This window comes from Condylura cristata, unplaced genomic scaffold (assembly GCF_000260355.1).
Source record: "Condylura cristata isolate star-nosed mole 26May11 unplaced genomic scaffold, ConCri1.0 scaffold00028, whole genome shotgun sequence".
Taxonomy (NCBI): domain Eukaryota; kingdom Metazoa; phylum Chordata; class Mammalia; order Eulipotyphla; family Talpidae; genus Condylura; species Condylura cristata.
The window spans coordinates 17,630,462-17,694,088 of record NW_004567129.1 but is presented as its reverse complement, the minus strand read 5'-3'; the positions used below and the strand labels follow the sequence as shown (position 1 = coordinate 17,694,088).

At 56.7% G+C, this 63,627-nt stretch overlaps 8 protein-coding genes across 16 annotated transcripts in view; 4 read left to right on the top strand and 4 right to left on the bottom strand.

Moving 5' to 3' along the window:
- The window catches only part of KIAA0895L (KIAA0895-like ortholog), a 7,092-nt gene extending 6,187 nt beyond the window's left edge, over positions 1–905 (bottom strand). Inside the window, exon 1 of one of the 4 annotated variants that reach the window (XM_012730683.1) lies at positions 803–905. Coding sequence is in view for 3 of the 4 variants with exons in the window: in XM_012730684.1 (XP_012586138.1) it covers positions 180–216 (37 nt within the window). In the remaining variant the exon portion in view is untranslated. Of the gene's footprint in view, positions 1–179; positions 521–802 lie in introns of those variants that run through there. The other 3 variants (XM_012730684.1, XM_004690485.2, XM_012730681.1) reach the window with 3 other exon arrangements.
- Positions 906–1,183: 278 nt separating this feature from the next.
- On the bottom strand, positions 1,184–6,826 carry EXOC3L1 (exocyst complex component 3-like 1). Of its 2 annotated transcripts, XM_012730781.1 has the most exons (14): positions 6,170–6,826; positions 5,840–5,893; positions 5,471–5,548; positions 5,172–5,391; positions 4,055–4,667; positions 3,859–3,976; positions 3,621–3,746; positions 3,422–3,522; positions 3,100–3,210; positions 2,337–2,466; positions 2,101–2,223; positions 1,864–2,019; positions 1,648–1,772; positions 1,184–1,566 (listed from the first exon to the last, which is right to left on the bottom strand). In XM_012730781.1, exons 1-14 carry the CDS (start codon positions 6,431–6,433, stop codon positions 1,377–1,379), a joined length of 2,409 nt encoding a protein of 802 aa, XP_012586235.1. In that variant the 5' UTR covers positions 6,434–6,826; the 3' UTR covers positions 1,184–1,376. The 2 variants fall into 2 exon arrangements, with proteins under 2 accessions (XP_012586235.1, XP_012586236.1); XM_012730782.1 differs by having other exon boundaries at positions 5,471–5,646; positions 5,840–6,826.
- Positions 6,827–7,997: 1,171 nt separating this feature from the next.
- On the top strand, positions 7,998–13,989 carry E2F4 (E2F transcription factor 4, p107/p130-binding). 2 transcript variants are annotated; one of them, XM_004690483.2, is made up of 10 exons: positions 7,998–8,189; positions 8,616–8,725; positions 8,862–9,023; positions 9,311–9,354; positions 10,042–10,103; positions 10,310–10,607; positions 11,065–11,268; positions 12,700–12,747; positions 12,901–12,945; positions 13,061–13,989. In XM_004690483.2, the coding sequence occupies exons 1-10, from the start codon at positions 8,055–8,057 to the stop codon at positions 13,174–13,176; spliced, it is 1,224 nt and encodes a 407-aa protein (XP_004690540.1). In that variant the 5' UTR covers positions 7,998–8,054; the 3' UTR covers positions 13,177–13,989. The 2 variants fall into 2 exon arrangements, with proteins under 2 accessions (XP_004690540.1, XP_012586218.1); XM_012730764.1 differs by having other exon boundaries at positions 8,031–8,189; positions 11,125–11,268.
- A 318-nt stretch (positions 13,990–14,307) lies between these two features.
- ELMO3 (engulfment and cell motility 3) lies at positions 14,308–18,602 on the top strand. 2 transcript variants are annotated; one of them, XM_004690482.2, is made up of 20 exons: positions 14,308–14,476; positions 14,611–14,651; positions 14,751–14,823; positions 15,012–15,062; positions 15,256–15,425; positions 15,510–15,609; positions 15,706–15,857; positions 15,935–16,013; positions 16,127–16,177; positions 16,255–16,377; positions 16,464–16,580; positions 16,682–16,780; positions 16,875–16,983; positions 17,091–17,227; positions 17,319–17,482; positions 17,581–17,693; positions 17,779–17,883; positions 17,963–18,045; positions 18,135–18,221; positions 18,307–18,602. In XM_004690482.2, the coding sequence occupies exons 1-20, from the start codon at positions 14,399–14,401 to the stop codon at positions 18,517–18,519; spliced, it is 2,145 nt and encodes a 714-aa protein (XP_004690539.1). In that variant the 5' UTR covers positions 14,308–14,398; the 3' UTR covers positions 18,520–18,602. The 2 variants fall into 2 exon arrangements, with proteins under 2 accessions (XP_004690539.1, XP_012586034.1); XM_012730580.1 differs by lacking the exons at positions 14,308–14,476; positions 14,611–14,651; positions 14,751–14,823; ... (5 more) ...; positions 16,127–16,177; positions 16,255–16,377 and having other exon boundaries at positions 16,433–16,580; positions 16,687–16,780.
- Positions 18,603–19,459: 857 nt separating this feature from the next.
- On the bottom strand, positions 19,460–33,577 carry LRRC29 (leucine rich repeat containing 29). The gene is made up of 7 exons (XM_012730430.1): positions 33,531–33,577; positions 30,409–30,510; positions 22,054–22,992; positions 20,506–20,649; positions 20,081–20,298; positions 19,824–19,998; positions 19,460–19,696 (listed from the first exon to the last, which is right to left on the bottom strand). Exons 1-6 carry the CDS (start codon positions 33,552–33,554, stop codon positions 19,830–19,832), a joined length of 1,596 nt encoding a protein of 531 aa, XP_012585884.1. The 5' UTR covers positions 33,555–33,577; the 3' UTR covers positions 19,460–19,696; positions 19,824–19,829.
- An 88-nt stretch (positions 33,578–33,665) lies between these two features.
- On the top strand, positions 33,666–36,453 carry TMEM208 (transmembrane protein 208). Its single transcript, XM_004690480.2, has 6 exons — positions 33,666–33,777; positions 34,394–34,489; positions 35,557–35,616; positions 35,696–35,832; positions 35,988–36,072; positions 36,172–36,453. The coding sequence occupies exons 1-6, from the start codon at positions 33,772–33,774 to the stop codon at positions 36,307–36,309; spliced, it is 522 nt and encodes a 173-aa protein (XP_004690537.1). The 5' UTR covers positions 33,666–33,771; the 3' UTR covers positions 36,310–36,453.
- A 125-nt stretch (positions 36,454–36,578) lies between these two features.
- Positions 36,579–51,149, bottom strand: FHOD1 (formin homology 2 domain containing 1). Of its 2 annotated transcripts, XM_012730743.1 has the most exons (24): positions 50,917–51,149; positions 44,354–44,460; positions 43,894–43,958; positions 43,512–43,579; positions 43,335–43,440; positions 43,151–43,245; positions 42,776–42,887; positions 42,604–42,698; positions 42,381–42,524; positions 42,125–42,270; positions 41,785–42,036; positions 41,642–41,665; positions 41,287–41,340; positions 40,362–40,477; positions 39,633–40,267; positions 39,186–39,341; positions 38,784–38,966; positions 38,581–38,700; positions 38,346–38,507; positions 37,784–37,974; positions 37,504–37,696; positions 37,254–37,416; positions 36,977–37,177; positions 36,579–36,903 (listed from the first exon to the last, which is right to left on the bottom strand). In XM_012730743.1, exons 1-24 carry the CDS (start codon positions 51,115–51,117, stop codon positions 36,821–36,823), a joined length of 3,672 nt encoding a protein of 1,223 aa, XP_012586197.1. In that variant the 5' UTR covers positions 51,118–51,149; the 3' UTR covers positions 36,579–36,820. The 2 variants fall into 2 exon arrangements, with proteins under 2 accessions (XP_012586197.1, XP_012586198.1); XM_012730744.1 differs by lacking the exons at positions 41,287–41,340; positions 41,642–41,665.
- Positions 51,150–53,185: 2,036 nt separating this feature from the next.
- Positions 53,186–63,627, top strand: part of SLC9A5 (solute carrier family 9, subfamily A (NHE5, cation proton antiporter 5), member 5) — a 19,184-nt gene continuing 8,742 nt past the window's right edge. Inside the window, exons 1-12 of one of the 2 annotated variants that reach the window (XM_004690478.1) lie at positions 53,186–53,438; positions 56,167–56,469; positions 58,186–58,349; positions 58,936–59,014; positions 59,298–59,475; positions 60,006–60,226; positions 60,446–60,648; positions 60,890–60,979; positions 61,077–61,147; positions 61,855–61,984; positions 62,438–62,526; positions 62,654–62,780. In XM_004690478.1, the coding sequence (XP_004690535.1) occupies positions 53,252–53,438; positions 56,167–56,469; positions 58,186–58,349; positions 58,936–59,014; positions 59,298–59,475; positions 60,006–60,226; positions 60,446–60,648; positions 60,890–60,979; positions 61,077–61,147; positions 61,855–61,984; positions 62,438–62,526; positions 62,654–62,780 (1,842 nt within the window). In that variant the 5' untranslated portion in view covers positions 53,186–53,251. The remainder of the gene's footprint in view (positions 53,439–56,166; positions 56,470–58,185; positions 58,350–58,935; positions 59,015–59,297; positions 59,476–60,005; positions 60,227–60,445; positions 60,649–60,889; positions 60,980–61,076; positions 61,148–61,854; positions 61,985–62,437; positions 62,527–62,653; positions 62,781–63,627) is intronic. The other variant, XM_012730758.1, reaches the window with a different exon arrangement.

Below are 63,627 nucleotides of genomic sequence, written 5' to 3'. Positions count from 1 at the left end.
ACCTGATCCCCTCCACTGTCCTCCATCAAGCCTAGGGAGCAGCTAGGTAGGATTTCAGGCCTCCGGCTTCACTCCCCTCAATCAGCTGTATGCTCTTCTGTACTCTTCACCCACTGGTCTCTGGGGTTCTTCTACCAGGACCAGTCCCCTTCATCGCCCCCTTCTTTCATTTGACCTACCTCTTTGCAATGACCAGAATATGCCAGTTTCATTCATGTCTCAGGTCCTGCCAAGAATGCCCTCCCAGTGCCTCCGTGGAGTAAACTCCTAACCATCCTTCAGGGCTCCGTCTAGGCCTCACCTCCTCCGGGAAGCCTTCCTGCCATGTTGGAGGCTCCCAGTGCTTAGGCGGCTACTTGACCGCCCTAGGCTGTCACTGTTGGAGCCTAGGTCGGTGTTTCCACCCCCAGCATCCCCTGAAACTCCCTAAGGGCAGGGGCGTCTCTGATTCACCCCAAGTCCCAAGTACCCAGTACTTGATGCAGAATGAATGAAAGGTGGTCGGGGAAGGAACCCAGACTAAAGGAGGAGTCTGGGGACAAATGAGAGGGTGTGGCCTGAGCCAATAAGAAACTTCGGGAAAGGATAACATGGAGGAAGAACGAATAGGGATCGGGAGATCACGGAGGGGCGTGACGGGCAGCCAATTCAAGGCGCGGAATGGGGTGAAGGGTGTGCCCAATGGAGGGCGGGGCCAGGGGACAATGGAGGTGGGGTTCCTAGGTGGAGAAGAGGGGTCGCGTGGCGTGCATTCTCGGCCTCCCGGGGTGGGGGGAGTTCTGTCCGCGAGGGGCGCCCCCACCTGTCCGCTCCTCTTCTCTCCGCTGTTCCCGCTCCTCAAAACCCGGAGCCGGCAGCCCAGCCCGCGAGAGCCGACGCCGGGGACGCACGCTCTCGGGCGCGCGCACGCTCTTGTGGAGGCGGGCGGAGCGCGTCAAACTCCGCGGCGGCGCGTGCCCGAGCACAAGGCTGGGGGTGGGACCAGGCAGGCAGAGGGGCGGGGCCTCCACGGATTACGCCCAGGGGCGGGGCGGTGTCCGAATCCCTCCCCCTGCACCAGGCGGGTTTTAGGGCTTCGGGAGTTAACTCCGTGCAGCACACGCTCTCCGCCTGGGTAAGTTTCTGTGAGGTACAGTCCGCATTCGGCGGCGGGAGCCCGGGTTCTTGGGAACGCAGTCCATACACAGGGCAGATGCCCGGATAAGCGGGGTGCAGCCTGTCTATCAAGACCAGAGCCAGGCGTGTCACGGCGCAGGCCCCCCCTCCCCCCAACACACACACACCTTCGCCAATACTTTTATTTCATCCCCCTTCCTCAACAACACACACAGTCCAGGAGCTTAGGGTCTTGGCTTTATTCCGCGGGCGGCCGGACGTCAGGCACAGGGCCCCGAGGGGAGGCAGGAGGAAAGTGAGGGTGTAGGTGCTGGCACCAGGCTGAAGAGTGCGCGGCGACCCGCGGGGGGCGAGGGTTGTGGGCCGGCCAGCAGGGAGCTGAGTGCGGCCAGGCGCTGCTCCCGAGAAACGTCCCCGCGCAGGTCCAAGAGGGCGGAGACGTGATCCTCGCTGCGGGGCATCGCGGAGGTGCGTCAATCCCGACCCGCCTCTGCCGTGTCCCCCCTCCCTTCCGGTATCCTGTCTGCGCACCTCACGTCAGGAAATTGTTGCCGCAGGCCAGCTACCTCCAGGCCTAGTAGCGTGGGGTCGCGAAGGCTCAGCAGCTCCCTCAGGGCGAGCAGAACTGGCACGCACTGAATGCTCTCCTCCAAGCCCTGAGCACGTCGGGAGTGGTCTCGCTCCAGTCCTAGGTCCCCACCCAACCAATGAGGGTCCCGCCCATCTACTCCCCCAAGGAGTTCTCACCAAACCGAGGAAAAGATCCTGAAGTTGAGCGGCATCTTGCCGCAGGCGCTCAGCCGCCTGGGTCCGCTCGTCTGCACCACGGCACACTAGGCGGCCCTGCATCAGCGCACGTAGGTACTGCAGCACCACGGTGCGTTCCACCTCCGCCAGCAGCAGCTTAGGGGACAGCGACCAGGTGGGTCCAGAGTCCTTTCACATGGGCACTTCCCTCTCCGCAACCTTTCTCCCCCAACGTACCTGGACCGCTGGAGTCCGCACGTGCCCAAAGTCCTGGCAGAAGCGCGCCGTCCGCTTGCACACATCGCCCAGCAGTTCCGAGCTCGACAACCACCGGCGCGAAGGCAGAGCCACGAACAGAGGCTGGGGAGGGGAACAGACAGGCAGAGAAGAGGCTTGAGGGACTGTCAGACCCGACATTCCCAGGGAGATGCCCCTACATACTCAGCAGGACCTCCTCCCACACTCATCGCCACCTGAAGCTCCACCAGCAGCGCCTCCAACACCAGACGGCAGATCCTCCTCTGCAACTCGTCCAGCGCTGCCTCCACCGGAGCCAAGGTCCCTGAAGCCAACCCGTCGAGCTGCAGGGCGGACACGGAGGAGCTGGACCCACCAAAAAAATACGGCTTCAGGACCAAGGCCAAGGCCCGCCGGGCCCTTCCTTGTCCGGCCACTCTTACGCCACCTAGTGGCACGTGTGTGTAACGGGCGGGGGCAGGTAGGGCGGCTCCCCACACAGCTCTGTGGGGGGGTGGATGGAGGCTGGGAGTGTTAGGCTCAGCTCACCTGTCTCTAATGGGCGGTGTGACCTTGAGCGAGTCTTTTGTTTCTATTTCCTCATCGGTAAAAGGAGAGGAAGGGGTAAAAATGACCAATTTATGTGCCTTCTCTGCCCAATCCCAAAGAACATCAGGCCCAAGAGGAAGGGAATTTGTTTTCTGCTTTGTGTGCAGCTGTGGCTCTAGATCTTACTTGGCACAGAGCAGGACGCTGGTATTTGTTGAATGAAAAAATTCTCAGAATGCCCCATTATTGCCCATGTAATTCTAACGAGAAAAGTAAGATTCAGAATTACAAGGCAACTTGCCACAGGTCACACAGCTAGTGATTAGTAGAACTGGGGTTGAAGCCCCAGGGATATGTCAATCCAAGTGACCTAGTGTGGGCTGGATCCCACCCGGTAGGTGTTCAGCCCAGGGTTAGTGGAAGTGGGGTTCTGTGGGGGCCTCCTGGTACCTGAGTGCTGATTGGTGGTTGAGGGCAGCCAGTAGGTAGGGTACATAGTGAGGTGCTGGTGCTTCCCCCCTGAGGTGATCTCGGGAGAATCTAATCAAAGCATCGCTGAAGCTGCAAAGGGCAAAGGTAGTTCTTGTGTCTGCTGTCACTCTGATGTCCCCATCACCCCATCCCTGGTGTTCCTGCCCCACCTCCAAGCTACCCAAGGCCCTGTTGAAAGACCCCTTGCCCACTGGCACGCGCTTCACTCAAAACTCCCGTTCATTCCAGCTGCCCCCAGAGCAGGGTCAGGGGCTGGGAGTGGGCCAGGGCCTTGGCATACCTCCTCAGAAACGCGCCCAGTTCGGAGAGCGCCATGCCATGCACCCGCCGCTGCAGTGACTCACTGACCAGGCAGGTCACGCGAATGTTCTCTTCCAGGATCTACAGGCGGGGGTGGACAGTCATCAGCAGCGTCCTAACCCTGCCGCCTTCCCCTTTCCCGATGGGTGCTGCCATGCGCCTCGCCACTCCCCACACACCTGCAGCACAATGGCAGGCATCGGTGAATGGTAGAAGCCAGTTGGGTCCGTGTCTGGCTCCTGCTCTCGGCCCCACTCAGCTACCTCCCCATCCAGTGCCTTCTGCAGCCACTGGGCCACACTTGCCTGGGGGAGGGGGCGAGAGTGTAACACAGCACTTGTCCTGCTAAAGACAGGTCGACATGGGGCTCTATGAAGCCGGTGGGCAGAGTTCTGGGCCGAAACCCCAACTGCTCACCTGGACTTTCGCCACATATGTTGCCTCCAGCTGCTCAATGTTCTCCAGGGTCAGGAGGGGCTCTAGCTGGGACACATCTGCCTCAGGCCCCAATTCCAGGCTCCCCATCATTTCTGGGCTGGAGATGGGTGGCCCAGTATCACTCTGCGCTCCCAGCCTCCGATCCGCCCACTACCCGCTGCCCCACGACACTTACCCCAGGTACACATTTAGTGCCCAGTGCAGCAAGGTGAAGGCATCAGCAGCTCCGAGCTCCGGCCCTTCCAGGAGCTGCTGCAGGCGGCAACGCAGGCCCCTGTGCAGGGTGTGGGCCCACAGCCGGACCACTCTGTAGTGTGGTGGGCAGCAGGGAGCTACGAGTGCCTCGGCGGTGGCCAGCTCAGCCGGCAGGGCCACCTGAAGATTCTCCAGCCACCCTGCTACGGCTCCGGGCCCGGGCAGCAGGGGTGTCCCAAAGTGGACCCTCTCCAGGCCCTCCTGTAATGCCCGCAAACAGCGCAGTCGCCAGTCCCGGGGGGCCCGCCCCTGACAGGTGGGGCGCCCAGCCTCCACCTCCGCCACTCGCACAGCAGCCACCAGCAAGGCCGGGTCCTCCCGCGCCAGCTGGCCTGCAGCCCCTGCAGCTGCCTCCACCGCCTGGCCTAGTGCCTCAGCCAGAGGTCCCAACCCCTCGAAGACTGGCAGCTCCAGACCTCCCAGAGGTGCCCGGGTCTCCTCTTGAAGCTGTTCCAGTTCCCTCAGGCTCACATATGCCTCCAGGAGGCGCTGGGCATCAATCAAGGCCTGTGCGTGGGTCACTGCAGCTGGCACTAAGGAGGGTATAGAGAAGCTAGCCCCGGATCTCACTCATCCCACCGTGCTGTGGGCCCAGTGATGCCAAGGCCCTGGGGCTGGGGTGATGTGTAAAATACTAAAAGAAAATTTACAGTAGTGCATTGACAGATCTGAAAGGACCTAAGGAAGGTTCTAGAAGCCTGGTGAGCCAGGTGTAAACTCTTGAGGAAGTCAGGGATCCTAGAGGGAAAGCATGGAGGCAGTGGGGGGAGGCGCACGTGAGAGAACATTCACTGGCCCAGTTAGGGAAATAGTTCAATATGTTAACAGCCAGCGGAGGCCAGAGTCACTTGACTGTCAGTCCCAACTCAGAGATCGGGAGCCTCAGAGTGAGTGGACTTATACCCTGCTTCCTCTGTAACTGGACTCTGGGAGGTCCCTGGTGTGTCCCTCATGCCATCTTGCCGTAGTACCCCAGCCCAGTGATCAGGGGGTTTGCTAACTTCTGGCAGGCTGAGGCCCAGTACCTGTATACTTACCTTCCCGCAGCCGGGGCAGTAGCTGAGACAGGGCCTGCAGTTGCTTGTGCTGGGCAACTTGCTCCCGCAGGGGCTCCAGAGTCTGGGCAGCCTCAGCCATGTCCTGGAGCAACCCTTGGGCCTGGCCCAGGGTCTCCCGGGCTCCCTGCACCGCCTCTAGGGCCCAGGCCAGTTGCCACACACCAGTCTTCACACCCTCCAGGTATGACTGTACCACTGACTGGGGGAGGGAGGCAGCCAGTGAGGCCAGATCAGTCCCTGTGGCCCTCCCTCCTGCACCTGCCCCTGCCTGTGCCCACCTTGATCCGTGCTTCCAGGGAGCAGGTGCGCTGCACCTCACGGCTTCGGTACTGGCCCAGCCTGGCCAGCTGCTCCGGCTGGTAGAAGACGCCTGATGCCCACTTGAGCGCAGCACCCCGGGCCAATTGCTCTGCCCTCTCCTGCTCTGGCCACTCAGGCCCTGGGCAGGAAGAGCCTGAGCAGCAGAGTCAGTAGGGAGGGCCTGCAGGAAGCAGCCACCGAAATGCTCCCCTCCCTACTCCTCAGCCTGTCCCCCAGGGCAGTTAACTCCTCTTGAGGTCCCCATGGAGCTCAAGCTAGACCGAACCCCACCATCCCCATCTTTCTCATCACCGTCCCTTCCCGAGTCCAACCAGAAGGGCTCATACCAGGGGCAAGTTCAGGCTGCATGTTGTCCTTGGCTGCGGCATCCATGGCAGGCCCTGGAGGAACCGGAGCTGAGGTAGGTCTGGGTTGGAGCAGACAGAGCGGATGTTTCTGTGAGCGGCAGCCTGAGTCTAGGCCCTTCCGAGGATGCGGATGCGGAGGGAGATTTTGGCCCAGCCCCCTCAGGAAATGAGAGGGAGGCACCTGGGAAGCTTTCACCTTCTGATTTCTCAGTTTTGCCCATGCAGATGACAAGTAAGCCAGGGCAGACACAGGCCTCCACTGGATCCCATTCCTCGGAGTTGCAAAGGATAGTCTGGTCTGGAACTCACCAGTCTTGACCAGGCTTTCGGCTCTCCCTCCCCCGCAGCCTTGGCCTTGAGATTGGCCCTCTCCCCCAGCCTTCTGGCAGCAGAGCTGGCTCTCCCTCGCTGGTTCTCAGAGCTCTGGCCTACACCTCCTCTTCCAAGGAAGCTTCTGTCCCACCTTTGTACCCAGGACCCCTTCCTCCCTCCAAGTCTCTCCCTCCCTAAGGCCGCAGGCAGAAAGGAAGGAAGCTGAGTCTCTGGCACTTTATTCCCAACAGGAAAGAACATCTGTACTGTGGGATGGGGTGTGGAGGGCTGTGCGCCACTTCCTTGGGGGGAGGGGGTTGTGCTCCCTGTGATCACTGAGTCTTGACCAGCCCACCCCAGAACTCTTAGTGCTCAGGATAGTCCCAGTCCCAACCAGGTCCACTCTGGTAGGATGTAGGATATGAATGCAGACAGTAACAGCAAGGAATGCAAACGGGCCTGAGCAGGGTGTGCACTTCTGCAGGGCAGGGAGAGACCACAGGCTGTTGGGAACAAGCCTGCGACAGAGGTTAGGAGACCTCTGAAGCCTATTATCTGGAGAGCTGGGGTGGGGGTGCACAGAAGGGCCTACCGGGTAGTAATAAAGCGATAGACTTGGGGCCCTCCCTGGTGGCACAACAGGTTGGGATGCAGCACTGCAAGTGAGCTACAGCTGCTTCAGTGTGAGTTCAATCCCTGGCCCTAGAGTTGATCCACATGGCCAGCAGACCTCTCCTGACCCACCTGCTGCTCCCCTCAGCAGTGTACTTCCTCAGTCGGACTGTTCTGCTCCCTACTCTGTCTCTGGTGAATCCTCTCACTGCCCCTGCGCCTCTGGCTGGTACCCCAGTTCTGTATGCATGAATAAATCTAAAGAAAAAAAAAATAGATAAACTTGGATACAATATCTGAATCCACCCTTCAGGATGAAGGCACTGGCTCTCTAGGTGCCAGGCATGTAGAGTGAGTCTCTGTCAGTGTTGGGGAACAAAGTGCTGGTATCCTTGCCTGGATGTTGCATACTTTGGAAGGCTCACCCCAGTTTCATAGCCCCTAGTAGGATGGGTAGAGGCTGCCATTGTAACTGCATGGTAGTTTAATGCCCCCTGCCCAATTCCCTTATAAGAGAGTGTCTTGATAAATTTCCTGCAGGCAGATCCCTATTTCAAAGTTTGTTTCTTTGAGAATTTTACCTAAAAATAGTAACAATAATAACAATATTAAAAATAAAATAATACCAAACACATAATCCTTCCTACATGCCAGGAATTGCTCTAAGTGCTTTCCTACATTTTACACTCATTAGACAAAATTACATAGGCTGAGCTGGTTATTTCATGGCCTCTGCCCAGTGCCGTGACACGGCTAGGAGCAGGGGAGGGGAGACAGGTTTTGCACAAAGCAGATGTATGCATTGCTTGCTCTTTGGCAAGAAATGAGGGCCAAGACAGTGGGGTGGCCTCCAGGACAGGGTTGGGGGAATACACTATGTTCATCAGGGACAGTGGTCTCTGTGGGGGCTCCGAAGTGGTAGGAGTTGAGGCAGGATGGCCACCTAAGAAGATTCTGGTGGCCTCCCTGCTCTACGACTGCCTGGGCTGCCACCGACTTCCCCTGTCTTCTTCCTTCAGGAGAAGGTAGCGGCTCAGGAAATCCCGGGTTGTTTTCGTTCTCTTAGGCAGTTGGACATTTGCTAATCGTCCCCGGAAGTTTTGCGGCCGTATACGCAGAGAGGAATTGCGCCAGGTTCCCTGGGAGGGGAGGGGCGGAAGCGGAAGTAGCGACGCTGGCGCCGGCGCCCGGGCGGCCAGGAACGGAAGCGGAAGTGGCGGCGGCGCCGGCCTGGCCTGGCCTGGCTGAGGGGAGGCGGCGGGCGGGCGCGATGGCGGAGGCCGGGCCGCAGGCGCCGCCGCCCCCGGGCACCCCAAGCCGGCACGAGAAGAGCTTGGGACTTCTCACCACCAAGTTTGTGTCGCTTCTGCAGGAGGCCAAGGACGGCGTGCTTGACCTTAAACTGGTGCGGCCCTGGCTAAGGGGCGACAGTGGGGGATGGTGGACCAGGCCTGGGCCGGTAGGGGGAACTCCTGGGGCGGCCCGGCTGAACCCTCAGAGAGCAAACCGCCATCCGTGTGTACTTTCTCACGGCAGCGAGGCCAGGGACTGTTTCATTCATTCGGCCAACGGCATTGGTCGTCAGCCCTGTGCCAGCCTCAGCGCTGCAGGTGCAGGTCCTCGTGGCCTCCCCGGCTGGTGTGGGGAGAAGAGTCAGAACATAACTTCAGGCTGCCCGCAGCCCTCTTCCCGCTCCGTGGTCTTGAGCTGCTGTGCAGCCCGGGAGGAGGGCGGAAGCCCGGGCTGTCCTCTTTTCTAGGCTAATTCTCAGTGTAGCTGGGGCAACTCCAAGAGGGAGCCTGAGTATCCTCCGCTCTGTTCTGTCTGCCAGGCAGCTGACACGCTAGCTGTGCGTCAGAAGCGCCGGATATATGACATTACCAATGTGCTGGAAGGTATAGGGCTGATCGAGAAGAAATCCAAGAACAGCATCCAGTGGAAGTGAGTGGGGGGATGCCCGGAGGGTCAGTCCTATCCAGAAGTTTAAGGGGTGTGGGGTGGAGACTGGAGGAGAGCACAGGGGCTGTGGGACCCAGAGCTCCTGGTAGCCCTTTTCAGCCCCACTCCCTGGGCTCAGGGGTGTGGGACCTGGTTGCAATACCCGGGAGATCGCGGACAAGTTGATTGAGCTGAAGGCAGAGATCGAGGAGCTGCAGCAGCGGGAGCGAGAACTGGACCAGCACAAGGTGTGGGTGCAGCAGAGCATCCGGAATGTCACAGAGGACGTGCAGAACAGCTGATATCCTCCTGGTGGTCCCTGCTCCTGGGGAGTGGGTGAGGGGCCCTCTGGTCTAGCTGGGTTTATTCAGTGGTGCCCTAGGCGCTATGCATCTTGGGAGGATAGTCCTGCTTTTTCTGGCCAGGTCCCATAACTCCTTCCCCACTGGTCTTGGCCCGGGCCTCTCTCCCAGACTCCAGGACTTTCTCTGAGGTCATGTATGTCAGGCCTTTGCTAAAGAGCTGGGCCTGTGGTCTGCCGTCCGTCACCATAGGCAGGCTATCGGCAGTTCTCCTTAACCCCCACACCTTGGCCTACGTGACTCATGAGGACATCTGCAGATGCTTTGCTGGTGAGCAGAGCTTGGGTAGGGGTCGGGGGGTGGGGTGGGCTAAGCTGATTCACAGCCCTTCAGCAGTGGGCTCAGCGCCCAAGGAGAGTTCCGTCTCTGCAGGGCCTGTGCCAGGAAGGATAAGTCCTAGGTTTGAGGGTCACTGGGACCCTGTGGAGGCAGACCTGTTGAGGGTTTTAAGAACCCTGGGGTGGATCCCTGGGCCAGCTCTCATTTGCACTGTCCCATGGATTTGGCTTCTCAAGTGTGATAGGCATAGGGGCAATGTGTGTGTGTGCGCGTGCGCACACACTCTCATTACATGCAGGGACAGTGCCCATTTCTACCCTGTAGTGAGTTTGCATTATGGATATAGGAACGAACTTTTCTGTCTTGCATCCCCCAGACTGTCTTGACCAGAACACCTGTACCTAGGGGGCAGCTCCATCAAGGCATGGGATGCCCATGGCCAATAATCTTTTGCTCCACGTGTTTAAACCCAGATTTCATGGTTACTTACTCTGGGCTCTTGGGAGGAGAAAAGTTTTAATTCTCTGTCCCATCCATTGTAGGGGCTGGGTGAGACCTACTGTCCAGTTTATCAGAGATTAATTTTTGCAGGGATAGGTACTCCCCCCCCCCACACCTCACCCCCCTTTCTCAGCTCAGATTGAGCCCCTGGGCTCTAACCTATCCTTGTCTTTCTAGGAGACACCCTCCTGGCCATCCGTGCCCCATCAGGCACCAGCCTAGAGGTGCCCATCCCAGAGGTGGGTGCTCAGCTCAAGCAGGCGAGGTTGCTTGAGGGCGGGTGCTGGCTGTGGAGCCTGATAAGTCCCGGGTGGGGCAGGTAGGGGGAGGCCTGGGGCTTGGGGTTATCTCAGAGAACGGGCCGCCTGGATGGGAGAGGACACTGGCTCTGTCCCATGGCCAAGTCTGCTACCAATTCCACCTGTCCCCTACCTCCCATCTCCAGGGCCTCAATGGGCAGAAGAAGTACCAGATTCATCTTAAGAGTGTGAGTGGCCCCATTGAGGTACTGCTGGTGAACAAGGAGGCATGGAGCTCACCGCCTGTGGCAGTGCCTGTGCCACCACCTGAAGATTTGCTTCAGGGCCCACCTGCTGTGTCTACCCCTCCACCTTTGCCCAAGCCTGCCCTGGCCCACCCCCAGGACGCCTCACGCCCAAACAGTCCCCAGGCGACCACCTCTACCCCTGTCCCTGGTAGCACTGAAGCCCAGGGGGTGGCCTGTCCAGCAGTTGAGGTCACAGGTGAGGCACAGTGGGTAGCTGGTAATGGGGTGACTTGTGGGGTCCAAGAAGCAATACTTTGGAGTTGTGAAATGTCAGAGTCTCAGAGTCAGAAAGGGCCCTGTGGGGGTGGGCCAGCTGGCCTCCCCTTGCCGTGGTAGTGAGTGAGCCCTTTTTACTAGGGAAGCTCTGACTAAAGAGGCATGGAGTGGCATTTTCCCCCAGGTCCTGGGGTTTTGTTTGTCCACTTGGAATGTGGTCACAGCTGCCATGTTGTCTGTGGACCTCCCTCCTGTGTGCCACGTGCCTGCCTTCCTCAGTGATTAATTCAAGATTACTTCAGGGGTGACTGGCAATGCCTAACTCTTTGGGCCTGGGAACCAGGACTGTGGTCACCCTGGCCGTGATTTCTAGCATGGCCATCTTCAGTATCCTGCTTCCTGCCCCTAACTGGCTGGTTTGGGGAATGTGGTTGCAGTGAGTGGCAGCCCTGGACCCGATAGCAAGGACAGTGGTGAGCTCAGCTCACTCCCACTAGGCCCAACAGCACTGGACACTCGGCCGCTGCAGTCCTCTGCCCTTCTGGACAGTAGCAGCAGCAGCAGCAGCAGCAGCAATAGCAGTTCATCTGGACCCAACCCTTCTACCTCCTTTGAGCCCATCAAGGCGGACCCCACAGGTGGTGAGTACTGGTCTTGTGGGAGGAGATGACCCAGCTTCAGTCTAGTTCTAGGTCAGAAATGTACTTGGGGCTGGACCCTGGCGTTCCTGTCACCTCCCCAGAGCTGGCCAGCCCACCTCTCCTTGGCCACGAGTCCTGCTGAATTTCCTATCATTCAGTGGCACTTCATCCCCTATCTCCCTCTTGTCTGTCCTGTCTGTTCTCCTTGGGAAAGCTAGCTCCACTCTGTCTTGATCTAGTTGCTGTTTGGGTTGCAGCGGCCAGCTCTGCCCTGCCCTGACACACACATACTACCCCAGGCTGCTCTTGATGGCTACCCACTCTGCCAGCTCCAGCAGGCTCTGGGTTGGCTTGCCCTGGTACTTTCTTGTTCCATGTCGACGCACTTTCCTCTTCTGGCTTCAGTCCTGGGAGTTCTTGGCTCCTCTCATGTGCTTCTCTTCCTGACTCTGTTAACCATTGGCATTGCAGGCCCCTGTTGCATTCCACACATGTGGAACACCCCGTTTCTGGGGAAGTGACTCCCTGTTCTCGGTCATGCCTACATCTTTGCCTGAACTCCATGACCTGTGTCCACATACCTTCCTCTGTGTACCCAGTGGACCCTTGATTCCTCTGCGTTCTCACCTGGACTTGTTTCTTCTTGAAGCTCGCTTTTCCCTCTGCATACACAATGGTTGACCCTAGTCACCCAGGCCTGACACCTCATGTCACTGCAGTTCCTTCTCTCTCTCCCTCCCACCCCCGGCAGCTAAGTGAGCTCTGTCCCAGGTATTGCCTGTTGGTGGTCCCCTGTATCTGCGACACTCACATTGCTCCCGGCCACCTCTGCTCCAAATCCACCTCTTTACCTTGACTGAGCAGGGTATGTGGTATGTTTGAAGTGAAAGCCTGACTGCCTTTTCTGTGTACCAAGAAGACTCCTAATGCCTGCTGGTTAAAACCAGAGTCCCTAAACTGCCACATGAATCCCTCATGACCCAGCCCTAGGTTTCCTCTCCGGCCTCATTTCCCTCTGCTTCCATACGGCCTTTGTAGCACTAGCACCTGTTAGTGCCACCAGGCGACCCTGCCTGGAGTGGTCTCAGCCTGGCACCGAGTGGGTGCTCACTAAGGGTAGGGATGGCTGTGCCCTTCTCCATCTCGCAGGGCCGCCTACTGTGCCCAGACAGAGGGGAGGTCAGCAGCGCCTCTCGGTCTGTCCCCGTCACCTGCGCGTGGCTTCAGTCCCCTGGGCTCAGCACTGAGTTGTTTGGGTCTAGCAGAGAGGGAGACCAACCTGGTAGATCCAAGACACCACTTGACCAGGGGTTAAAGCCTACTTCTCAGCTGTGGGGAGCCCCTGGGCGGGTGGAACAGTATCAGAGAAGGTGAGGGTAGAGTGGACCAGGCTGGACCTCTGCCCTGGAGCATGGGATTCTTGTCTTACAGTTCTGGAACTCCCCAAAGAACTATCAGAAATCTTCGATCCTACACGAGGTGAGGCTGCCTTCCTCCCTGGGGTTAGGGCAGAGGCTTAGCACATTGGGTCTTTTTCTTACCTTCCCGAGGACCTGATCAGGGTGTGGGGTGGTGCCCTTGGTGGGTGGAGAGGTGGGATCCAGAATGTGACTGAGCTCTCTCCTTCCCCAGAGTGCATGAGTTCAGAGTTGCTGGAGGAGCTCATGTCCTCAGAAGGTGGGTGGCCCAGGATGGTGGGGGTGGAGGTGGTGGGTGGGATGCATGTGGGCAGGGGTTGGATTGGCTGTTGGTGGGACCTTGGCCCAGGGTCTCAGCCTGGTGCTCTCTGCAGTGTTTGCCCCCCTCCTCCGCCTCTCTCCGCCCCCTGGAGACCACGATTACATCTACAACCTGGATGAGAGTGAAGGTGTCTGTGACCTCTTTGATGTGCCTGTCCTCAACCTCTGACGGACAGGGACATACATGCCCTGTATGACTGGGACACAGACTGTCTGATCTGGGGGCTGCCTGGGGACCTCCCCGCAGCTCCCCTACACAGCTTGAGAGTCACAACTCATGGTTTCTCCAGCCCCCCCCACCCCCCCTCCACCACACAGTTCAGGCCAAGGCTTCTGCTCCTGCACCAGCACCTGTCCTGTGCTGCCAAAGCAGGGGAAAGGGCTCAGTCCCTCCACTGTGGAGCCCATGTTTGCTTCTCCTTGCTAGACCTTCCCCCTCCTCGTGTCCTTGTGAGCCTTCCCAGAACCCCGCCTGCCTCAGCTGCTCCCCAGTGGCAAGAACCAGTAGCCCTCCACCACCCCCTTGGGGCAGCTTGTCCAGCGTCACTGCCCTTCCTGCCAGAGGGAAGTGGTGCCCCCTTCAGAGGGAAGTGGTGGGGAGCCTCCTTCACTTCTCCCCACAACTTGCCCCCCCCCAGCTTCTCCTGGCCCTCACATACCCCACTTTGAGCCCTGAGAACCTGTAGGTGGTGGTGGTGGGGTGGGGTGCTAACAGGAAAGAACAAACCCCTCTAGCTAGGAATCTGGGTGGGTGAGTCCCAGAGGAATGACCCAGCTTCCTGCTGCCCCAGACCCTCCTTTGTATTCATTTCTCATTTAGAGCCATTTGCAGAGATTTAGAAAGATTTGCAGTAAGGAATGGATTCCTATATAAAGATTATTTTTATACTTTTTGCAGCAAAAGGAAATTGTAATATTTGTACAGTGTCCAAGTGAATAAAGACCATGCCTAAGGCTATCTCTGATCTGGTTCTTTGGGGGGTTGTGGGGGTGACGTCCCCGGGGATACACAGGACGGGTGGAGGGCCTGGGTGGGTCACTTTGCTGCAACAGTTAAAGAAGCTGTGCCGGTGGCCTGCCCTCCCCACCCCCACCTGCGGCACCTTGGGGCGGGGCGGTCCCAGCCGCCTCTGTGGGGCGGGGCAGGCGCCGTCCTTCTCCACCCTGGGACTCCAACCCGGAACTGGCCTAATTTCCCTCGGGAAGGCCACGGCGCCTGGGGAGAAGGCTGGCCCGAGCGTGCGGGCCACCGCGAGCGCCGGCCACCGCGGTCAGGCTGCGGAAGGAGGGACACCCTCGTCCCCGGGGTTCCCCGACCAGGTGTGTCCTCGGCGGGACACACCTCTGTTGCACCGACTGAAAAGCGCAGACGCTCCTGCCCCGGCTGGACCATGGCGCCCCCGAGGAACGTGGTGAAGATCGCCGTCCAGAAGCGTGACGCTATCCCACAGCTCATCCAGCTGGACCAGGTCACCCGGCCTGTCCGGCCTCCACCCACCTCTGGGTCGCCCCCCTTCCCCTCGGAACAGCCCCCCTCTCTCCCTTCCCTAGGTCCTTTCCCACCTCCGCACTAGGGCCCCCTGAGTAACTGCTCCCCTTGCAGGCAAAGCCCCTGGGCGCTGTGCTGAAGGAGTTGTGCGACGCGTGAGTGCTGGCCAGCCAGTTTGGGGGAGGGGGGAAGGGGGTGTCAGAGGGAGGGAGCGCCCCCTACCTGCCTCACTGAGCCTCCTCCACCGCCCATAGGTGGAGCCTGGCTCACCCTGAGCGCTATGCCCTGCAGTTTGCTGATGGGCACAGGAGATACATCACTGAGAACGTGAGTCCCCATTCACTCTCCGCCCTTACTCTACACTGCATGACCCCTTCTAACTCAACTGGCCCTGATTCCTAAGAGTCATCATCTGCTACCCAGAACGGGCTCTTCTCCCAAGTCCTCTCGGTGACAATTAACCAATCATCCTCAGCGCCCTTCTTAACTTCTGTCCCGTTCTGTGTCTTCTCTAGAACCGCAACGAGATCAAGAATGGCAGCATCCTGTGCCTCAGCACTGCCCCAGTAATGCCCCCCCTGCAGCAGCTGACCCCACGTGACCCCACCCTCCTTCCTTGTGCCCTGCTGTGCCAACTTCCCACACCTCCGCCCCAGCCCCCAGTGCCCCACCTAGTGGAAGGCCACGGTCCCACATCCCTTTCCCATTCCTTACCTCCTCTGCCCAGCCTCACCTGTGCTCCTGCTCCCACCCTGCCAGGAACTTGAGGCTCAGCAGCTGCTAGGTGGGCTGCAGAGTGGGAGTCGGGAAGGGCGTCGGGAAGCCCTGCGGCACCTCGCCCTGCTGGCCCCAGACATGACCTTTGCCCGGGAGGTCATCAGCCGTGATGGGCTTCAGAGACTGGGCACAATCATCGAGGATGGGGACGAGTGAGCGTGGGGCTGTGGGCGGGTGGTGGACATGGTGGGGTGGGGGTCCTGGTGTGGCCTGGCTCAGCCCCAGATGTCTCCCAGCCTAGGCGAGATGCTGTCTCTTGCACTGAGGGCCTTCTTGGAGCTCATGGAGCATGGCGTGGTGTCCTGGGAGACACTCAGCATCCCCTTTGTTAAGAAGGTGGGTGGGCTTTACTGCAGGCAGCAGGCCGGAAGCAGGGTCAGGACCTGGCCTTCCATGGTGGCAAGGCTGTGACCACCCTTCCCCTTCCTCCAGGTGGTAGGCTACGTGAACATGAACCTGATGGATCCGTCAGTGCAGCCCTTGTCTCTCAGGCTGCTGGAGAGTGTGACTTTAAGCAGCGCTGCCCTGGGCCAGCTGGTCAAGAGTGAGGTGCCACTGGATCGGCTGCTGGTGCATCTACAGGTGTAAGTGACCACGGGGTACAGACGAGGGCAACAGAGTGGGGCCCTGGATGGCCGGCTGAGCCCTGCTTTTTCCCCAGGATGAACCAGCAGCTGCAGACCAAGGCCATGGCACTGCTGACCGCCATGCTGCAGGGGGCCAGCCCTGCTGAACGTAAGGTGGGCGTTCACAGGTGGGGAATGGAGGCCAGTTGCTGTGCGCCACCACGGGCCTACAGGGTGGGTCCTCATGTAGGGCAAAGTCACCGACGCCCCTTTCCCACCCGCCTCAGCGCATGCTTGACTACCTGTGGCAGCGGAACCTCCGCCAGTTCATCTATAAGGTAGGAAGGTCTGGGCCAGGCGCACCCCGCCCCTGTCCTCCCGCGAGCCCAGCTCACGGTGACCCGGCTTGCTCCAGAACATCATCCACAGCGCCTCGCCCCTGGGTGACGAGATGGCTCACCACCTGTATGTGCTGCAAGCCCTCACGCTGGGGCTCCTGGAGCCGCGCCTGCGGATGCCGCTGGACTTCAAGAACCCGGTGGGTGCCTGTGGGGTGCAGAAGCCTGCAGTGGCTGGAACTTGGCCGTGAGTCTGTGATCTTGACGCTTTTCTCGACGACTGCAGGAGCAGATGGAGCAGCTGCACTCCCTGCGCTATGCTGCCTTTGAGTCGGAGGGAGAGTCCGCGGGTACAGGGCCGAGTACTGACCGTCGCCGCGGGTTCCGGAAACTGGGCTTCTTGGTGAGTGAGCCTCTCCCAGCGTCCGAGCCCTGCTGACCCCCAGGGCTGTTGTTCCCGGGAGGTCGGGGCCCTTCCTGAGCGGCCCATCCCCGTTCTCCCAGAACAGCCCTGAGGAGGACCTGGGGCGCGTCCCCCCTGGCTTGCTGGCCCTGGACAACATGCTCTACTTCTCCACACATGCGCCCAGCGCCTACAGCCGGGTCAGTGACAGGGCGGGGGCACAGCAGGAGGCCCAGCTAGGCCGAGTCAGGTTCTTGGCTTGACTCCCCGCCCACATCCTCTGTCCCATGCCAGTTCGTGCTGGAGAACAGCAGCCGTGAGGACAAGCACGAGTGCCCTTTTGCCCAGAGCAGCATCCAGCTGACTGTGCTGTTGTGTGAGCTGCTGCATGTTGGGGAGCCCTGTGAGTGCAGTGGGCACAGCGTGTCTAGAAACGGGGGGCGGAAGGGCAGAGAGGGCCAGGGGCTGCATACACTTCCTCCCTGGGCCCCTCCTGCCCCCCTGCTCCAGGCTCCGAAACAGCACAGGACTTTTCACCCATGTTCTTCGGCCAAGACCAGAGCTTCCATGAGCTCTTCTGTGTGAGCATCCAGCTGCTGAACAAGACCTGGAAGGAGATGCGGGCCACACAGGAGGACTTTGACAAGGTGGGTGGGCTGGGAGAGCTGGGCTAGGGCCGGCCGCCGTTGGGAAGGATCCAGAACCCGGCCCTGGGATGAGCTTAGTCTTGGGTCTTAGGTCATGCAAGTGGTGCGGGAGCAGCTGGCCCGCACCCTGGCCCTGAAGCCCAGCTCCCTGGAGCTCTTCCGCACCAAGGTGAACGCGCTCAACTACGGGGAGGTGCTGCGGCTGCGGCAGACAGAGCGGCTACACCAGGAGGGCACGCTTGCCCCTCCCATTCTGTGAGCTGGTGGGGACGGGTCCAAGCCTAGCCCCCACCCCACCCCCGGGGCCTTGCTCCTGGTCAGTCCTGGTCAGCGAGCCCCCTTGCCCTGCCCAGGGAGCTGCGGGAGAAGCTGAAGCCGGAGCTCCTGGGCCTGATCCGCCAGCAGCGTTTGCTTCGCCTCTGCGAGGGGACACTCTTCCGCAAGATCAGCAGCCGGCGGCGCCAGGGTTGTTGAGTGGGCAGGAGGGGGGGCAGAGGGCAGCGGGGGCCGGGGCCCCTCTCATCTCTCGCTCCTCCCCTTTCTGCCCGCAGACAAGCTGTGGTTCTGCTGCCTGTCCCCTAACCACAAGATGCTGAATTTTGGAGATGTGGAGGAGGGCACCAGCCCGCCTGCCCCAGAGAGTCTGCCTGAGCAGGGTAAGGGGGGCACAGGTCAGAAACCTGCTCTCCCTAGACCACCCTGGGCCCCGTGATGAGCCCTGAATTCTTCCCGCAGTCCCTGTGGCCGACATCAGGGCACTACTGACAGGCAAGGACTGCCCCCACGTGCGGGAGAAGGGCTCAGGGAAGCAAAACAAGGTGAATGCAGGGGGGCACAGGGGCCCCTTCCCACCCTCCAGCCCTGCTCCGCCCCTGCTCAGTGTTCCTGACTCCATCGCTCCCCCCAGGACCTCTACGAGTTAGCCTTCTCAGTCAGTTACGACCGTGGGGAGGAGGAGGCGTACCTCAACTTCATTGCCCCCTCCAAGCGGGAGGTGAGTGTCAGGGGGGCTGAGTGGAGCTGGCAGGTGGACAGGGGAAGAGGTGGGCTGGCCCTCATGGAACTGGCCCCCTCCCCAGTTCCACCTGTGGACAGATGGGCTGAGTGCCCTGCTGGGCAGTCCTATGGCCAGTGAGCAGACCCGGCTGGACCTGGAGCAGCTCCTGACCATGGAGACCAAGCTGCGCTTACTGGAGCTGGAGAACGTGCCCATCCCGGAGCGGGCTCCTCCCATCCCCCCGCCACCCACCAACTTCAACTTCTGCTATGACTGCAGCATCACTGAACCTTGACAGTCGGGGGCCGAGGGCCACAGCTGCTGCCACCGTGGCAGCCGTTTAGGGGAGAGGGTGGAGTGCCGACACTGACCGGTGGGCTGCAGCAGAAATAAAAGTCTGTCAGCCAGCTCTGCTGTGGTGGGCCATGAGCTTGGCTGCTGATTGCCGGGCTGTGTCAGGCTGCAGCCGCACTTAGGGCCACAGACTTGGCATGACAGTGGAGGGGCTGGTGTTTTCAAGAGGGTTCGGGACGGGCTGGCCCTTGTCCTTCACCAGATGAGTCCTCAGCCTCCCTCTGTGCTAGGCCGGCAGAGGGGATGGCCTCAGGCCTAGCGGCACCTGCCAAGAGGGAGTTGAGACTGCCAGTCAGGCGAGGGAGAGTGGCAGGGTAGGAGGTGCCACCCTGCAGACACCTGCGCACTATCACAGGGCCTAGTCTGGCCGTCATGTACCCAGGCCTGAGTGTCAGAGCTCAGCGCTCACCTGCCTGGCCCTGCATCGGTTGGACTCCAAGGCTCTCTGGGTGAGATGCAGGGAGGGAGACCTGCGAAGCTGGTCTGCTTTGTGCTGACGCTCAAATGCAAGATTCTCAAAGGATCTATTTCTGGCTGCATGGAGGATATGACTGATTTTGACAAAAGGGGATTCAATGCAGAAAGCCCTGTGCTCTAACTAAACCCAAAGCGGGAGCAGGGAGGAAGTGGGTGGCCACAGACAGGCCAGAGTCCCTGGGCACCCTCAGGCTGGGGGCGAGAGAGGGCTCCAGGCTTCAGGAGCCTCCCACCTTATGGGGAAGCGGCTTAGACCTGCTGGGAGTGCCAGTGGGCTTTGAGATTGCCTATGTGGCTCTGGTGTTCCTACCACATTGCCCCTGGGCTGGGGTACTTGAACTTAGATGGGAAAGGGAGGGGCCCTTTAGTCTGAGAACTTCAGATAAGGAGATAACATCTAGACTTTTAATCTTATTTGGGTTTACAACAAAGCCTGGGTCTGCTGTTAAAGCTCCTTGGGGAAGGATGTGGGGTACATGTGGCTATGAACAGCCAGAGTGGGCAGCCCCCCTCTGGGCCTGGCCTCTGGGCTAGGGCCTTACCAGGAGAGCAGGAACTGGCATTTCCAGGGGCTTGTGGTGGCAATAGATAGCTGGAATGAGGCTCCCCTGGGCTGACCTGGACTAGTGCCAGCCGCAGTCCTAGAAGAGGGGAATATAGCTTGGGGAAGAGGCTCTGAGGTATGTAGTAGAGGCAGGTGTGATGGAATCGAACTCCAGGTTAAGAGGCCAACCCTGGGACTGGGAGGCCACAGGGCTCGTTACTGACCTGGTCTCAGAGAGTAAGGGTCAGGTCGGCCCCTCCCACGAAGCGGGACTGGACGCAGGTCACTTGGGGCAGCTGTGCTTGAAAGCGCCTGACTGCAGCCATGCTGATACCGGGGCACATGGCCACATCTAGCACCTGGAGCTGCTTGCAAGCATGCCCGATGGCATCCAGTGTTCTGTGGGGAGGCCACTGGCTGAGCAGGAGGCCTCGGGGACCCCAGCCCAACCCTGCAATGTGGCTTCACCGTGTACACTCACTGCTCCGTGAGCTGACTGCAGCTGGACAGGTTGAGGTGCTGCAGTCTTGGCCAGCAGCCAGCAGCCTGGGCCCAGCCCTCATCGCTGAGGAGGTTGCAGTGACTCAGTGCCAAGCGCTCCAGGCTGGGGCAGCCCCTGGCCACAGCCACCAAGCCCTTGTCTGTGAGTGCTGGCAACAGGCTCAGTGACAGCTTCCTCAGTTGGGTGAACTGGAGCACCTGTAAGGAGAGGGTGAGGGTACAGTCTGGCACTGGAGCCCAGAACCAGCAGCCCTTCCATGCTCCCCACCTCCAGCCAAAGGCCCAGCCATCAGAAGCCATTGAGAAAGGAACTCTAAGGAAAAATTTTCTAAGCGAAACAGCTTGCCCTGGGCCCCTGGCTCCAGCCTCAGGATCCTCAGCCTCCCCATACCCACAGTGGCACACCTTGGCCAAGCTGGCATCTGTCAGCTTGCTGCAGGCTGTGAGGTCCAACTCCTGCAGGTCTTGCAGCACGAGCAGGGAGGGGCCCTTAGGCTGGGGAGAAGGGTCCTCGGGGTCAGAGGCCTGCCAGTCCAGCTCTCGGTGCGGCTGTGGGAAGAAGCCCCTGTTCCTCGGGTGTCCCTGAGGTATCCCTTAGAGGCTCAGGAGGGAAGGAGGACGGCTGAGCCCTACCCACCATGACCTTGGGGTGCCGCACCTGGGCACCTTGCACAGACTCCTTCCTTGGCTCCTCCAGCCCCAGAAGCCCCCAGTCATGGAGCTCCTTGCACCAGGACAGGCGCAGAACTGACAGGTGGGTGAGGTAGGTACAGATGGCCTGCACGGTCCGGTCGGTGAGGGCCACACAGGAAGACAAGTCTAGCACCCTGAGGCTTGGGCCCAGAGCTGGCATCAGGGCAAACACTGAGGCATCCTAGGCGGGGAGTGGAGGGAACGAGCAATGGAGAGGTGCTGTGCCTGTGTCACAGGTTCGTGGGGGTCACCAGGAAAGGTCCTCCCCAAGGTTCCAACCCCGCAGGCAAGAGGAAGTCACTAGAGGTCTACAGAAGGAAGCACCATGCTCCCCGTGCTGGTAAGGGGGGGGTCTGCAGGGGTGGGACCCCAGAAACAGTCTGGTGGTAGACAAAGGCCTAGATTGGCTGGGGCAGGGAGGATGCAGGTGGCAATTTCTAAAGTATCTGCCTCACCTCTGCTCCCAGAGCCCACTGAAGGGCTGTCAGCCCAGTGCCCGGTTTATTGGACCGGGGGTGGGCATCTGACCGTAGCTGAGCCAACTAGGTATGTTCCCGCTAGAATCTGAAGTAGGGATGTGAGGTCCTGGGGGCGGCTGCCAGCTGGCAGGAGCAGTCAGGTGTGGGGGACCGCAGCTAAGGGCAGCACAGAGCAGGCTGGTTTGCAAAGATGCAGATGGGGCCTCAGAGAGCCGCCGAGACACGTGGGGCAAAGGGAAGGTGGAGCTGGGCAGTTGTGGCACAGGTTGAGACGGTTTTCAGCTTAGGAAAGGCCTGGTCCAGCTGAAGGGCTAATCCTTTAGAGAAAGGGCAACTGGCACTGCCACGCGGGCTCTTCTGAAGGGGGCTGGCTTCCGCAAAGCAATGATCTTGCTTCCACATCACCAGACGGCCCTGGGGTCCTGACCCAGCACCTTGTGTGACCTTGTGCCCCTCCTGGGATGGGCTAGGTCTGGCCACCTCTCACCAGCCTTCCCTGCCTTCAGAACACTCGCCCTCAGTATACCTGCCTGACCTGGAGGGGTCATGGAAAACAGCCTGTGAGGTGTGTAGGCTTGGCCATTCCAGTCTCTGGGACCTCCCTCTCCAGTGGCTCCCTCTCCAGTGGCTCGCAGCACTGCCTGCCTTTCTCTTCTAGATGTCCCAAGGTCAGTTCTAATGACTATTTCTTGGCCACAGCGCCAGGCAGTTAGTGCCTTGCTGGTGCCACACATCCAGTCCCTCCAGCTCCCGCCCTACTGAGGAAGGATGGAGGGCTCACCTTCAGTGAGGAACAGTAGGCCAGGCTGAGGGAGGCCAGTGGGGGCGGAGCTCCAGGGACCGAGCCCAGCGCCCGGGCCAGTTCCCGCCCGCTGACCAGGCAGCACTCGGCCATGTCGAGGCTCTGCAGCTCCCGCAGGCCCCCCAGGGCGACACACCCCACATCTGTCAGCCGCTGCAGTTTCCTCAGGCTCAGGCGCTGCAGATGCTGCAGGCCCCGGCACACAGCCAAGAGGGCCCCGTCAGAGAGTTCTGAGCAGCCGCTGAGGTCCAGAGAGGTGAGGCCTGGCTGTCGACGGCAAAGGGCAGCCACGGCCTCTGTGGAGAGCTCCCGGCAGCTGTGCAGGCTCAGCTCCTGCAGCTGCAGCCCATTCACCTGGCTCAGGGCCTGCAGGGCCTCTGGAGGCAAACCAGTGCCACTCAGGTCCAGGGACTGCAGCATCCTGGCCCGTCCCTTCACAAATTGTAGCAGGTTGCGGAAGGAGAGTTGGGAGGGGGAGGAGTTGTCAGGGTTAACGAAGCCCCTGGTTGGGCCTGACTCAAAGGTGAGGTGGCAGTAGGCCAAGGAGAGACTCTCCAGGCTGGGGGTACAGCTGCTCAGTCGGTTGAAGCTCAGGTCAGCCAGGTCCCGCAAGCCAGCCAATTTGAGCTCACGGAGGCCGCTCAGTGCCCGGTGGACCTGCTGGGCCGTCTCAGGCTTTGCTAGCAGTGTGCCTGGCTTGAAGAGGCTGTTGCAGCCACTGAGGTCCAGGGCACGCAGGGCTGGGCAGGCCAGGACCAGGGTCACAAAGGAGGCCTCTGTGGGGCTGCCCCCACCAAGGCACAAACTCTGCAAGTGTGGGCCCAGGTGGTAGGCAACAGATTGCAGCACCTGGTGCGAGGTGGGCGAGCTGTCCAGGTTGGTCAGGCTGACGCAGGAGATGCCCCTGCGGCCTAGGCTCTTGATGGCCGGAATGGAAGCAGAGGACACCGGGATGTTGTACTGCACATTTGCCTAGAGGGTAACAGGTCTGGGGTGAGCTCTCTGGCCTCAGAGGGCTCTGGGCTTTGTGTCTGGGGGCAAGTTGCTGGCCAGAGGTTGAGGCAGAGCAGGTCAGGAAAGGACCCTTCACCTATGTGGTGTCAGGTATAGTGCAAGGAGGCACCTGTGAGAAGTGGGAGCTGGGAGGACAAGTCACACCAGGGCTCAAAGGAGAGGACTCTGAGGGGAGGGCAAGGAGGTGAGTGATGGACAGGACTGGATGCCTATGCAGCAGGAGCAGAGAGGGGCGCTGGCATGCTGGGCGCAGGCAGGGTGGAGGCCTAGTGAGGCCCACAGGGGCAGAGGAGGACACAAGGCAGGGCCCCAAAGTTTAGGGCTCTCAGGAGGCTCAGAGACCCATGGGCTCAGCCTACCCCAGGATGCAGAGCTTGGTGTTAGCTAAGCAGCCAGCTTCCCAGAGGGCCGAAGGCAGGGAGAAGAGGCAGCGCCTCTCGCCACACCCCTGCGGCCTAGATGTCAGCGGTGCAGCAGGCAGTGAGGCTGGGTCCCTGTGGCCTCAGTGTCTCAAACACATGAATGTTTGCAAAAAATGGTTTTTGAGTGAAAAATGCATGCACAGGCCCCAGAGCACTGAGTCTCTAGAGGATCCATCTACCTGTCCAGACGGGACAAGAAAACTTCCCTGTTGCAGAAGCTAACAGAATGAGCATTAGAGGTGCCAAGGAGGTGAGCTGCCCTGCTGTGGAGGGACAGGAAAATAAGTGGGCAGCACATAACTGGAGTGGGGTGGGCCAGGGAGGCCAGCCCAGGGCTGAGTTGTAGGAATAGGCTGGCTTATGTAGGAATTGGGGCAGGGGCAGTTTTCCCAGAACTGTCTCTGATTTTTCTGCCATGGGGGGCCAAGAGGGAGTTGATACAGGTCTGTGGCAGGGGAGGGAGAAGAGGGTCTGGCATCTACACTCCTTGCCCCATTTCTCCACCTCCAATGGGTGCCGGTGGCAGGCAAGTGGTTCTCAACGAAGCCTCGTTTCAATGTAGCGGCACGACCCTGAAGCTGGATGGCCAGCCCTCTGAAAACCTGTCTCGTCAGTGACCACAACGGATGTCCTCTGCTTGTGACCCACAGAGCTTCACCCAAAGGGAACCAATTAGGAAGGCAGAAGTGACAAGTGACATGCTCTCCTCCCCAGGAGCCCCTAGGAAGCCACAGGCACCTCGTCCCCAGCTGTGGAGCAATGGTCCGGCTTCTACAGAGGCGAGTAGCCACCCATGGCTGTCAGCACGAGCATGGTGAGACAGGGATGACTCCTGGCTGCTTGCACAGGAGTTAGGGGTCAAACCAGCTTCCGGTTCTAGACCCCATTCCCAGAATGTGGTCATTGTGGATGAGAGGGGCACTCCACAGCTCCCTTGTGGTCACTGAGGTCGTGAGGACACCCTAGGGCCTACATACCTCAGATTTAAGGAGAGCTGGGGAGGAAAGCTAAAGCATGCCCCAGCCATGTCAGAGGCATGACAGATGGGCATGTGACCTGGCTGCCAGAGGGCAGAGGTGCTAGGTGGTGAGGAAGCACCTACACCCCCCCGCCAGGCACTTGCCACCCCAGAAGGCCCCAGCTCCAGCAGTCTTCAGTCATCCTCCATCCCTTCCTTCCTGAGCCTTGGCAGGGGGGAATGTCCTCCCCTCACTCACCACCTCCCAACGAACAAGGCAGGTAAGCAGTGGAGAGGGCACTGGCAGTCAGCTTAGGGTCCGAGACCAGGCGGGCCTGTGGCAGCAAGTCACCCAGTCAGAGGGCAGGGCCCAGCCTACAGGATTTTCCAAACTGCAGGTGGTGGTAAGATCTGAGACTGTCTCCCGCCCAACTGGTCTACTCTGGACTCAAAGTACAGGAGCTCAGCGACAGCCTTTTAGGAGTATCTGTCATCTCTGGGGGACTGAGCAGCAGGCAGAAGAGACCTGGATGCTGGTCTCTGGACCCAGAAACTTTCTCTTTCCCAGTCCTATGAAGAAGCTTCCAGAAACCCAAGAGAGGACTGCAAGGCTCTCTGCTCCAGCTTCACCTGCCCCATCCACACAGGGATCAGCTAGACCTCTCCAGGCCCTTAGGAGAACAGCAAAATCACTTGGGAGATGCTCTAAACCTGCTGCAATGGCGCATGGTCCTTGCGGGCGGCAAAGTGTTGTGCCTGGTGAAGTCCTACGCTGAGACTGCAGGCCTGGCGCAGACTGGAGAAGCCATCAATACGTCAGCCCTGCTGCCCGCCACGTTAGGAACCTTTCCCAGAAGGCCTTTGGGAACGCCTGGTACCCAGGGGCTCGGATCGCGAGAATAGAGTATACTTGGTGATGGTTTCCAGCAGCTGCAGCAGGTTGAAGAGCATCTGAGGTTCATTAACACCTCAGGTAGAAGGCAGCTGAGGGGCAGCAGCTGGGCCATTCTGAAATCTTCAGTGACCAACCCAGGGCCAGGCAATCAGAGCTCCTCTGGCATGGCAGAGCCTGGGTATGTATGCGGGTGCTGCCTTTACCTACCTTACCTAGGGAAAAATGGGATTAAGAGGGTCAGGTGAACAACCTAGCCTGGCTTGGTGAGGCAGACTCTGCCACAGTACCCATTAGGCAGGGTACCACCTTTCTTACCAATCTGCCCACACCTGGGCCCTGGCAGATGGTTCCTGCCAAGTGGACTCAGCAGTTTATTCTGCTGGGCATGGTGGTGGTAGGATGCCTGCAGGACATGAGATGCCCAGGTGCCCTGGCCTGGCCTCTCAACTGCTAGGCTGGGAAGCTGAGTTTTGCAGACACCAAACATGTCTTTGCCAGTGTTCTCAAACTGACTGGCCTCCTCTCTTCACTGTCTTGCTGCTATTCCAACCTCACACATAGTCCTGGGTTCTCACCTGACCCCATCATGCTGCTGTGCCCGTTCCCCCCACTGTCCAGCCAGGGGTGGCTGCCTCTGTGCTGGGGATACAGAATTCTGCCGAGAAAGCAATGGTCTCCCTCCCTGCCCACATCGTCAGCAATGGCTCCCCCATTCCACCATCTCCCTATCCCCTGCTCTCTTCTCACACCCTCCTCAAGATCTCTCTGCAAGCCCCCAATCTTCTCCAGCTGTGGGCAACCATGCCTTCACCAAGGCTTTTCAGACATGATCTGTTCTGTCTCAAAAAGACCAAGGCGGGACTTCCTGGGGGAGCAGAGGTTTGAGTCTTAGCACAGTGAGGCTATCTCCAGCCTCTGCAGCACAAGTTCCATCCCCAGCCAGGGAGCTGACCCACATGGCCCAGCAGACCTCTCCTGTCTCACCTGCTGCTCCCCTCAGCAGTGGATTTCAGTCAGTTGCCTGTTCTGCTCCCCACTCTGTCTCTGGTAAATCTTCTTACTCTCCACACCGCTGGCCTACACCCCAGTTCTTGTATGCATAAATAAAAATTTATCTTAAAAAAAAAAAAAAAAGACCAAGGCTGGGCAGGCCCTCCTTTTTCCCTGTTCCCATCCACCAGCCAGCACCTGACGGGACTCCTCTCCTCTCCTGCTTTCTGGTTCGAGGTGACGGCCTTCTCCAGCCCCACTGAGCCGCCCCGTACCTTCTCCCAGGACCTGGCAGTCTCTGCCTCTGCATTGCCCCTTCCGCACACAGACCACAAACTCCTGGAAGTCTGAAACAACAGAAGGTTCCCCTTGAGTCTGTTCCCTCTTCTCACCTCTCCTGCTCTCCCCTTCCCTCCCAGTCATGCTTTGGGGAAGCTTGTGCGCTGCCCACACCTGCCTGGCCACCTACGGACCCTTCCGCCTCGGGCCCAAAGAATCACTCCCCTCACCGCCCTCCCGTGAGTGTCCCCTCCTCCATGATTCCACGATGGATGGCCAGTCTCCCCCAGTGCTGGGGGTTCTGCCTCCACCCTCCTGGGTCGCCTACCTTCTAGCCTGCTATCAGCCTCTTACAGGGTTACCACAGAAGAGCCCCAGTCCACTGATGAGTGGGTCACCCCCATGTTTGTTCCCCTCCACCACACACAGACACATCCACACCCCCGTCCCCTCCATGGCCACCCTGGCAGACTGCACCTCATCCTATCCCAACTCTACCTGTGAACCGCATCCTTTCCAGAACAGCAGGCCCTGCGCCAGCCATCTGCTGGCCCTCTCAGACACACAGATACACCCTGGCCAGACAGAACTCACTGTCTTACCTCTGCCCCCACCAGTCAGAAACCTGGGATCCCAGACCCGCCTCGTGCCCACCTCACTACCAAGGGCCCTCCCATTCATCTCCTTATGCGATTCTAAACTGTCCCTGTGCCACCTCAGTGCCCCAGCGTTGGTGTAGGTCTCTTTATTCTCTCAGAAATATGTCATAGCAGCCTCCTCCTTACTGGGGTCCTGGCCTCCAGGACCGCTGGCTCCAGTCTACTGTGTTTTGTCGCTGTACTTGTGCAACCCTGGGGTAGTTTTGCAGGGGCAGAGGCTGAGCTGTCTGGGGCAGCCTCCAGCTGAGTCCTGCTCCTACTTTCTCATGCTGCTCCCCTGCTCTCCCAGCCCCCCCACACCCCTCCCTGCTCTGGGAAGGCAACCACTTTCCCTGGTGGTGTTCCCCCTCACCTCTGCCTGCTAGTCTAGTTATCAAATGTTTATTCCTCTGAGGAGTCAGCACAAGCACCCTTCTCCCTGCCTTTTAAAAATCTGTTCTCCACATCCCATCGTCTCACCAGACTGGGCTCAGAGCTCAGTGCTCATGCCATCTCCTTTCACTACCAACTCTGAGTGCTGTATCCCCCAGCCCTGCACCCACAGGCCAGCACATGCAAGGCCCCTCAGGCACCACCATCTGAGGGAGGCCTTTCTCTGTGTCTCTGGTGAGCTTGCCATTTTCCTCTGCCCTGTGAGGCCTGGCCTCTCTTCTCACTCCCAAGACAAGTTGGCTTCCAGATTCACCAAGACATTAGCCTTGAGGAACTTCCTCAGCAAACGGCTCCACACTGCCATTCCCACATCCCCTTCCTGAGGGAGGTGCCATCCCCTTCATCCTAACCCAACCCTGTTGACTGAAGCGGTCTCTGCCACCATCGCAGGTGGCACCCACCCCACCATTCCTGGAATCTCTTCTTCCCATACTCACTCCTTTGCCAGTGACCCCCCCCCCCAACCTCGGCATATCAGACACATCTGACTTTTCTCCCAATCAAAATCCTTTTGGGGCCTTGCTAGTGGTGCAGGGTCAAGTCTCAGCACCATGAAGCTATCTATAGCCACTACAGCACAGGCTCCATCCCCAGTGACCCACATGGCGCAGCAGATTCTCTCCTGTCTCGCCCAATGCTCCCCTCAGCAGTGGATTTCAGTCAATCTGCCTGTCTTGCTCCCCACTCTGTCTCTGGTGAATCCTCTCACCCCAAACACATCTGGCCTATACCCAGTTCTTGTATGTTTTTTAAATGAATCTTAAAAAAAAATCCTTTTGTCAAATCCACCTCAATCTCTCAGTAAAGCCTATTAATTTCTTTTGTGGGGAAATTTCTCGCAAATTCGGTCACTCACTACATTTCATTTCTTCTAATTCATTACTCGACCCACCTGGCCTTTTTCCTGATGCCAAATGTTGCTGAAGCCCCTGGAAACTGTGGAAGTCACGCACCGTGGACACTATCTTTTTCATTTCCTGGACTCTTCATGAGATTGGACAGTTAGTGACCCACTCAGCACTTACATGCTGCCTGGCTTTAGCTTCTGCGCCAGCTCCCTGTGCGGGTGACCCTCGGGTCACGTGGGCGGCTGCCCCCCCCACCAGGGTGTGCCTGCGGCCTGCTGTGTCTATGGCTCTTCAGGCTCTCCTGGGTGATGTTACTTTGAGCCCTGCCTCCAACTACTCCTATTCTTTAACGACAGCCAATCTATATTTATTATCCAGACCCTTCTCTTGAAGTCCTCACCCAGAAATCCAACTACCAACTAAAACTCACCATCTGTGCTTACACATCAAATTTTCAACAAGTCCAAGCCACGTTCCTTTAGACAATGTCGACAAAGATCCAACTCACACACACATTTAATCTGTGACAGGAGGATTCCAACCCAGCAGGGAAAGGAGAGATTACAAATAATGATATTTTTGCCATTTGAAATGAATCAGTTTGGTTTCTTACCTTGTAGCATAAATCAAAAGAAATTCTACCAAATACAAAATACAAAAAAAAAAAACAACAAAAAAACAAAAACAAAAACTCAAGCCATTAAATGGAAGAAACAAGTTTGAAGCTAAAGATGTTCTTTAAAAATATAGTCTATTTAAAAAAAGAAGAAAAATTTGAGTATATTTATCAAATTTCTGAAGCAAGGGACCACTACATTTAAAAAATAGGGGAAGAAAAAAAATAAACAAGGGAAGAAACACGAAAGAAAAGGAAGTTGAGAATCTAACAGCAGAAATTTAACCTCTGTATCTCATACACAAATACATACCTACAAATCAAATCAAAAGGCAAACACACTAGACATATATTCAATAAACATGTAAATGATTATTCTCTTTAATGTGTAAAAAGTTCATACAAGTAGATATGAAAAGTACTAAGACCCCAATAATTAAATGGATAAAGAACACAAATAAGAGGGAAATATAAATGATGAGCTCATGAGAAAACTGTTCAACCTCAGTAATATCAAAGAAATCATGATTAAAACAAAGAGCTACTACTGCTCGCCTTTCAAATCAGCACAGATGTCTGCCTTTACCTGCTGGCGGGGCCGTCTCCCTCCCTCTGACTCACGCTCTCTCATCTGCTCTGCACTTCAGTTCTCAGGCAGAACTCACACCATGTCACTCCCCTGCCTGAACATTCTTTTAAAAGCTCCATGACAGAAGCTGGGAGAAAACCCAGCACTGTTGGCGGGTGCATCTGCCAGTGCTTCTCCATGTGCATGCAAGTTCCAGTCATACAGAACCGACGTGGCCATTTGCAGAACGATTTCACACCTTGGGTCCTTCACCTGTGCTGTTACCAGTCCTGAAAGACCAACCTGCATCCTCACCCTGTTCCTTCAGGAAGCCTTTCCTGATGCTCCAGGCTTGTCTGGATGTCCTTCGCCAATTTTCATTGCACAACTTCATCCCACTGTCACAGCATTGAGCACACACCATGATCACTCACACACTTGTTTCTCCTTCACTGGACTCAGCTCCTCGGGAGAGGGGAGAGAGCCTTATTCATTGAGACAGCCCCACACTGCACGCAGAGCTGAATATGTATGAATGTAATGGTGTATGAACGTGTATGCATGAACGGTGGGTGGCCGAAATATGAGCAGGGCCATGGTCAAGCTGAGGTGGGAGGCAGCTGGAATGGGCCAGGGGAAGGTGGGCACCTTACCTCCCGAAGGGCATTCTGGAATGCACAGTACCAAGCCCGACTCACGAGGGAGGCCTCTTTCTGATCTGACAGAGGCAGGAAGCTCAGAATATATGTGAGCATCTGAGGGAAAAAGACAGGGCATTGGGGGCTAGTAGAGTTGCTGTAGGAGTTGGGGGTGGGAGCTTTGGAACCTTCTCCAGCAGAGAGCACAGTAGGTCTGGGGGGCTGGAGTACTGGCTTCAAGTTCATCCAGGACCCTGAGCTTCATAATCTTTACTTCCCCTCTCCAATCTCCAGGCAGCTTTACTGTGAACAAATCTTTCCTGAACCTGTCCAGATGCAAGTTTGTACTGACTGATACAAACCAATCCTGTTCAATCTGGTTAAAAAAAAGCCTGAGTGTTAGGACCAAATGAACCAGTTCACATCCTTAGTCTATCAACTGACCTCTCTGAGCTTTGTTTTCCTTATCTGTAAAATGACCACTGAGGTTTAAATGGGTTATTGTGAGAATTAAACAACATAGTAAAATGTCTTGCATAGGATCTAGAACTCAGCAAAGAGTTGCTCATCTCTTTGGGAAACAACACCCCTTCCTTCTGCCCTGACAAGTCTGGCTTAAGACCTTCCTCTTTTCCCATCTTCTCCACTGCCAACTTGACATGTGAGCGGGCTGTGAAGACAGAAGATTAGTTTGGGAGACTTATGCCCTCACTCCACCTACATTCTATAAAGTTGTGGACGTTGAAGCTGGGGCCCTCTGTGGGCTGCGAGGCTACAAATTGTCTTATAGTAACTGTTCTGCTGGGATCTTCCCTCCTTAACTCCTTTGACCTTGTTTTTTTCCCAGGGCTTGACCCAGCATTCCAATTACCCTGTTTCAGGATTCTTCTGTGGTTCTGTAAGCTCAGACTTGGACCTTTTGACCTATCTACTTCTTAGAATAATAGAACATTATTAAAAAACATTCATTTGCATGGCTACAACAGTTATCGCTACAGGAATAATCAACAATTCAATATCCCCATCTTTCCCTATCATTCAAGTGCTAGTCTAGTATTACTGTCCACAGATGCCTTCCCCCAATATTCATCTTCTACCTCAGTCCAAAGCAACTCCTCCTAACTTTCCAGTGTCTAAGCTTCCTTGCCAAAAGTGCATCTGGCTTCAAGAAGCTGACAGTACTTCAATTTCTCTTGTTCTTCTGTCCCTTGCTTTCAAAACAGGAGTAAAGCACGGGCTTCAGGCCAAGCTAATTAGTATCACTAATCCCAGGTCCACTGTACGAGCTGTGTTGGCTGTGTGTGCGAAGGCAAGTTACTTCTCTGAGCCTTAATCCCTATATCTGTAAAATGCAGATATTAAAATTTCTAGATCATAGTTTTAGGGGGATTAAATTATACATACAAATGCATTATTTATATTTATTTCTGTTTAATAGATATGATGTGCTTGTCATCTACTAGCTGTTCCATAAATGGTTGCTGAATTGCTATTACTAATTTTCCTGCCTTTCAAACTTTACTAACTTGGTCATCTAGATCTTCATTACCCTAGACCTGGATTCCTTTCACAATCTCCTGCCTGACCTTCCTTGCTTCCCAGGCTCAGTCTTGTTATCATTTTGCCTACCATCACAAGCTTAATTTTCTTGAAAAACAGCTTTCAGCTCTAGTACACCCCTGAAAAAAACACCTTCAGAGTTCCCTGGGCTCCTCTGGACAGTCTCTACTCCTGGGTCAGCACTGCCAAGCCTCTACTCCTCACTGGGCTCCTGACTCTCAAGTTCCCCCAGCAGTCTCTCCACTATCCTACAAATACAGCGTGTCCTCTCTTTTTGGCTATGTGTACTTTTTTCCCTGGAACACCCTTCTTAGGCTTGACTTCACCAGACCATTCTTTTTGGTGCTCCCAGATCTTTTCTTTCTTCCCCTAGCACAAATGAACTCAGCCAGTACTCACTGGGCTGAATTAAAGTTGGACAGTTCTCTACCTCTATGTTCACCAAAGATTTGTTCAGGGAAGGGATAAAGAGATAAAACAGATGGTTACTGAGAGGGAAATGGGAAGAACAGCATTCTGGGAGGCCAAGCATGAGGAACAGAACTGACAAATTGTCCCATTCCCAGGGGGAAACAGGAAAAGCCAGTTTAAGCCTATTAAGACAGTGGCCATCCTGTCTTCAGAGGGCAGCAGTGAACCTGAGGAACAAAGGGAATAAACCTGTCCTCACTGAAGGGCGGGAGAACAATTATTTATGATAAGGATGGTGTGGCTATCCTATGAACTCCACCCCAGGGGACGACTGCATATATTACTGATCATCCCTGGGATTCATGGGGATGAAGTGGAAATCTTCTGGGATTAAGGAGAAAAGGAATGCCATCATCAGGAGCTTAATGGGGTGAAATCATTGTTACGTCTTGCTAAGGGGAAGCAGTACCATTCCAGGGCCACGGGAAAAGTGGCATGTCTCCTGTGGGCAGCTGGAGATGGCTGTCAATTCAGGAAAAAGGGGTGGGGGAGGCCATCTTAAGAAGACAGACCCAATTATGTCTCTCAGGCCAATGGTGGCAGAGAGTTCTTGTCCAGAATAAGGAAAAGGAACAACATCTCATGGGGTGAAGGAGGTAGGGACAGCCATCACTAACTGTCAAGGGAGTAAGAGTAGGTCTGTCCTTGGTGAAGGAGCCCAGCGCCCCTGGATGGAATCGATGGTAGGGGACAGCTATTTCTCCAGACGAAGAGGATGGGATAACTATCCCAACGGGCCAGTGGGGATAAGATGAATTACCCTTCGGGGACGATATGATGGAGAGGACATCTCCCAGAACTGAGGGGGAGGGTGGCCATCTCTAGAGAAGGCGGGTAGGCAGAAGGCCGGTTCTCGCTGACGTGATGGAGGAGGCATCTCCTGGGGCCGATGGGTGGGGTACAAGAGGCTGGTACCCCAAGCTAATGGGACGAAGTGGCCCAAAGGCGGGACCGTTACCCAAGCTTGAAGGTCCTGGGATCTCCCGGGAGGCTCGTTTCCGCCTGGCGGACGGGGCCGGACAAGCTGTCTGATGGTGCCCCCCCACAGCCTAGGACCTGAGAGCCGGGTCTGTCCGGAAAAAGGCCTGAGGGCAGCCTCCTCTCACCTCCAGGGGCAGCGACTCCGCCATCGCATCGCTGCCGCCTCAGCCCCCGCGAAAGTCTTTCTGGGAAGTGTAGTCCTACCGACTCTTGGGGCGGGGCTTGTGAAGGAAGTGCCCCCACTTCCGTCTCAGTTGTGACGATTAAGGTCTGCACCGGAAGTGGCTGTTCTGCCGATGTGGTATCTACTGATTGCGGTTTCGGTCGCCCTCCCTCGTTTTCCTGGCTGGGTATTTGCGTCGCACCATGGCGGTAAGGAGGGCTGGTAGGGTGGGGTGCTCGTCGGCAAAGCGCTCCCACCCCGGAGCTGGGATTCTGAAAATAGGAAGAGTATTAAGAGAAGCGTGTCGGCTGAGATGAGGGGGGTGGGGCATCCAGTAATCGGACCGTAATAGAGCGAGGTTGGGAGTAAAAGGGTGTAGGACCGTATCGGAACCGGTGCCGGAGGCCGTGATCGTTGATAGAAATGAGAGGCCTGCGTGCGAACACCCTCAAGCATCAAATTAGATATGCATTATTCTAGCAGAGGCTGGAGAGGAGCACCATTCAGCTCCAGTCACTAGTTCCCGCGAAAAGGTCGTCGTCAGCTGGACGTTACTAGGGGAGCAGGACCTTACCAGTGGAGCAGGAGATCTCAAACTAGTGTTTGTGGGCCTATTCCCTGGGCAACAGAAGGCTGTAATAGCTAGTGGTGCTGGATGGATGGTATTAGCCCTCAGTAGGATACAATGGAGCAAGAATTAACATCCCAAGATTTGTGCTGGGTTCAAACACTATGAGGACATGGCTTAGGTGCAGTTGAAATTCTGTAACCAAAATGGTGGGAAGAGCGAGGAGGGTTCTACCACATTTAACTATTCCTCTGCAGCCTAAGGGAAAAGTGGGCACAAGAGGGAAGAAGCAGATATTTGAAGAGAACAGAGAGACTCTGAAGTTCTACCTACGGATCATACTGGGGGCCAATGTGAGTACTTGCCTCCTTGCTCTGGTGCCCACCCAAGGGCCCACAGTTCTCAGCTCTGTTTGGGGAGGGGGGGAGTGAAGGCAGTTTTGTTATAGGGCACCTCAATTCTGTTAGAGGACAGGGGGAGAGAAAGAGGCACCCTTGAAGCCCCAAAACCTGCCTGCTCTAAGTGGGTTCTGCCATCCGCTGCAACAAGACAAAACATATAAAGCTTTAATGAAAAGTGACTTTAATACAGTGAATATACAATGTGGAACACGAAGAATATAACTTCTAAATCAAACACCTGAAGTTACCCATCCCCTCGTGGGCAAAAGTCCACCGAAAAGGGATTGGCCCAAAGCAAGGCCTGAAAGCTGCCACAAGACTAAAGCACCTTCTGGCCGGGACCCATGGAAAAGGGTCAGAAATGGCCAGACAAATCTGGGAGGAAAAGAGCAAAATCAAAATCAATATAAACACTGCCATAGTTACCTCCCCCACAGGTATCTCACCCACATCTGCCTTAACCAGCCCAGGGTCAGGAAACAAGCCCAGTTTCTTCATCACATGCTTGCTTCTCTATGTGGCTTCCCTAGGTCTCTGTCTTATTCTCCATCTGGCTTCCTTCTCTCCTTCTCTCTTCTCCTTTCTCCTTTTTCTCCGCTCAGCTCCACCCTCCTTCTGGGTGGGGCAGGGAACCTGGAACTTCCCTTCTCCTAGGGACCACCCAGTTACGTTTGATATGGTATGCATCAACCAAGTCTCAAGAAGATCAGCTCCAATTAAGAAATGATCCTAGCATGGAGGAAGTGCCAGGTAGTAAAAACAAAAACAGAAGTGAAGGTGAGACTCCCAGCTGAACTTGAGAACCCTCCCCATCCTGCATACATGGGGACTTCTTTCCTGGACTGACATGTCAACAGGAAACTGAGCATTCAGGATTAAGGGATCAGGCCCCTTTTCCCCCTAGCGATATAAAACACAATCTGTTTCCTTCCACAGCTTTATCTAACTCTTGGTCAGTGTTGAGACCCAAGGTTTAGGTGTCGTTTTTGATAGCATTTTGATCCTGTGTCTACTTACAGGCCATTTACTGTCTTGTGACCTTGGTCTTCTTCTACTCATCTGCCTCATTTTGGGCCTGGGTAAGTGTCCCTTAACCTGGCAAGCGAGTGACTATTGAGTCAGTGACTGGCTTTTGATACTTCCATTTTTGCTTTGCAGATGGCCCTAGGCTTTAGTCTGGCGGTATACGGGGCCAGCTATCACTCTATGAGCTCGATGGCACGGGCAGCTTTCTCCGAGGATGGGGCCTTAATGGATGGTGGCATGGACCTCAACATGGAACAGGGCATGGCAGAGTGAGTGTCCCCCACCGCCAGCCCAGGTGAGCGGCCCCAGGGCTGGGGTGCCGGGGCCCAGATAGCCCAGACTACCTGCAGCTCAGGAGGGCGGAAGGGAACTGACCAGGGGCCTTCTGCTATGTCTGGCCCTGTAGCCTCCCGTCTGTCCACAGGCATCTCAAGGATGTGATCTTACTGACAGCCATCGTGCAAGTGCTCAGCTGCTTCTCCCTCTACGTCTGGTCCTTCTGGCTTCTGGTGTGTGGGATGTGGGGTTCCCAAGAAGGAGCTGGGGCATCTAACCCTTGTCCTCTTTTATCTTCTGCACCTGGCTTCAGGTTATCTTTTCTCTCCTAGGCTCCAGGCCGGGCTCTTTACCTCCTGTGGGTGAATGTGCTGGGCCCCTGGTTCACGGCAGACAGTGGTGCTCCAGCACCAGAGCACAACGAGAAACGGCAGCGCCGACAGGAGCGGCGGCAGATGAAGAGGTTATAGGCACTGACTTTGTGGCCACAGGCTGCTGGGCCCTGGGTGGCTCTATCAGGTATCATGGCCCTCATGCCAGGAGCATGGAGGGCCTAGTCCAGGGGCTAAAAGCAGTTGGAGGATACAATTGTTTAATAAATGACTTGGAATGTGGCTGGTGGTTTTGTGGGCAATAACAAGGGTTGAGGCAAGAAGAGCCAGTCGTTTGTTTTTCCCTTCTACCACCGACCCCCATGTGTCAGGTACCTTGAGAGAGGAAAAAGACTCTTGAATTGGCTAAGAGAACTTTATTATGGTCCATGCATTCAGGGGGTTCACACACACACACACACACACACACACGCATGCACACACACACATGCACAAACTCAGATAGGCGTATGTAACTAATACTGCTCAAGGTACTGGCCACTGAGTGGCCCTGGAGTTGAGAAGAGGCCCAGAATTCTGCTGTGGTCTCTCTCCCTCTGCAGTCTCTCATTGCAGCAGGACCCATACTGGTTTCCTGGAGGCAGCGCCTTCATACCTCCAGGCCAGGGCCCTTATTCAGTCCTAGTGCCTGCACCAGGTCCTCTCCGAGTCCAGTCTTCAGCGTCCGTCTCACTGCAGGGACAGAGCAGGGTTAGAGGGGGTTGATGGGGTGAAAGTGGGCACCAGGTATGTGGGGAGTACTCACAAGACTTGCGGTTGCCACGGGAACGCTTCCGTTCCCGAGCAGCTAAAGCCCGAGGGTTGCTCTTGGTCACTGACTGCACCAGCAGATCCATGATCTCATCAGAAGTGTCACTGGGTAAATTGGAGCCTGGGGATTCTTCTGGGGGTGCAGTGGAGGGTTCCATTGCAGTGGCCATGATTGGGGAACTGCTCTGGACCATGCCTGAGGAAGGCCAGAGAGGAAGGTCAGGCCAAGGAGGCGCCTTGTGTTCCTTGCCCCCAGGACCCACAGGGCCCACCTCTGCTGCGGCGGGCATGTGTAGGGTCCTCAGGCCTGCTGGTCAGCAGACTCTTCATGCTGGCATGACTGTCAGCATCCTCTCGGCCTGGCCCGCTTCCCACTGCCACTGGGACAGATGGGTTGCAGGGAGCTTCCCCAGCCACACTCGAGAACTTCTCTGTCTAGAAAGGGGACAGAGGTCAGCTGGGGTTATGGAAAGTTGGCAGGAAGGGCAGGGATGGCAGTCAAGCCCTGGAAGAGCGACCCACCTCGGTGATCATGCGACCCCGGGTCTTGTTGCGCTCACGGTACGTGGCCCGCTTCTTCTGCTGCTGCAGCACCCGTTCCCGGCAAGTACGATACTCCAGTGCGAACTCACGCAGAGTGTGGCAGAACTGCATGATGCGCACTTCCCGGGCTGCCTGTGCCGTGTAACCCAGGTAGAGCAGGAAGGCATGGAACCTGGCCGGGATGGGGGGCGGTGGTGAGTGATACTTGCGGTTTGAAGAACAGGAGTGGGGTCTGACCCCTCTCTGGCCATGCCTCCACCTGTTGCAGACACGGCGGTGTACCACCCTCAGCATGGCCACGCGGCGGGCACACTGGCCCAGGAAGTGGATAAGGCGGGTACGCAGGGCTGGCGCCAGTTCGTGCTTGGCCAGGCCCCGGAGACTCTCCTCAGCTGCCCGGCTCCGCCGTTCCAGTTGTCCCAGGTTCTCATTCAGCTCCTCAAAGTCCACCTGGGGAAGCAGGGTGTATATGGCCCCCCGCAACCTAAGGTTGTGAACTGGCCAGCCTAGGCCCTAGGACACAGATGCCTGATACTCATTCCACCCTTGAAAAATTCAGACAAGTCTGCTTGGGAGAGTGGAGACACAGGTTTCTTGTGGAAAGTGGTGGCTAAATGGACCCAAAGACAGTAGATAGAGCCAGGCCAATAGAGAAAGAGCTTTTTTTTTTTTTTTTTGCAGAGGACATAGCCTGTTGAATACCCACAGCCCTAGCAAGCTGTGCCACAGAACCCTAGCAGCCAGAAGGAGAGAAGCTGGGCCCAGGAATCAGTACCCCTTTACTCTGCCCAGTCTTGGTCCAGCCTCTAGCTGATGCTCACCTTAGCACAGCGGGTCAGAGCAGGGATTTCTGAGTAGAGGTCAGAGGAATCGGGCCTGGTCTGGAGCACCAAGGAGCAGAGATGGTGCAGCAGTGACTGCCGGTGCACTGTGTCCTTCACCTCTGACACCTTCTCCAGGTAGCTCAGCTCAAAGCCGCTGCTCTGAAAGGACCCTGTTTGAGTCTGGGCCTGATCAGCTCCAAAGTCCTGGCCTCCAACTCTCATATACTCTCACCTGGGAGCCATTGAGGAAATTGCCCACAGCTAGCAGAGTGGCCAGGATGCAGCGGAAGGTGGCATTTTGCACCAGCTGTTCCATGCCCACTTTGAGGTCAAACAGTGGCTCTGCAATCTCCTGATGTGGGAGGCCAGAGACTCAGATTGTGTGGTTGTCATGCTCAGCCCCCCACTGCCTACCCCATTCTGTGATCCAAGTACCCGCTCCATGCCATCATAATCCAGTTTGAAGGCCCAGAGTTGCAGACGGGCAGCCAGCCCCCCGATGGAGGCGAGGGTCATCAGGAAATTCTCAGCTGGGCCCAGGGGGATGTCAGGATTGGCCAGCTGGGCCTCCTCAATCTTCTGCCTCTCCTCCTCCGTGGGCAGCATGGTCAATAGCTTCTGAGGATGCAGCCACCACCCCATAGGGTGCTCAGTGCTGGCCTCAGGCCAGGGTCTTAATTTCTCCCTTTACCATCTGGGGGAGTCCCAGGGCCAAGGGAGTGTTCTGCAGAATCACCAAGCCCATGCCCACCAAGAAGGGAGAGGAAATGCCCACTGACCAAAGGAGAGGGTCAGACCTCCCACCTCCCTGCCACATTGCTAGCAGGGTATCCCCACCTCAATGCCATCCTTGCTGACAGCAAACTCATCAAAGTTGAGCAGGGCAGCCTTAATGACGTGGACAGGTGGTAGTGTGGTTAGGCCAATGTTGATGGCATTGCTGCGCTTGGGGTCCAGCACTACAGTCATGGTCCGGCGGCCCTCACCAGCTTTCTTTGAGATTGGGGGGAGGGCAGTGTAAGACTGGGAAAGGGACGAGCTGGGCTAACAGTCCACGGTGGCATCCCCAGGCCCTAACTGTAAGTAGCCAGTTGTGAGGCTCACCCCACAAATGGGGACCTGGCATATGTGAAGCCTTAAGACGAACTCAGATTAACAGGGCCCTATTAGTCCCTGATTGAGAGACCTCAGCCAGGTTCTTACTCTTGTTTCCCCATGTGGGAGGTGAGAGGCCAGCCATAGTCATTCAAAGGTTACCTTGTAGATGAGCGTGGATTTACCTACCTTGGAAGGCAGCACATCTTTGGCGCGGGACTCAAACAGGTGTTCCAGTCGGGCCGTGTCCACTGATACAGGCTCCAGTGAAGCCCACAGGGTAGGGCAGGGCCCAAAGCGGCTCCCAGAGCCCCCATGGCCCCCAACCAGTTTTAGCTCTCGCCAGAAGAGTTTTACTGTCTTCCTCTTGGCGGGGAGGGCTAGGCTGTCAGGTGCTGAGGAGGGAAGAGGGGCAGCTAGGGGTGGAGGTGGTGGGAATGGGCCTTTGATGGGTGGAGGAGGTAGGGGGGGAGGGGGGAAAGATGGAGGGGGGAGGGGCGGAGGAGGAGGGGGCCCTCCAGAGAGCAGGGGCAGTGGGGGTGGTGGAGGTGGGATTCCTGTGCCAGCCTCTGCAGCCTCCATGTCCAGCATGTCCTGGTCTTCATCCTCCCCCAGATCTGAGAAGTCCAGGTCCCCAATGCAGAGCTTGGATGAATGGGTAGGGAGCTCCTGGGTGGGCTGAACCTTGGGGCTTGGTGGGGCTGGTGGCTCCTTGGGCTCTGGCTCAAGACTCCGCTGGGCCCGGAGCAGGACTCGGGGGACAGGGCTATGGGATGTTCTGGGTACAGAGGTCAGCTCAGGGGAGCCCCATAGTTCCCGGGTATCTAGGAAAAGGAAAGCAATCATCAATTTCATGCCATCTGCACGCAGCAGTGCAGCAGGGCAGCAAGGCTAGGTTGTGCCCACCCACCTACGCACCTGGGTGCCCATCAGTCTCATCAGGCATGGCCCCAGCCAGTGCCTCCGCCCGGCCCTGAGCCAGCGCAGCCTGCTTCTCTGTTTCTGCCGCTGCCACATTCTCCAGGAACCGAGCTCTGGAGAGAAGCACTTGTCAGTGAGGTGTTCTGACATGGGACAGCCCAGGGTGGCGCACATGCCTTGCTGGGCCGCTGGGCTCTGCCCCCAGTTGCAGGCACACAAACACACAGAGAACAGTCCATGCGCTGAGCAGACCCAGGTCCTGCCCCCCAAGGCCAGCTCCTGTGGAGTGTCCACACTGGGGAGGGCCACTACCAGCCCAACATTCCCAGAGCAATGCAGGGAGGTCTACTCGGCTTGCAGCTACTCATGGTCACTGTTCTGATTCTAGACCTGGACACCTTGCAGGGGGAGAAGCCAGCTGACCCAACGCGCACAACAGAATGTGTCTCCCTCAGCGTGCCTGGGAGCTCGACAGCTATGGCCTGTACTCTGAAGTGAGCTATGAATCAGGCACTCATCTTATGCTGAAGTCATGAAGGTGACCCAGTTCTTTTGTGGTCGCTCCGGTCTCAGTCCCGGTCCTCCCCTCAGCCTTACTTTGTTCCTCTACCCGCACTCCATAGTGGCCCAGTTCTCCTCCCTGCCCTATTCCTGAACTGGGCCCCAGTTTGAGCGTCCATGTTCTCATCTTTGGGCTTAGCTATTAAGCTGTCATTTTCGAAGCATAGGGACCACTGTGACACCAGTGACCTGCTTCCCTATAGAGCAGTACCTCTCTGGGTAACCAAGATGGCACAAGTCTGGGAGAGCGGTGCCTGACTCTCCAGTTATGGCTGCATGAGGCCTGTGGGACCCCTGCTGGGGGAAGCAGTGCTGAAGCCCTGAGCGCAGGTAGGCCTGGCAGGCTGGCCTCTGTACTTACTCCTGCCTGGCCTGCCCAGTATGGGACTGGGGGACGGGTGGGCTCTCAGGGGCCCTGGGTGGGAGGGACAATAAGAGATGATATCAGGGGCCCCGTCCCAGCCTGGGTGGGAAGAGGAAGGGGAGGGGGAGTCATGACGTAGGAACAACACTGGAGATGGACAGACCGACATGAAGCAGGACAGTGTAAAGTGCCAAAGACAGAGCAGAACAAGAGCCAGGGGCTGAGGGACAGGCAGAGGACAGGAGGGAGACGAATGGCAAGTGGCACGGGCAGGTGGAATGCCAGAAAAAGACGAAATCTCAGGAGGATGAGGGCCACTCCGCGCAGAACCAGTCCTCCAGCACTCACTTACCAAACAGGAGCAGTTTGGTGAAGTCTGGAAAGAAAGAAAGAGAAAGCACGCGTTTGGGCAGAGGAGATGGAGAACCGGTGAAGGGGTGCAGAATGGAGGGACAGCTGGAAAGACTGTGGGGAGACCTTGAGCTCACAACTCACTTGTAGACGCTCCTCTCGCCGCTGTCTGTGGCCGAGGGCACCACTGAGATGGTGGGAAAGACACTCAGCGAAGACAGCCGGAGGCCAGAGGTAGGGCTTGCAGGGCTGGACGCAGGGCTGGAGGCGGGGCTGGACCGAGGGGCTGGCCTGCCGGGGGAGGGGCTTATCGGTGAGGCCGGGCTGGAGGCGGGGCCTGCCGGTAAAGCGGGGCTGGTAGAGGCGGGGCCAATCGGTGAGGCTGGTCCTGTGGGGCTGGAGGCACCGCGGGCATGTCAGGAGAGGAGGCTCTGCCGGGCAGACCCACTCTTCTGCATCTGCTTAGGCCTTTCTTAGTTCTTACCCAGGCTCTGGGGTGCGCGAGGGGCAGCCCCCACCTTCTAGAGATCGGCGGCTCCTTTTGCCCTCCTCTGAAGAAGGTTTTCGGCGCTCCCGCCGCCCACCTGCAGCAGCTTCTTCAATGTCCCCGTCCTCCAACCGAAGGGCGCTCTGGCAGAGGTGGGCCAGATGTGAACCTCTGAGGCCCAGGTAGGTGGGTGGTGTGCCGGGGAACTGCACTCAGTCCCCACCCGAAGGGGGGCCCTAACAGCCCAGCCCACCTCGTAGAGCACAAGCTGCGTGCGCAGGTCTATGTCAACGCCCAGAGTGTTCAAGTGGCGCTGGACCAGGGTCTCCATGCCCTGCTGCTCCAGGGCATCCGTCACGTCATAGAAGGAGTCCTGATCTGGAAGAGCCGCCAGTGTCTAGTGGACGGGGAAGTTCAGAAGTCAGGAGGCTGAGGGGTCCACAGTTGGCATGTGGTTCTCTCCCCCTCCCACACACCTTGTTGATGAGGGTGACCGTGTACACCAGCAGCTCCGAATCACAGCCATTCTTCTCCTCCAGGATGGACACCAGGTTGGCCCAGGGGAGAGTGCCTGCCACACGGAAGGGGACACAGTCACCCAGGGACAGGTAGGAGAGAACGGTGGGGGAGGGATGGGGGGCATCTAACCAGTGGTGCTGGCCACGGAGTTGACTGCACGGATGAAGAGCGGCGCGTTGTTTTCAGAGTACTCCACAAACACCAGCAGCAACTTCAGGGCTGTCTTCACCACCAAGCGGGACTGGGGGAACAGTGATCCCATGAGTAGGGATTGGGCCAGACTTGTGCCAGCTCCTGGTGTGTGGTGGGCGAGGGTGCCTGGGGTTGAACCCAGAGAGGAGAGTCTGGGCAGAAAGACTGGTTCCGGTCCCAGACGCCAAGCGCTTTCTAGGCCCAGAAAGCTTTCTAGACACCCTCCACTGTAGCCTGCTTTGCAGACGAGGGCAAAGCGGTGCAGCACAGGCAGGAGGTAAAGGGAGCATGGCTGGGCAGAGGGCCGCTTACCGGACTGGCACACAGTGTATACAGCCATTGCACAGTCTCGCTGTGGGCCACCACCCCCAGCATCCCATCCACGAAAAGCATCAGCTGGCCTAGTGCTGGGGACACAGGGGCAAGAGGAGGTCAGCAAGGGGCCACTGAGGGGGTCAGCAAGCGTCGTGGGGGCAGGGGCAGGCGTGGGGCTCACCTCTCAGGATGTAAGTCTGGTAGTTGTGGTCGGCAGCAGCACCCACACGGGTGAGGCAGCTCAGTCCCTCTGAGTGTACGAATTCAGGCACTAGATCCTTGTCCTCCTGGAGGTACCACGGAAAGTTTAGGGGGGGTAGGGCTGCACCCCCAACCCCAGCCCACCTCTGGGCCTCACCTGGAAGATCTGTTTTAGTGAGAAGAGGGAACGACGGAGCTCTGGGCCACTGGAGCTGTACAACTTCTCTGCAAAGGATTGGCGGGCATGGGACCTCAAGGAGTCGCAGACAGCCTGGCCTGCTGCGACACAGCCACTGCCCCCTTCAAGACATACCCTTTCCCTGAACCTCCCACCTCTGCCTCCTCCACTCCCTGACTCTGGCTAACCACTAGTTAGGCTGCAGCATTAGCCCTGGCCTGGAAAGAGAGGTCAGGATAGGAATGAGGAGGGGTCACATATCCTGCTTCTCACATGCCCTGTGCGTTGTCCAGCACTGACCTGAAAGAAACTGAGCCCGGGCTGTGGGGGTTGCTGGGCATGGAGGCCCACACACACTCACCCAAGATGGCATTGACCCTCACAGAGAGTTGGGTCCGCAGAATCAGTGTAGGCTTCCGCCCTTTGCTGGAATCAAGCAGCTTAGTCAGCAGCTCCAAGACCATTCCTCAGGGTCCCAACCCCCACACCAAGGCAGCCAAAGCCCTCCCTGCAAGCCAACCCTGGCCCAGCTCCTTCCTCCCCAGCTGCTCCTAGCAGGTCCCAGGGTTGTCTAGAGAGGAGGGCTTGTGCAAACACAGGTATCTCAGTTATGTAGAAGAGCCCTCTCCCCCACTCCCATCCCAGGCAGCAGGTAACACCGGCCAGGCCTTGACATTCCCCTGGCACAGTTCCCCAAGCAGTAGGAGGGACCCACAGCTCGGCCTAGAGATTAGGTGTCTCGGCTGCTGATACAGGCACCAGCCCCCGGTGAGGGCAAGGATGTCTCCCAGCCTTTCCGCCCTGTCCCCACCAGCTCTGACCTGATCTCTTCATAGAAGCCCTCCAGCATCTCCCGCTGTTCTTCAAGGGACAGCTCAGGGTCCAGGTAAAATCCAGAAGGAGACACTTGCAGGGCACAGTCCTCTAGCTGGGGACAAAGGGGACAGCTGTTAGGGCTGGGGAAGGGCTGGCAAGGGTCTGTATGGACACCCCATGATCTCCTATCCCACTTGGGGTGATGGCAGAGAGGCACAGCGCCAGAGGCCACCTGCATCATATGTTCCTTCAACAGTCATTACTCATGCAGCAAACATGTGCAAAGTCACCTCAGGTGCCAGGCTTTCTTGCTTTGTTTGTACTGTGTTTTCTCCTGGCGAACACTTACCCCATTCTTTAGGTTCATGTTAGAGAACACCTGTTGGAATGCCTTCCCGGATTCCTGGCCAGTGCTGTGCAGCCCGCTCCACCTGAGAGTGACCCCTCCTGTGGCTTCCGTGACATCCTTGACACCAGCGTCCACCCCCGTGAACCTGAGGCTCTGTGGGCTCAGGCACTGTGTGCTGTACCCTGGGCTCTCTCTGCAGAGCCCACACAGCCCTTGGAACATGGGAGCGCTTACTACATGTCTGCTGAGCTAGTAAACATGAATGAGGAAGGGGAATGGAGAGAAGATGGGAGGAAGTTCCTGCCTTCGAGGAAGTTCACAGCCCTGTGGGGTGATAAACTGTGACCACAAAACATTCAAGCCCAAGGGGAAAGTGTTAAGAATGATGGGAGGTGCAAACCAGCTGGGAGGTAGGGGTATTGGGGTGTGTATGTGTGTCTGAATAGAACAGTGATGAGTGGGGACTAATTCATAGGCTCCCCAGTCTCTCCAGGACTCAGGGTCTCTGCCCTTTCCCCATAAGGGCTACAATCACAACAGTCCTGACTGGACCTTAGAGGCCACCTATGACCTATTAAGAATCAAATTTCAGAGTGTGATTCAATCAGTCTATAGAAGGACCCTGAAGTCAGCCTTTGGGACAAAAAGGTGTATGCGCCATTCATGTGTCTGCGTCATCTCCCTCCCTCCAGTCTGGCGCCCCTGTGCAGCTGCGCTGTGACACTCAGCCCTTAGCGGAGGCCTGCAGAGAGGCCACGAAGTGCTTTTGGAGTCTGAGAGCAGCACGGTTCTTCTCCTGGTCACGTCCCCCTGAGCACAGTGCTATGCAGGGCTCAGCAAAGTCTCCTTGATAGGAGTCATCCCACTCTTTGAGGTACCCTGGCCCAAGGTGAACCCCCCCCTCCTACAGAGCGGAGGTCTTCTAGCCGCCATCTCACTGGCAAAGTTCACCCCAGCAACTCTCCTGCTGTTTTACCAGCCTGCCTGCTCTGGGCCATGTCTAAGAGTTTCCACCTGCCCCTCATCCCCTGGGCGAGGAGAAGGAGTCCAGCTCCTGCCCCCCCAGCCCTCCCTCTGTTAGCACCCCTGCTCATCCTGAGAACCTGACCCAGTTCCTTCCTGGCAGTTCAGCATGTGGGGGCCTTAGGTGACACCTCCCCCCAACACCTCCCCACCCCCGCCAGGGACATGGGACATAGGACAAACACTCCAGCCTGTTCTCTGTCCCACTTCCTGCCTGGCTGCCTGCCCTCCCTCTGGGCGCCGGGGCGGGCCTGGGCCTCTCTCCCTTCCCAGGAGCAGAGTCATCTTCTCCAGGCCCTGCAGGGATCAGGTTTGAGAGGAGGTGGCTAGGCCCCAGGGCTAGGGTACTTCTTCCAGGACCAGTTGAGGGCAACCCACATTTCTCTGATCCCACTGATTCCATGCATGACTCAGCAATCTCATCCCCACCCTGCCCCCCACCCTAGGCACAGAGGATCACCCTCCACCTTGGCCTGGAGAATCCCCAGACCCTAGAGAAACATCTCCCCCACAACCACACAGCCCCAATGGCTCCCAAAGCATACACTCATTCAAACGTTCACAGACCAGGCAGGCTTTAGCTGCTGAGGACAGAGCCACTAATAAGACACTGCTTCTGCCTTCCCTTCCTTCAAGCCCAGAGGGGGAGGCAGACAGACTTAACTCAGAAAAAGCTCACAAATAAATGTACAATCCCCACTGCCAAGGGTGATAAGAAAGGTGGGGGATGGAGTGCTGTAACGATAAATGCTGGAGGGTGATCAGATTATACCTGGTGACTTCTTACCTATCTAGGTATATGACCTGATAAATACATGTGAATGTACAGACACACGCACACTGGCCTGCACTGGTCCCAGCAGTGCACCTTCAGAAAGTCCAGGCCTCGCATGCTCTCCACTTGCTTGCACATTTGTAGTTTGGACCCCTGGTAAGCAGAGAGGGGCCCTCTCCATGCAGGGACTCCCTGTGGTGCCCGCATCCACTTGGTTCTAGACCTGAGTCTTCCACCATCCCGGCTACCTTGGAGAAGCAACTCCTTCATGATGGTAGCTACGGACCGCTCACCACTTCACCTGCCCAGGCCCGCCAGGTCCTCATTGCTGGGGGTTGGTTCAGGACAGTGCCCCTCTCCAGCTTTATGTCCTGGGTTGGAGGTGGGGGGTGGTAGTGGGTCGGGAGAGGCAAGTAGCAAAGAGCAGAGTTTCAGCTGGGTGGTGCTTATCCCTCACACCTCTGGCCGGTCGGGTCAGTCCGTGGTTTGAAAGCCAAACTCTGGACTTTGTTTCTCACACCCTGGGGCAGGGCCAGGCTGGAGTTAGCCCAGCCTCAGCCCCAGTGGAGAGTGCTTAGTTAGGGTCAGCGCACAGTGAGGGCCCACATCCATGACTGCCCCCCTGGCTCTTGTCTTTCACACTCCCCTGCTATCTATCTTAGGGTGTAGTCCTTTCCCCATTCGCTTCAGGCTCAGCCCTGACTTCAGCCTCCAGCCTACATTTCTCTTGATCTCTCGACTCAGATTATTCTAGCAGCTGAAACCAACTAGTTACATATGGTTTAGAAGCAGGGCCAAATTTAGGAGACCATAGTGATCACTCCCCAATATTTTTTATAACAGTGTTATTAGGTGAGAATGAACATGCCCAGCCAGAGCACAAGGAAGATGGGGCAGAGGGCAGAACTAGCTGCTGAGGGAGCCCTACTGTAGGAAGTAAGCCGCTAACTGCCTTTTCTTCTCCTTTTATAAACACAAGACCCTGTGCTCTGAAGTCCTTCCTTGTTCTTCGGTCTCCAACTAGACTGTGGCTTCCTGATTGAGATGATGCGATGGGCCTTGAGGGGACCCCACACTTGCCGCCTTTGTGCACACATCATTAGATTTTCCTGAGAAATCCATTACAGGTGAGGAAACCAAGGTTCAGGAAGTCAGATTTTTGCCCCAGCCTGCATAAGTGGGAATGGATTTGGGCTAACTGACCGGGGCCTTGGGCAGGTGGACTCTGGAAATCCTGCAGGGGAGATGGTGAGAGGCTTGGGCTGGCGGGTTATCAAGCGCTGGAGATTGCCCCTCAGCTTTCTGGACTGATAAATACCCGAACTGGTTCTCCCAGTTGCAAGGGAAAATGAGTGAACACACAGACATCACACATGCTGGGAAATAGTGCCAGCTTCTGCCCAAAGGGCGCCTAGGTCCTGGCACCCTCCACTAGGCTGTAGCCCAGGACCCCTAGCCCAGGATGACCAGCAAATTGGCCATGCCAGCTCCAGGGAAGACTGGGAGGGAGCCATGACTCATGCCTACATACCATACTGCCTCCCAAAGAGGACTCCCTGTCAGGCTCAGTTCATCACCAGAGATTCCTATATTACCCTTAACAATATTCTGGGACACCCCTCTTGGCCCTGCCCTAACAATTCAGGTTCACACTTTAGGACCCTAACCACAAATACTTCTGAGAGGTAAACTGAGGCTGGAGTAAGGAAGGGCAAGTGTCATTTAGGACAGTGCCATCCCTGTCCTACCCTGATCTCTTGCTATAGCTGGGGATTTTCACTGGCAATGAGCAGATTTCTAGGGTTACCCCTGCTGCTAGGAATAGAGGAACCCTCTGCCTTTTGTATTAGGGTCAGAGCAGTACCCCAGGCCCCCTGGGCAAAAGTGCCTAGGCAAAAGTCAGTGTTTTACCAGACGTGGGAGGGCCTTTGGGTATGAGGGAGCAGCTCCTGAGGTACCGCCCATAAAGGCAAAGAAACCTGGAGGGCCACTCTGAGTAAGGCGCACAGATGTAAGGCCTGAGAGCTGTTCCCTCCTGCCCTGGCCAGAGGCAGATGTCTGAACTGGGAGAGGTTCCTACACAGAGAGAAGAGAGGTATTCCTAAGTTCCCTTGAGGACACCAGGCAGGGCCTAGGCACTGCCAGGACCCTCCCCCCAGGGTCAGGAGATGAGTCAGGAGCTTCCTCCTAGACTGGGCGGAAATGAGCAAGGCCTTCTCAGGCCTGAAAACTCTGAATCCTTTTAAAAAGAAGGCCCCTGGGAACTCTAGAGGCTAGGCCCAGCTCACTGGGATATGTGGAGGATATGTGGGCCCATAGAGAAAGTGGGCCAGGCCTCTGTACATCCCCAGGGAAGGCCAGGGATGATGGGAGTCAGTGCCCAGAGTGGGCAAGCAGATGACTCTTGGCTGTTTCCCATTCTTTTGCAGGACAGCTGTCCATAGGACAGGGCATTAGTAGAGGAAATCCCCTCCTCTTATTTCTGCCTGGGAGGGAGACACTTGGGTTTCTGGGTCACTTCTTCCCTCTAGAGGGCTATCAGGCAGGCCTGAGTCATGTCTGTGCCCCTGGGGCACCCACTCCTAGGACTAGGGGAAGAACCAGCTGTTGACATTTCCTGCAAGGAGGAGCCCTGTTCCCTCTCCCTCAGCTCTCTGAAGTCCCTGCCCCTACCCTATTCTCAGCCCTTCTTCCTCCAGCCTCCAGCCTTCTATTTTGGGGCTGTGGTCACAGTTTATATTTGGGATGCACACAACACTACATCTGGCCATTCCTGGCAGCACTGCCAGCACTAGGGAGTCCTGGCTCCAATCACCTTGTAACCCAGTATGCCCCCCCATGCTGCCAGTGGGGTGCCAGATACTTGAGGTGGGCAATCTGGAAAGTGGAGAGACCAGGAAGACTGAGTTGGGGGTGGGAGATTTAATACATTCTCTGAGCTCAGTAGTGTCCTCAGCTAGAGGCAGAGGGCAGAGCAATGTGCTTTCTTGTAGTCGCCCTCCTTAGCCTACTCCTAGTTGGGAAGAGGGATGTCAGGGCTGGGTCCTGTCCCAGTGTGGGGATCAGGGGGAGTGGAGGAATACAATTTTCTTCCTAGAGCTCCAGCCTCACTTTGGCACCAGGAGTTCCAGGAGTCCTGAGGCAAGACCTCCTCTCTCCCCAGCCCCACTCCTGAATGGGGGGGGGCGTTCTCTGTGTGTTTCTCCCAGGCCCACCTCGGTTTCGCCCTTTTAACAGGGCACAGCAAAGGAAGGGTGTGCATTTGCATCGAAACTCTGGGGTGGGCAGAGTGCTGCAGCCTTCAAGCTTTGCCCCAACATGCGCCACTCCTCAAGCCAATATTCTCACCACCCTCTTCCCAGCTCTCGGAGGCGGGGCAGACTTGCAGCGAGAGGAATGCAGGCTTGGGGGCCCGGCGCCCGGGGCACATTCCAAGGGAGACCCCGGGCCTGGGGGGCAAGTTTGCGCAACTCCGCGTCCAGCCACCGCCGGGAGCAAAAGAAGGGCACCCCATCAACTCTCTCTCTTCCGGCTCACCACTCGGTGCAGACCGGCTGGCGGAGAACCCGGGGGGTGGCGTGGGGGTGGTGTGTGCCTCCCAGAGTCCAGGCCCGGAAACCCTGCGCTCCGGAAAGGGATGCCTGAGGGGGGCTGAGCGGGAGGGGAGGTAGGGCCGGCCATCTGGAAAAGGGCCTCTCCGGGCGCGGTGCACTCACTAGTCGACTCCCCGGCGCAAGCAAACTAGGGCAGGCCCGAAGTTTAAAATTAGCCCGGCCCGCCCTCTCCCTCCCAGCAGTCGGCTAGCAGCGGCGGGTGTACGGGATGATGGCGCGGTGACTCAAAGGGCTTTTCCAGCAGTGCACGACGAGTGCCCGGCCAGGTCGCTTCCCGGGGACTCCCCACTCCCGGAGAAATCTTTGCTTGGCGGGCCCACCCAGGCCGGCGCCCCACCTACGAAGGGCACTACTATCTGACTGGGCCCAATCCAGCCTTCGTCACCTCGAATGGCCCGCCCCGGGCCCGCCCCCCCCCCGTGGGCCCGCCCACAACTTACCTGAGCAGGTGGAAGCTAGTCGCTCCCCAGCTCGGCCCCTGGATCCGCTACTATCCAAACCCCTGCGGTCAATCTATCCCGGGCAGACAGGCAGCTAGTGGATCCCAAGCACCTCCCCAGGTGGGCCGCAGTGCACGGGGCAGCCAGGGTAGCCAGACCACAAGCACCATCTCCCTTCCTCAGCTTTCCCTTAACTTGGGAGGCGTCGCTCACAGGGAAGGTAGCATGCATCTGGGGCCCTCGGTAGGAGACTTACCCGGAGGAGCGTCACCGCTTCTGCCTCTCCCTGAGAGGCACCTCCCAAAGGCTTTCATGGCGCCAACCCTGAGCCCTCGATCTCCACCCGCCTTTCTCCAGGCCCCCTCACCTTGAGCGGCGCCCCCAAGAGACGGTGCAGCGCTGGTATCTGCGCGCCCAGAGGCAGCGCCCCGTCCAGGCTGCAGGTGGGGGCCCGGCGAGGCTCGGGAAAGTTGGCACATGAGAAAGGGTCGGTGTCCTCCAGGTACTGCACCCTCACGGTCACCACAGATACCGGCTCCCCTTCCCCGGGGTCTTCCCCGCCCGCCATGGCTCTGCCACTGACTCGCGCTGCGCGCCTCCGGGCGGGTCCCCGCCCCGCCGCGTCTACCCTAAGAACTGCAGTCCTCCCTGGCTGGGCGGGGCTCGAGCCTGGGCGCAGCTAAGTGGGCGGGGCCTAGAAAGGGGTGGGGCCGAGTTCTGGGAGCGGGCATCCACAGCGGTGGGGCCAGCCTCTGAGCCCGCGGGATAGTGACCCCATTTGGTTCACTGGCTGGGCGGGCGAGAAAATCGGGCTCGCGCTCTGCCTTCAAAGGGCGGGGAGGGTTTCCGTGTGCTTGAGGGTCTTGAGGGAGGGACTTTCTTTCAGAGATTGTTTTTGGGCAGGTAGGATGGAAGTCTTTCAGATGTTAGCTGGCCAGATGGCCCTAATTCCTTAAATTTGAGGGTTGAAGTGGGCGGGTTTCTCTTATTCTGGGGAAAGCAGGAGATGTCCCACTCAGTTTGGAGTGAGAAGTGAAAACAGATTTTTATTTCAAGAAAAAGTTGGTATCATTTCCCTTTCAGTTGGGGGGGAAGGAGAGGGGCAGGTAACCCTCAGTTCTAGGAAAAAGATGGGTGACTCAGTTTGATGGAGATGTTTGTGGGCTGAAATAATGATCTCAGTAATAGGGATAATTAAAAAAAGAGATTATCGGATAATCCAAGCGAGGATGTGAAACTGGGAACAGTCTGAAAGACCTACTCCATCAGTCACAAGTTTGAGTGAGATGTTATACCTTAGGAGAGCAAGGAGTAATGATGTTCCTACATCAGACAGCACAGTGATCAAACATTATTTTTTGACAAGGATTTCTGGTTTTCATTAGTAAGGTTTGCAAAGTCAAACTTTCCGACTTGTTCTGACGCAGAGACTTGTCTCTTCATCAATGGGGGCAAGATGTCAGATGAGTTAGATTTTATCCTTACTGCCTACGGAGACTCTTGGTTGGAGGCTGGTTGTTTTGATCATGTAACTGCCTCTTGGTCAGCAAAGACGTGCTTGAGTTCATTCCTCAGGAGCATATGGAATTTTCTGCATGACATCTTCACAGGGCCAGCCAGTTCTGATTCTCGTCTACCAGGGACTTTGAACTTCTTCCAGCCCATCAGACCAGGGAGAGGGGACCCAAAATACACCTTCAGTTCTCAAGGTAGAACATGTTCCCTTCAGCTTTGGGGAAGAAGTGGGAGAAATGTCCCTCAGACTGAATGAAAATTGGAGACGCCCCAGTTTGAGGCGAGATAAGCCGAATGCCCTTCAGTTTGGGCTGCTGGAGCCCTCTTCGTAGGGAATTGATAGCTGCATTTTCCATAGTTTAGGGAAAGAAGATAGTTTCTTTCCATTTTGTAGAAAAGGCGAGAAGAGTCCTTTACAGTTTAAGGGAAAGGGAAGTCGGTGCCTCTTAGCTTGGGATATAAAGAGGAACAGCCTCCTTCTCAGCCTGGAATGACCTGGGCCCGCTCTGGGCTTTGGGGTATCTGGGGACATTGGTGACAGCTTTGACCATCACGGCCCTCTGGGAGCGCCCACTGCGCGTGCGTGCGCAGCTCTGATCTAGGCGGGGGCCCAAATGGGGTCTTAGGCTCGCTAGGGCCTCGCGAAAGGCGGCGGCGCACTGCCCCCTGCCGTCTGCGCAGGGCAGCATTGAGGCGGGCGGCCTAGGTACCCCCGGCCCCCGCAGCTCTCGCCCCCAAGCTGCCCTGGCTAAGGAGGAGCCCGGCCCCTTCCTCCTGGACCCCGCCCCCCAAGACCCACTGCTCCTGCAGCGGTCTGCGGTCTCCCGAGCGTGGGACGTGGCGGTGCGAGCGTGGGACGTGGCGGTGCTCCTGGAGGGCTGTGGCCGCTCGCAGCTCTGAATCCGGGTCGGGGAGGTTTGGGGGAGCCGACGGGAAGGAGTAGGTTGCGGAACTTGGGAGAGGACTGCATCGGGGAATTTCCAGGGCCGAGACTGGTGTAGAGGTTGGAGTAGGGGGTCCGGATTACAGACTCCCAGGGCAGGGTCTCGCAGTCGGGACCTGGCTTGGGGGTATCGGAGCCGGGATTGGGGGGAGCGCGCCCCACGTGCCTGTGACGCGGGGGCGGCCGGTAGGCGGCGGGGCTGGCGGCCGCGCGGTGCCGGGAGGGCGGCGAGGCAGACGGCAGGATGCTGTGCGCTGCGCTGCTCGGACTGCCCCTGGTGGGGGCGGGAGCAACCGAAGAGCCCACCCTGGAGTCGGGGTCGTCGGGAGAGCCACCCCCAGGGTTGGCCCTCTTCCGCTGGCAGTGGCACGAAGTGGAGGCACCTTACCTGGTAGCCCTGTGGATCCTGGTGGCCAGCCTGGCTAAAATAGGTGAGTGCTTGAGTGGTATGCTAGGCCGGCAGCCGGCAGGGGAGCCGCCCCCAGCCCCCAGCCCCCAGATCCTGCCCGGCTTCTTGCACTGTGCCCTTACTGAGATTCCGAATCCACAAATCCGGGCTGTCACCTAGTTCCTGTGCCGCCTTTTGTGGGTGTCTCTCTTCTCCTATTCGCGTGGGCGCTCTGAGGATTTGCCTTCTCCAGGGGCTGCCCCAGCTCTCCCCAGCCCCATCCCTAGACTCCTTTGCCCTCTTTCCCCTTGCAATATGCCCTTCTGTCTGGCCTCTCCTCCTCCATCACTTTGCAGCCTCCTGGAAACCTCAGCGGGGAGGACTTGTGGGGAGGTTGAGGGGATGGACTGTGTCCAGCACATCCAGGCATCCTGGTCTCAAAGAAGCAGCCTTTTCTGGACACCATGTCCAAGTGTATTTTCTCTTAGGATTCCAACTTGCCAATTCTCCTCTAGCTCCCCTCTTAACCCTAGAGACTCTGCCATGTGCTAGCTCTGCCTCCCCACTCCCCTCACCCCCATTTCAGGCCTACGTTCTCACTTCAAGGTATAAGAAACTTCTAGTTGTCTATGTGCTGCCTGTACCAGCTGCTTCTACCCCCAGCCTCTTTCATTCTGCACAACATTGAAGGCAGAGCTACAGATTCCTTTCCTTGAATAGTTACTTTTTCTTGTTCTGCCCCTTCCTCCCCACTTAGCAGTCAGCGGTCCCTCTTCCCACCAGAGACCCTCCTCCCTCTCCCTGTTGTGCAGTCTCCACTGTGGGGGTGACTAATTATAGCTGAGTGTTGCTACTCCCTCCCATCTATGCTGGCACAGCCTGTACCCCCAGTCTTACCAATTCAGTGTTCATGTAGGAATCACACAGCCTAGAATTTGCTCCCCTTCTCCCTCAGGGACACTGCTGGGGGCGGTGGTGGCATGAACAGAAGTCTCCACTCCTCTGTGGCAGACCATTAATAACAGAAAATGAGGCTTGAAATGCCTTCAGGAAGTCCAGTTGTGCCAGAGTACAGGCTTTTGTGATGGCTTTTGGATTGCAGTGCTGAGTTGATGCAGGCTCTCAAGGTGAGGGTGGAATAGGGTCCTGGAAGGAGAGGAAGGGGCACCAAAGGTAAGGATGAGTGTGGGGAGATCTATGGCTGGGCTGCCCTAGAGCCTAGCAGCAATGAGAGGAAAGTGGGAGGAGCCTTAGATTTGACAACCAAGAATTGAGCTTGTGGAAAAGTCTGAGAGTTGTAGGAGAGTGCTGATTATTTAGGGCTTATAGCAATGAGTATAGTTTTCCCAGAAGTCATAGTGCTTTTCCTAATTTGAATGGCACCTACTATGGGGGTAGGAGAAGAAAGCCTTCTCATCAGCTAATATATATATGTATGTATGTATGTATATATATATATATATATAATATGTGGGTGTGTGTATCCTCAAGAGAGGAATAGAATGTTCAGTGATACCTTCCCCCAGCTTTATTGCTAAAGAACTTTTCCCCTTTTTATTCAACAAGTATTTATCCTCACCCACTGTATGCCAGCTTCCAAAGGGCATGGCCTTGGCCTTGGGTGCTACATGGTGAACATAAAGACCTTTCCTACTACCCACCGCTCTGAGCTTGTATAGGGATAGATGTTCATTCATGGTCTCAGCCCCAAAGGAGAGTAGAAACAGTTTATTTTAGGTGACAAATATAGTAGTGGCCTTAGTGCCAGAAACCCACTTCACACCCCTCCTCTTTTCTTAGGGAGAGAACTGTTATTCCTCTCAGTCATATTTCATTAACATTTGTTGAGAACATACCATGTGTCTGGCATTCCACCAGGCAAACTTACACGCTATCATTTTATCCTCACCCTTTGTGATGAGTGTTCTTCTCATCTTATGGGAGAAGAAATCAAAGTTCAGGTAAATGAAACAGTTTTCCCAAGATCACACAGTTGGAATGCCATTGGTGGAGTCTGAAGAAGAATTGGAGAACTTCTGACTACTAGACTCAATGTTTTTTAAACTACTGAGTCCTTAGTGAGCCATGTAACGAAAAGCATGCTAGGCGAGGAGGTGTGATATATGTCATAGTCCAGTTACAGAAGCATGATAAAATAATATAATAATAGATATTTATGAGTGCTTATAATAAAACACTATGCTAAGTGCTCTTGTGTACATGGTTCTATTTAAACCTCACAACAACCCTATGAGAGCATCACTATTTTTATTCCCATTTTACTGATAAGAAAACAGATTCAGAGAGGTGATACTACTTACTCCAAGGTCACATTTTGGTAAATTAGAGAACTAGGCTTTGCACTCAGGCAGTCTGACTCCAGAGGCCCTGATTTTTTACAGCTATGATGTGCATAAAAATATACTGGGTAGCATTTGCTCAAGTTCAGATAATATCTACAGACCAGGGAGATCAGAGAAAGATCCCCTGAGGATGAGAGTAGAGAGGAGGGGGCATTTCCAGAAATAGAAAAAGCAAGCCCAGGCCTAGGTTGCCATGACAGGAGCACGGCGAAGCAGTCAACTTAGGCGCAGTGGAGGGCTTGTCTTAGAGGCTGGAGATTCGAGGAGACCTGCACTTCTTTTTTCCTTCTTTGGTTCCAAGATTGGGACCTTCTAAGCCTGGGAGGTTATAGGTGTGTGTGTGTCTGTGTGTGTGTGTGTGTGTGTGTCCCATAAACAACCATCTCCTTTCCTCTTCTTGCATTGCAGTGTTTCACTTGTCTCGGAAGGTGACATCCCTGGTTCCTGAGAGTTGCCTGCTGATTTTGCTGGGCCTGGTGCTTGGAGGCATAGTGTTGGCTGTGGCTAAGAAAGCTGAGTACCAGCTGGAACCAGGCACCTTCTTTCTCTTCCTGCTGCCTCCTATTGTGTTAGACTCAGGCTATTTCATGCCTAGCCGACTATTTTTTGACAACTTGGGTGCCATCCTCACCTATGCCGTGGTGGGCACACTCTGGAATGCCTTCACAACAGGCGCTGCCCTCTGGGGCCTGCAGCAGGCTGGATTTGTGGGTGAGTCACCCTAAGACCCAGATTGGTAGAGGGAGGCTTTGCTAGACTCATCACCTGTTCCCTTCCCCAGCCCTGGAGAGCCCATGTTAGTGAGAGCCAGGCCCCAAGAGCTCATCCGGGGTCCCTCCCCACTGGAGTGCACGGCAACACTCCAGATGGGCCTGCAGCCTTCATTCAGGTCTCTGCCAGTCGAGTTTGGGCTCCTGCAGCGTGACAGCTGACAAGGGCCTGGTTCCTGGCTGTGTGTGGGCTGCCGAGGCTGGGAAACCAGTTAGCACTCTGCTGCCTCCTGCCCTCTGTTACCACTCTGCCACTTACAGTCCTGCTCCCCTGAGACATAGCTCACCTCTCCTGCCATGGCCTGCTATCCAACTGCTGTTCAAGCCACGTCAGAGTGGTTTTCTATTTTTATTATTTTTAATAAATACATGTTACACATTCACAACCCTATGCAGTGTGTCATCTCTACTTATCCCATTGATCCCGTTGGGGTAAAAGTTGTCTCACTTAATGGAATGGGAAATAGAGACTCTTAAACTCACTTGACATCAGGCTCACGGTTAGCAGGAGTGGACTTTGTCTTCAGGCTGCCTGTCCACTGCCATCTTCCTTATCTCCTGCCCCCACCCCCAATCCATTCAACCCTGAATGTTGATAATTCAGACTTCTTCCAGGTTGCCAAGGGAGGTTTGCAGTTTCTATTTGGGGACTCTAACCTGATTTCTGTAATGGCTTAGAACTTTTTGGGGCAGGAGTGATATAAATTGCCATCATCATTATAGTAATCCCAGCAGTAGGTTGACTATTGGGCACTCACAATATATTAGGCATGGGCTAAATAATGAATTTCTTAGGCAGGTACTATTATCCTTCCCAGTATGTGCATAAGAAACCAAGGCTTGGTCCCTCTCTGGTGCTGCAGTAGGTTCAAGTGCAGCACTGTGAAGCTAGCCATAGCTGCCTTAGCACGAGTTCAACTCCTGGTCAGGGGGGTGACTCATGTGGTGCAGCAGACCGCTTCTGTCTCAGCTGTCCTTTGTCAATCTGCCTGTTCTGCTCCCACGCCATCTCTGGTGAATCCTCTCACTGTCCCTGCACCTCTGGCCTGTACCTCAGTTCTGTATGCATAAATAAATCTCAAAAAAATAGAAAAGAAACTGAGGCTCCCAGAGATTATATAACAAGTTCAAGTCCCACGTGTGGTGCATTTCCTACTCTATTCAGCCCTCATTGAGGGAGAGCCCCTTCCACCCCTGACAACTGTGAGTGTCACATCGCTTATGCTGAGAACCACAGGTGTGGAAAAGAGCATTCTCTTTTGTTCTTCTCCCTCACAAAGGCAGTCAGCAGCCAGTTTCCACCTGCTGGTGGTTATTATTACTGTTGCTGCAGTTTTTATTGTCAGTGCCACCTTAGCATGTCAGGTTCCCTGGAGCGTCTCAGCCATCTCCTGGCTTGATTTGTGCAGCAGTCTTGTGAGGTAGGCAGAGGAGGAGGATGGCTGAGAGAAGTCAGGTGACAGCGACAGAGCCAACACCTCAGAGCTGGTAAGTGGCAAAGCCAGGCCTCCGGCCCGAGTCTCCCGACCGGCAGGACCATTCCGAGTCCTTTCTGACATCCTGGTGTTAGCGGTAGGGCAGAGTCTGGGCTTGCGGCCAGGAGACTGTGGGCGTCTCCATACGTCACCAGTGACTGTCCCCTGTGTGTTCTTGAAAGCCCCTCGGGTGCAGGCCGGCCTGCTGGACTTCCTGCTGTTCGGAAGCCTCATCTCAGCGGTGGACCCCGTGGCCGTGCTGGCTGTCTTTGAGGAGGTGCATGTCAATGAGACTCTGTTTATCATCGTCTTTGGCGAGTCCCTGCTCAATGATGCCGTCACCGTGGTGAGAACGCTCAGCTGGCTGCCGTTCCCTGATCCCAGCTGCCTCTCTCTGACCAGCAGATCCACCCCCCACCCCACCCCCCACCTTAATCTCTCTGTTCTCCCTCTTTTCACTCTCCTTGTAAGTAAGCCTTTTTGATTTTCTCTCTAAATCTCTGCTCTTGGGACTTAGCTTGGGTTCTTAAGCATGGAGTGAGGACTCACACCCAGGTACTCCCATTCTCCCTGAGCTTGCTGCCCTGTAACAATGTTCCTCACACCTAAAGAAGGTACAGATGAAGATCCATGCACACACGTCACTATGTATTTGCACATATATTATATACATAAATGTATAAGTCTGTCATTTAATTTTAAAACTTTAAAACTTAATGATGATAGTATTGGTTATATACCAGTAAGGCTTTCATGTGGCAGCTTTCCTTTTCAAAGATCACTGAAGCAATATCTCCTATTTAACATGGTTACCAGCCATGAGACCTTGTAACTCAGTGTATCCTGGGGAAGAAATCGGGTCTCAGCGTCCACCCTCTGTCAGCAGCCCCACTGCTCCACGCCTCGGCCCTGACGCTCCTGTCCTCACTCAGGTGCTGTACAAGGTCTGCAACTCCTTCGTGGAGATGGGCTCTGCCAAGGTGCAGGCCACTGACTACCTGAAGGGCGTCGGTCAGTATTTCTCCCCTCTCGGCTGGCACTGGAGGTCTGCCGCCCCTGGGTTGCTGAGCCCCCCCACCCCACCAAGGTGGGGGAGGCTGTTCCGGTGGCCTTAGTCCTCCCTCCTCTATGGAGAAGTGGGGCTCTGCGTGCCTGAGGTGGGGCTCCTGTGGGACCCTGACCCCGGGATGTGTAGTGGGCATCGTCTTCTACTCCCTGCCAGGCAGCAGTCTTGTCAGCCCCCCGGGGTGGGGTCCAGGTCAGGGGTCATGCTGACACCCCACTCCTCCCCCAGCCTCCCTGTTTGTGGTCAGTCTGGGCGGGGCAGCCGTGGGCTTAGTCTTTGCCTTCCTCCTGGCCCTGACCACACGCTTCACCAAGCGGGTCCGCATCATCGAGCCGCTGCTGGTCTTCCTCCTCGCCTATGCAGCCTACCTCACTGCTGAGATGGCCTCGCTCTCCGCCATTCTTGCGTGAGTCCTGCGGGCCCTGCAGGCAGGCAGCTGGGAGGCGGGCCCAGAACATGCTTGTCCCTCATGTGCGCAGAAGCAGGAGCCGAGGGAGCCCATCGTTTGCCCAGAGTCAGCCTGGTAGTGGGAACCTCAGGCTCCCAGGGGAGACAGTAAGGCTCGGACAGCGTTCTAGGATATGCCTCCAGAACTAGCCTGGGCACCCCAGAACCCAAGCTTCCTCTACTTGAAGTGATCTCCGGGGTGCAGGTCGAGCTGCAAGTGGACTTCAAGGCTGGCACTGGTGGCCACGGCACTCCAGGTGTGCCTGAATATTGTAGTCAGAGCCTGTTCCTCCCACCTTTTTCGCTGGGGGTCCTGAGTGGAAAGCCTGGAGATTGGACCCGTAGCCCACTGGCTATCCTTGGACAGTCTCCATGCCTCCCTGAGAGACCTGTGTTGGGCAACACCCTCTCGCGCAGCATGGGGAAACCCCAGAAGCTGGGCCTCCATCACCCCTCCTCACCTGCCCTGTCTCTCTGTTCCCCTCCCAGGGTGACTATGTGTGGCCTGGGCTGTAAGAAGTACGTGGAGGCCAACATCTCCCATAAGTCACGCACAGCTGTCAAATACACGATGAAGACTCTAGCCAGCTGCGCAGAGACCGTCATCTTCATGCTGCTTGGCATCTCGGCCGTGGACTCATCTAAGTGGGCCTGGGACTCGGGGCTGGTGCTGGGCACCCTCTTCTTCATCCTGTTCTTCCGAGCCCTTGGTACTGCTGGCACCTTCTGCTTTCCCATTCTCCTTCCAGCCCTGTCCCCCTTCACCTCAGCCCCAATGCGAGTCCACCTCCTTATCAACTCCTAAACTGCCCCTTACTGGTCTCCCCCCAGCCCCAGCCCCTGTCCAGCCTTAGCCCAGATGTTCGGTTCCCGTGACCCCAGTGCCCTCCCCCCAACGCCCTGCCGCCCTGGCCTCCCTCCCGCTGCAGGCGTAGTCCTGCAGACGTGGGTGCTGAATCAGTTCCGGCTGGTCCCTCTGGACAAGATTGACCAGGTGGTGATGTCCTATGGGGGCCTGCGGGGGGCCGTGGCCTTCGCTCTCGTCATCCTGCTGGACAGGACCAAGGTCCCTGCCAAAGACTACTTTGTGGCCACCACAATTGTGGTGGTCTTCTTCACAGTTATTGTGCAGGTGGGAGAGCCTCCCTGCCGCCCCCGAGGCTGGTGGGAGAGGGTCTAGCAGGATGTGGTGGGGGGGTTGGGGCCTCTGGGACAAGGACTCCTTTCTGGTTGTGGGGATGCAGGGGCCTGAGCTGCTGGACCTGGAGTGCAGTGCAGTGGGGTGCTGAAGCTGAGTCCTGATCATGGGGAGAAAAAGGAGAAAGGCAGTGGGGAACCAGCTGGGGCGGGGCTCACTGACTGCCTGTCTGTAGGGCTTGACCATCAAACCGCTGGTCAAGTGGCTGAAGGTGAAGAGGAGTGAGCATCACAAACCCACCCTGAACCAGGAGCTGCACGAGCACGTGGGTACCAGAACCCCATCCCTCCACCTGTCCCTCTTTCCCCTCTCCTATTTTGAGCAGAGTCCTGATCCAGTCCCCCTACCCACCCCCCTTCTAGACTTTTGACCACATTCTGGCTGCAGTGGAGGACGTTGTGGGGCACCATGGCTACCACTACTGGAGGGACAGGTGAGGGAGCTACCCCGAGGCTCCTTCAGCAGCTGCAGCCCCACCAGCCAGGCAGCCTGGGGCATGCGCCACACTTCTGAGAAGGGACACAGCCAGGCACAGGCGGGTGGCCTCTGCCTGAAGCCCTTCCGTGGCACCCCAGTTCTCTCAGCATAAGACAAGGTCCCAGTGAGGCCTGCCTGGCCCTGCGTGGCCTGCCCTGCGTGGCCTGGCACCTGCCTGGCCCTGGCCTCATTGTGCTCTGCTGTCTGCGACTGTCTGCCTGCTGATTACATGAACGCTGGGCTCAGGTCCCACCATGCGCCCCTGCCCCGCCACTGGGACCTTCGCACACTTCTGTCTACCAGAACATTCCCTCACCTCACCGACTTAGCCTACTCATTTTTCAGATGTCACTGTAGACATTGAGTCCTAAAGAGGCCTTCCCTGGCCTCCATGACTAGGGCAAATCCCTCTCATCCTCTGTAATTACCCATGGTAATTCTTGTCATGGTTGCGATTTTATACTTATTTGTACTACATTCAATTAGTGGCAGGCTTTCCCCTCACACCGTAAGCTCCACAAGAGCAGGGACTAAGATTCTCCCTGCCTGAGGCTCATACCAAGCCCATTCCAGCGCTGGGGGTAGCCCTGACCGGTCTGAGGAAGGGCCAGCTGGCTGGGCCTTGGGGATGGTACTCAGGGCCGGGCCTGGCACCCTCTGTAGGTGGGAGCAGTTTGACAAGAAGTACCTGAGTCAGTTGCTGATGCGGCGGTCAGCCTACCGCATCCGGGACCAGATCTGGGATGTGTACTACCGACTCAACATCCGGGATGCCATCAGTTTCGTGGACCAGGTGGGCTGGCAGTCAGTGGTGGGCGGGCAGGTGGTGGCGCTCAACAGAGCAGGACAGGAAGGGTGACTGGCAGGCCCTGAGCAGGAGGTTGGGAATTCCCGGTAGACTCTGCGGTCTGGGGCAGTGGCAGCCCATGAAACAGGGTGGCCCAAGGCTGACAATTACTGGCAGGCAGTACAGAGAGGCAAGAAACTGCTGAACTCTGGAGTCAGCAGATGTGGTTCAATTCTTATCACTTACCGGCTTATGGCCTTGGGTAAGTCACTTACCCTCCATGAGCCTCAGTTTCCTCCAACTGTAAGAAAATGGGATTTGAGTTCCCTAAGCACCTAGTGTAGTACCTGAACATCCAAAGAACAAAATAAGTGTTGATGACTGTGATTCTTTTCGTCATCCTCCACTGTCTGTGCCCCTCATCTAATGGCCCTCTGACTTGTGTCTTGGCCCCTGCAGGGAGGCCACGTCTTGTCCTCCACCGGTCTCACTCTGCCCTCCATGCCCAGCCGCAATTCCGTGGCAGAGACCTCTGTCACCAACCTGCTGTAAGTCCTTGTGCTCCCTTCCCCATCCTCAGGCTTCCCTGTATCGGCTTCTGCCTCTCCGAATCTCGCCTCCCCCTGGCCTGTGCCCCTGACCTCTCCCCAGCACACATGTTCCTGCCTCCTGCAGGAGGGAGAGTGGCAGTGGAGCGTGCCTGGATCTGCAGGTGATTGACACGGTACGCAGTGGCCGGGACCGTGAGGATGCTGTGATGCACCATCTGCTCTGTGGAGGCCTCTACAAGCCGCGCCGCAGGGTGAGAGCAGCCAGGGCCTGGGGGTGCTGCGGGGCAGTGGTGGGTGGTCCAGGGAGCTTGAGAGGCAGTTGGCACTGGCTGGAAGAGAGCTACTGATGCCCAATTGAAGAGTATGGGCTTCATCTTATCTGTGATAACCCTTAGCTTTTTTTTTTTTCCTTCTGAAAAAGGGCTTGGTGTGATTCAAGCACTGTTTGAGGATGCCTTCTCTGGCAGCAGAGTGCAGTTGAGGTTGGAGGAAGTGAGCAGAGAGGCCAGGAGAACGGGGTCTGGGCAGGGAGAGGCCCACAGAAGACTGGGTAACTGGTCTGGAAGGGAGGGGAGAGGAGGAGAGAGAGCACAGAGGGCTTGACGGGGTGACAGAAGCGGAGGGCTGAGGAACCTGTGGGACCACCTGGCATGGGGAAGGCGGCATCTGGGTTGGGTAATGTGAGTTGGTCCAGTGCAGATGGAGAAGCTCTGGGCCAGGAAGGCCCAGCGCAGCCAGGAGGCAATTTACTGCAACCCCACAAGGGGGCAGCAGGCCATTACCTTGAACCTTTGTGAAAAGGGAAGGCAGTTGTCATCCCGGATTTTAATGAGGCGGTTTTACTGGTGAGACAGAATTGGCTCCTTTAACTTGCTCCCGCTGGTCCTGATTTGATCTTTGCAGCTCTGCAGAATAAATTTTCAGAGGTTTTGAGACAGCTCCCTTGCACACGGCCTTCCTGCCCTCAGGTCAGCATCTTCTGTCTCCGGCGTATTTTTCTGATCATGAGAAATGAGGTCCAGAATGGAAGATGCTACTTTAGTTGTGGCTGACCAGGGCAGAGTAGGGGGACCATCTTACCCTTATAGTTCTGGAACT

Coding starts and splice junctions, on each gene's coding strand:
- EXOC3L1 (XM_012730781.1), bottom strand. CDS start 6,433: ATGTTCTTTCCTGTTGGGAATAAAGTGCCAGAGACTCAGCTTCCTTCC. Junction 5,894..6,169: donor CGAAAGCCTGGTCAAGACTG/GTGAGTTCCAGA, acceptor CGGTTCCTCCAG/GGCCTGCCATGGATGCCGCA. Junction 5,549..5,839: donor GCAGCCTGAACTTGCCCCTG/GTATGAGCCCTT, acceptor GTCTTCTACCAG/CCGGAGCAGCTGGCCAGGCT.
- E2F4 (XM_004690483.2), top strand. CDS start 8,055: ATGGCGGAGGCCGGGCCGCAGGCGCCGCCGCCCCCGGGCACCCCAAGC. Junction 12,748..12,900: donor AATCTTCGATCCTACACGAG/GTGAGGCTGCCT, acceptor CTCCTTCCCCAG/AGTGCATGAGTTCAGAGTTG. Junction 12,946..13,060: donor GGAGCTCATGTCCTCAGAAG/GTGGGTGGCCCA, acceptor TGCTCTCTGCAG/TGTTTGCCCCCCTCCTCCGC.
- ELMO3 (XM_004690482.2), top strand. CDS start 14,399: ATGGCGCCCCCGAGGAACGTGGTGAAGATCGCCGTCCAGAAGCGTGAC. Junction 14,652..14,750: donor CTGAAGGAGTTGTGCGACGC/GTGAGTGCTGGC, acceptor CACCGCCCATAG/GTGGAGCCTGGCTCACCCTG. Junction 14,824..15,011: donor GGAGATACATCACTGAGAAC/GTGAGTCCCCAT, acceptor TGTCTTCTCTAG/AACCGCAACGAGATCAAGAA.
- LRRC29 (XM_012730430.1), bottom strand. CDS start 33,554: ATGGCGGAGTCGCTGCCCCTGGAG. Junction 30,511..33,530: donor CGGAGTCGCTGCCCCTGGAG/GTGAGAGGAGGC, acceptor TTTTTCCCTCAG/ATGCTCACATATATTCTGAG. Junction 20,299..20,505: donor CAGATGCCAGCTTGGCCAAG/GTGTGCCACTGT, acceptor CTCTCCTTACAG/GTGCTCCAGTTCACCCAACT.
- TMEM208 (XM_004690480.2), top strand. Junction 34,490..35,556: donor GGATCATACTGGGGGCCAAT/GTGAGTACTTGC, acceptor GTCTACTTACAG/GCCATTTACTGTCTTGTGAC. Junction 35,617..35,695: donor CTGCCTCATTTTGGGCCTGG/GTAAGTGTCCCT, acceptor TTTGCTTTGCAG/ATGGCCCTAGGCTTTAGTCT.
- FHOD1 (XM_012730743.1), bottom strand. CDS start 51,117: ATGGCGGGCGGGGAAGACCCCGGGGAAGGGGAGCCGGTATCTGTGGTG. Junction 41,666..41,784: donor GGCGAGAGGAGCGTCTACAA/GTGAGTTGTGAG, acceptor CTTTCTTTCCAG/ACTTCACCAAACTGCTCCTG. Junction 37,417..37,503: donor GGGGTCGCATGATCACCGAG/GTGGGTCGCTCT, acceptor TCCCCTTTCTAG/ACAGAGAAGTTCTCGAGTGT.